General features: G+C 40.2%; 1 protein-coding gene and 1 long non-coding RNA gene across 2 annotated transcripts; one reads left to right on the forward strand and one right to left on the reverse strand.

The window, feature by feature from the left end:
• The first annotated feature begins 12,054 nt into the window (after positions 1 to 12,054).
• Positions 12,055 to 15,061, forward strand: LOC119616699. Its single transcript, XR_005232673.1, has 3 exons — positions 12,055 to 12,317; positions 12,433 to 12,514; positions 13,038 to 15,061. It is a non-coding gene; the product is annotated as an uncharacterized LOC119616699 (long non-coding RNA).
• A 6,942-nt stretch (positions 15,062 to 22,003) lies between these two features.
• On the reverse strand, positions 22,004 to 43,311 carry b3gnt2b (UDP-GlcNAc:betaGal beta-1,3-N-acetylglucosaminyltransferase 2b). Its single transcript, XM_017427506.3, has 3 exons — positions 43,124 to 43,311; positions 29,988 to 30,133; positions 22,004 to 25,473 (listed from the first exon to the last, which is right to left on the reverse strand). Exon 3 carries the CDS (start codon positions 25,448 to 25,450, stop codon positions 24,257 to 24,259), a length of 1,194 nt encoding a protein of 397 aa, XP_017282995.1. The 5' UTR covers positions 25,451 to 25,473; positions 29,988 to 30,133; positions 43,124 to 43,311; the 3' UTR covers positions 22,004 to 24,256.
• Between the last annotated feature and the right edge of the window lie 13,766 nt (positions 43,312 to 57,077).

Consider the following 57,077-nt stretch of genomic DNA (forward strand, 5'->3'; position numbering starts at 1 on the left):
ACGCGTCCCGGTCAACAAACGCTACGCTCGGAGACGCCAAACGAAGCGCCAGTGAACGCCTCATGAAAGCATATTTGATGGAATGTTTCTGAATCCAGGGAATAGCCGGAGCCGCCTGCGTTCCGCTAACCGGGAGCGAAGTCGAGCTTCGGGGGGGCCACTCGGTGAACACTCACCTCACTGTAATGTCCAGCGCATTTTCAGCCGGTCGGCCTCGGAGGCAGACACGGCGAGCTGTCTCGCCGCGAACCAGCGGCCGAACGAGGGCAGAGCTAATTATCCTAACGGGCAGCGCGAGCCCGTAGAGTTAGCAACAACGGCTAGCCATCACAACACGGCAACACCGGAAACCGTTGCTTAACGGGTTGAGACGCTTCCCCCGGCTGGTGAACTCCGCGTCTCAAGACGAAGGCATACACAACATTCGTCCGCACTCGTCCCGCAGATGAGCTTTCCGAAAGTATTCCGACTTCTTGTAGGGACTCCCACCGCTGATAGTTACCGATAGTTTGACTGACCTGCTTCTCTGGCTGTCTGTAAAGTTGGGCGGATTTGACGAGGCTTTTCTTGGATGTTGTCAAAATAAAACCGCTTTCGACCGTGCTACTTACATAAACAGAAATATAATGCAAACAGGACATCTAAATAAATACAACTGCAGTGATAGTTTTTTTCACTTTCTCCAAACAAGGGCTAAAATACATTTTCCCCTTTTATTTTAAAGACGACCAATATCTCTTATTTTGAAGGCAAATAACTAAACTTCCGGTTTACTTTGCCGTAACGTCAGTTGTTTTGACGCAGCGTCGCCTCTGCATCATTTTGGCTGCATGACTGAAAGCTGAAGAAACGCCTGCGGACAGCAGCAATTGGTGGGATTATTGTGCCGATTGTGGAAGATTTACTGATTCAAAAAGTATTTCTAGATTGTTGTTACAGCATTGATCGAGTACAGCATTTATCAAACAAGTAAACAAACTTTCCAACACTGAATATGCTGCCCTATTTATATATTTTTAAGTATTTGCCTTGTGAATGAAGCCTGTAGGACTGAACTAGATAAAGAGCATTTTCTGCAAAAATGCAGCGTGAATCCAGAGTGCTGACTCACTTTGCTGAAATTTGTTAAGAATGAAATGTTAACTAAATTGTTAAAGTTAAAACAAGCAGAACAAAAGCTGAAAATCAGCTAAATTGTAACTAAAAGCTAAAACAGCAGCTAAATGTAGTAAATTGTAGCTACAAGCTGAAAACAGCAAAATGGTAACTAAACAGTAATTGTAACAAAGCCATAGCTAAAAGTTCAATGTAGCAACATTATAGCTTAAAGCTTAAATTAGCAAAACAGTAACTAAAACCTAAAGTTTGCAAGACTGTAGCTAAAAGCTAAAATGGGCATAAAAAGACCAAAACAGAGCAAAAACACTGAAGTAGATTTTAGTGAACAACATTTTTGATTGAACTGAAAAATTCTCAGTGTATTTCTCAGAGGAAAATGTTTTGTAAATAATGTCAAATAAATAAAAGAAATAATTCAAATAATAAAAGTTACAAACACTAAAAGTCATAGCACACGATAACTGATCAAGCTGAACATTTTGGTACATGAACAGAGTATGCAGAGGTAGTTTTAATGCAAAAACTACACCAGAAGAAGCTCTAAATCAGCGTTCACACATAACCATTAATTAACTTGTAGTGCTTTAATTTAGACAGGATGCTTCAAATGGACCCTTTGAGTTTGTCCAAATGAAGATGAGACGCCCATTTCCTGATTCTGTCACATTAGTAATGGTGTATTAACCACTTTTTTTTTTTCATGTTGAGAGGAAAGAAAGCGCCTACCATCCATCAGAAATCAATACCCCATCCGGTCTCCATATACACACACACACAGAACATCCTGCACACACACTCTTGTTAACCACAGGCTTGTAAATGCTGAGCAAAAGAAGCAGGAGGAAGGAAGGCAGCACCGCTGAGGGAAATATATCAGGCAGATTAGTTTTAATCTCAAAAAAAGATATGGACATAATAACAGGAAACTGATATCTTATCCCTTTATATGCTGCTTGAGTCATAAGCAGCATTTGAGTTGTTGTATTTCTGTTTTTCTTTTAAACAGTCTAATTTAAGACATCATGAATTATGCATCTTTTTGATGATCAGTGTAGCTGTAAATCTGCTCCCTTGGATAACTCCTAATTTTGAAGCTTTGGAACTTCTGAAACAATGAAGCGAAAATCTGCTTTGTGGTTTGGGTTTGTCCTGAATTTGGGTCACGCATAAAAAGCAAAAAAAAAGGATGTGTATTAAATTTCCAGATACAAATTCCGTCATGGTAAAAATGAAAATTGGACGATTATAATCTTGGCGATAAACGGTCCTCCGGATCAGATGTTGAAAGTGTTTCTGGTCAAACTTTTCACGGAAACGACTTTTTTCAGACAATTAAGGGGTTTAGGGTCAGAGCGGATTTGACAGCAGGGAGCGTGTGGGTCCTGCTGTTCTGAGTCGTCCGTTTACATTTTAGCCTGACAGATTACAGGGAGACTCCCTCTGTGCATCCAGGAATGCTTTGATGTGACAAATGACCCAGCGCTAAATGACGCTTTGTGTCTCTGCCCACGCTGCAGCCAAGGCCTGATTTCATGAACAACACCGGGGGCTGACAGGCCTGCTGATGTGGGGCCTTGGTGTGAAGGAATGAGAATATTGCAAAAGACACAGAAGCAAAGAAACAAAGAGACAAAGAAACAAAGCAATAATAATAAACTTTCCTGATGCCAAATCCAATCTATTTTCTATGTTGATGCTATTTAAAGTGGCTTATCATTGAGGACAAATCTTTTATCTTTTAATCACAGCAACTACTTCCTAAAACATCCCTTTTTAGGCCAAAACTTTGGTGTGGTAGTAGCTGAGACTGATCCCCGACACATATTCTGAGCGCTGAACGCAATTAAGTGGTGCCACTAACCACTGGAGTCAACTCTGCCCGTTAGCAAAATATGTCACGAACCAGAAGACAGATTTTAATGGGGTTTTCAGGAATTGATCACTGGATGCACATCTAAGGCTGATTAACCTTTGGAGCCAACCCAATTTAAGATGGCCGCCACAGCCAACTCAGCTTAGAAAATTCAAAAATGGCCACAATTCAGTCAATTTTACAGATATTGTGTCAAAAATCGATGAGGCAGTAGCTGGGACACATACTCCAAGAACGACGCATTGTACGAGAGCTTTGCTTTAAACTTTAGCATTAATTGTTCGAGTCAACCCTGTTTGTCTGTTAGCAAAAGATCTGATGAACCGCTGGGTGGGTTTTAATGAAACTATCGGAAAGTAATGATTGGATGCACATCTAGAACTGATTAACATCTGGAGTCAATCCAGTTGAAAATGGCCGCCACAGTTCATGAACATTAATCAACACAAAAGTGCTGATGCCTCAGATAATTTTGCAGATTTTGAGCACGACGTTGGTGTAGCTTAAAGCCGTTCTCGACACAAACACTGAGTGTGACGTCTCAGGATACTATATGAGATAAAATTACTTTCCAGGTTCGACCAAAACATCTACAACTCTGTCGTTTCTCAACGCAAAGATGATTATAACCTGAAGCGAGACACTGGGACAACCTGATTCATTCAGTTAAAACCAAGTCATGTCTGCGGCTCGTTCACGTGTCCTCTAAAATTTTCATTTTAGATTTTTGTGATACTTTTGTTTTCAGCTCATGTGACGGAGCCCTTCTCTGCCGCCACGCACTTCTTACTTCCCAAACTGAGCCGAGCTTTTTTTGCAACAACGGAGTACGAAGGCCTGATTCTACGTATTGTGCCAACTGTGAATGCGGGGAGAGTTTCACGCCTGACTTCTGCTTCTCGATCACACGTCCCACACTCAGCGCCTCTGCGGAGAGCCAACAGAAACACGTCCTCCAGCATGGAAGCCAGCGCTCGTGCTGTTTTGTGTTAGACCACTTGAAAAGACCTGTTGACAAAGCTGGGTCCTTTAGATAGAAGCCAAGTGAATCTGAAGCACTTCAGAGGAGCGCCGATAGCCACAAAGTGTCACCGTTAACAGTCCTGTGGCACCAAGAGAAATGAATTTACAGACACTTTTACTGCCAGGAAGAAGAGTTTGCCTGTCCTTAGTGCAGTAAAACAGTCACCATAAGTGGAAAACAGTTCATAGCTTGTCTTTTTGCACAGATGTTCCTGGATCTGATGCCTTTTTCATGGCCTGACCGACTGTAAATACACAAAGACAGCTTATCGTGGGTTCCTTCTGCTGCTTTTTGTGCCTATCCGCGCTCAGAAATGCGAGCAATAACGATCGCAGGAGCGGATAAGCGCCTCCTGTTTTGAAGTGCGCCGTCCTGACTCACGGTGTCTGATTTCTATCTGTTAACAGGAAACTTTCATGTTTTCAAACCCAGATGAAGGGAACGACTGGTTCCTCTCAGATCCGTGCAACAACCGAATCAAATATCACTGCGATTTTGGTCACAGATTCGTCTATAAATACTACCTATAGGTAACAACAGGAAAAACAAATCAAGCCCAGCTAGTCTCACAGCAATTACATGACTACTTTAGTTAACTGGGGTAAAAGTAATCAAGTGATTGTTATCCCCTGCCGCTGAAAGGTGAATAACTTTCACTTGATTGGCACTTAATTGGCAACAATTTTATGCATGAGTCCTACGACTTTGTTGCGTCTGTGTGTGCTCCAAGCATCACCTCGCCGCAGAACGAGCAACTAGAAGCTGGTGTTCCAGTATGCAGAATGGCCACATTATTTGTCGCCAACCCTGCTACCATTTCCAAACTTAGCACCACATTTCGTGAGACTGGTGGAGTCAATAAACAGGCCACAAAGTGAGCGTCCCAGGAAGACAGCGTCTCAAGTAGACAGGTTCCTCACCCTTGCTTTGCTGAAGAACTGCAGGTTTTCTTCCAGAGATTTACAGCCAAGATTTGCACAATGATCCCCCAGACAGATCCCTAATCAGACGGCGAGGAACAGAGTGCACGTGGCAAGGCTGCCAGGGAGCCGGCAATGGCTGCCCTTTTTGCGTTGGTGTCCATAGCACGGACACGTTCATCGATGAATCAAGATTCTGCGAGGTGGCTAGATCAAAGTATGGAGACGGGATGGGAGCACTGTGCAGACTGCTGCACAAGATCACATGACATCTTTCAGCGTGGTGGTGTGGGGCGGGATCTCTTTCATAGACAAAACAGAACTCATCATCATCAGTCAAATCTAACAGTCCCGTATCTCCAGGATCTGGGACCTAATTCCATCCTCCTGGATGCTGGATGACAACACTGTCTCCCACAGAACCAGAGTCATGACAGAGTACCTCCAGAACCTGGGAGTGGTGAGGATGGAATGGCCTGCCGTGAGTCCAGACCTCAAATGGAGACTCGTGGGATCAGGCTTTTTTGACAAAACTCTCAGGATCTACAGCTGATGAACATTTGGAGTTAATCCTATTCAAGACAGCCATCACAGCTAATGGATCTTAGCCAACACAAAAATGGTTATAACTCAGTCGACTTTACAGATGTCGAGCTAAAATTTGATGTGGTAGTAGCTGAGAGTGATCCCCAACACATATTCTGAGCACTAACAGATTGTGCAAGATTTCATCATATAAAGTGACCTCCACCAGAATGGTATTACTTTTAGGGTTTGATCAAAATGGCTATAATGCAGTCATTGTTCAACAACTGAGATGATAACTCTGGCACACACACAAAAAAACCCTTCAAAGAATGCAGGCTTTTAATTTGCTAAAGAAATGCTTTAGGGTAAAGTTACCAAATATATTATAATGACAGATTCAGAAATGTCATAATTTGCTGCTTAAATGTTTCAAATCTTGTTTACTGAAAAATATACCTTGTATCTAAGAAATAAATACATTTGAAAATAACTAATTTACATTTTTGACTTTAAAGCAAAGTAATAACATTAAATTCAGCTTTTTTATGCACCTTATTTGCAACATCTGTCTTTTTAGAGTGTGTATAAAAAATACAGCTAATGAGGATAATTGACAGCTAGTTGTTACCATGAAGGAAGCATCCAATAAAGCCCTGAAAGTGAAGGGAGGATTCACCCAAAACATCTAAACATAATGTTTCAAATCACAAAACGTCAAAGAATAGACTCATCATCATCCGTCTGTATCATTAAAAGATTTGAAAGAATCTCAAAAAAAAATCTAAAAGTGCAGGAACAAAGCTAGAAACTGATCTTGAAGTGTTATCAGGTATTTAACAAATAAAAAGAATAATTACGTTGTAGAAGTTCCCTCGTGCTCAAGGAGACTCCTGAAAGCCTCCGTCGGGGAGCAACTCATTGCTCCTTCCACAAATGCGAGTTAATGTGAGAAAAGTGCACAGGTGTAATCATAAAAATATGTCAATACACCCACTGTTTACCAAATGCTGCAAGTTCACACCTGCTCTGTGGGAACGGCCAAAATATGTTCTGGGAAACAAAGTCATTTTTCAGCTGAGGTCTGTGGGGAGAACAACAGAATATAAACTGTTGCAAAACACTCAATATGTAACTCCTGTAGTCAATGATAACAAGAAAAAAAAAACGTTGATGACTTTTAGTAGTGATTAACTGTCTCGAGTCTATTAAGTTGTTCAAATATCCAGATTAAAGTTACGATTGAACTCGTGCCTCTGGAATTAGAATTACATTAACCTTTTTTTGCTGGCTAAGAGAAGCAGCGGCAGAGAAAAGCGAATTAGCCATTTCCACTCGTCTGAGGGGTTATCAGATCGGTGTGAAATTAAACTCCCGTTCAGTCGGGGAGAGCCCGGCCTGTGCGCAGACTTCACAATGAGCCGAGGTTTGAAGAATCACTTTTCCTCACTGCCGATTACGTTTCGGCTGCCGGCTGCTGATAGCGAGAACCAGTGCATCGCTTTTCCATTTTCTGCTGACTGTGGGAGCGGGGTGGACAGGCTGGACGGCCGTGCTTTACAACAGTTACTAAATAAATATTTACTCAGGCTGTGGTAGATTAAAATCCCATCATCTGCTGAGTGCAGCTGGCCTGGATATCTCAGAGTGACCTGCGGAGAGGAGGTCAGTGTCTATGGCTGGTGTTCAAAATCCACTTTGGCGCCACAAAAAAAGCTGAAAGCAGGCCAATCGTTTGGTTTGAGTTTGGGGATGTAATTATAAAACAGGCCTCTTCATGCTCAGATGTCTTGATATAAAAAACACAGGTCTGTTTTAGGCTCTTCTCATGTTAGTTAATCTTTAACCGTTTCAGATATCGGGGACTGGAAAGACAGTAAACATTCATTTTTGCATCAAGAGCTTTCTGCTTGGTCCACCATCGCCTGGAGAACGGCGGTGTCAAACCTCCACTCGACATGTTGGTGCCAGATCATTTAAAACCTGGAGAAAAAAAAGCAAAACACAATCCAGAAATCAGTCTCCTAATGAACAGATACATAGAAAGGACAGAAAGCGTAAGACAGAGAGTAAAACTGGTAAAACCTTGCTCCTGTCAGACGTCACATGGATGCATTTTATACCAGCTGCTGACACAGAGACTTACAACAATTTAAAGGACTGCATATTGCCCAGCACCTTTCACGATAAAGTTTTACATGAAAATGTTGTGCAATTTGTTCGTGCTTGGAGTGTAACTTTGGGATGACTCCCAGCTGCTGCCACACCAAATCTTAGCTCAGTTTGTCTAAAACAAAACAGATTTACAGCCATTTTTGTGTTTGCAAAAGTTGATTAGCTGTGGCATCTGTCTTGAATTAGGCTGACTTCAGAAATTAATCAGTTGTGGATGGACATCCGACGATTACTTTCTGGGAGCTTCATTAAAACGCGTACGGTGTTTCATGAGATATTTTGCTAACAGACAAACAAAGACTGACACCAGCAACTATATGACCGACTCACCTTTCACAGTGATCATTAATAATCAAAATGATCGAACTGACAGATGATAAAACCAACTTCTGAGGCTTACAGAGAAAGACTTTTTCTTTGTTTAAGGTTAGAACAAAAAAAGCTTCTTTCAGCAGCGGAGCTGATTTATTTGTCAAATTTAAAAGAGATTTAGGATAAACCACAAAATGTACCTTTCTCTGAAAAAATAATTGATGCTATCTTATTGATTATATGATTATAAGAAGCTCCAGGGACCCCTCCACTAAAAAACCCATCAGATTAAAATGATCTTGATGTTGCTTTCAGGTTTGTTGTCATTAAAGATTGTAAAGACTCTACAGGATTTATGTTCAGTGCAGATGGATTTGCACGAAAAGGAATAGCCACGTTGTGTTAGCTTCTTCTGAAGAGGCAGACAGAAAGGAAACAAGTCAGACGGGGCGACACTAAATCAGCTCAGTGCTGCGAGATCATTAGCAGCCAAACGTCAGGTCAGTTATCGGCCCTCTGAATGGACGGCCATAATGCAGCAGACATGTTACTCTGCCCAGGAGAGAGCTCCTCGCTTCCTTTCACACAACCTGAACAAAGGCTGAATTAGTCCCTGGAGGCCGGTCTCGGGCCTTTTTCGGAGCCCACTCAGGGGCATTGAGTGAGAGCAGAATGGCTTTTCTTCGGAGCTCCGGCAGCCCAGGTCAGACTCTTCCCTCTTCCTGTTTCATGGCTTGTTAATTAACAGCACAGAGGCTGGATGGAGTCATTAATGTGTTCACAGCCAGGAGTCCACTCGACACCTCTGAGCCTCTTTGATACGCGCTGATCAATACAGTCGTTTCTCTTCGGTGGTTGTTATTGGGCTTCCTTCTAAGGAGGTAAATAGCATTAAAACATCGGCTGTTTTATTTCAGAGTAAATAATTTGCTGCTTATTGCTGTCGTCTCTAAGCTTCCAGCTCTGTGTTTAGGGTCTGATCGACTGGCCTTTACTGTGAGCCACTTAGAGCTAATATTAACATTCAGGACAAATACAAGTCCAAGTCTTGTTTCTGCACTTTTTTTTTAATGAGGCTTAATTTCTTCATATCAAAGGTGATAAGTAAATAGCCTTATTTTTGTCTCGTCCAACAAGACTTTTTTTTGTCATAAATTCCTGCTGACTTTCAGATTCAGCAGAGATGAAGCTGTGTGACATTTCGTGTCCCTGAAGCGTTTTTGGTTGCAATTGTTTGGGGAGTGGGAGAGCAAACTATTCATGTGAGGCTCTGAAGGAAGAGGAAGCGCTGCCCGCTTCACTTCCACCACCCAGATTTCTGCAGATATTCTGCAGGACACTTGTGCTTCTTGTCTCCAACATAAATAGTGTCCAGACCATTAAACAAAGTTGCCCAGCAGGATGGCACAAGCAGATCTTCATTCCACACACGGTAGATTAGAGCTCGGCTTCCTAAGGAGTTAAAGATTTTCTTTTTTTATTTCAAAGAGAAGCGACAGAAATGTGCCGGCTGTAAATTCCCTCGTCTTTCGGTGAATCAAGCTCGATATAAAACTCTAAGTTTTGTTTCCCTTCGTACTAGTCAGTCAGAAAAATCTGCTGAGATAATAAATAAAAAGGATCTAAATAACAATTAAGATGGATCAACCTCAGCTGGGGGGAGAGGGGATGCAAACAAGTCGAACAAAAACCTCCTTTTCCCTCATTTGCCAACAGTTGTGCACGCAGACAGGTTGTGTTAATAAGATGAAGAGTCTCTGCAGTCTTCTTATGGTCAAACGAGTTCACATGTTTCTGTTTTCCTGACTGATCTGTTTAATAAACTTTGCTTTAAACGTGCTAAAACGTTTAGGTAAATTTGTCCAGATCAGCCCCACGTTGGGTCATACGTGATGATAACCTGACCCGCTTTAGGGGCGAAACATTTCTTTACATTTTGATTTAGGCTTTGTGTCGCGTTCACAGCAGCACTGTGATCCATCAGACACAAAGTGAGACGCTAAAAAGGCCTCATTTACTTTGAACATCAGCTAAAAACCTCAAAAATATTCACTTTAATATCACAAAAGCTTATATCCTGGTATTTTACTATATCAAATTGTTTTATTTTTGATTTGCTGCTCTTTGTTTTTGTTCTTCTTTTGGGAGAAATGTTCAAAAACATCATTACAATGAAGGAATAACTACTTATGTGATCACCAATCTGTAAAAGGAAGGCTTGAATATTAATGTAAGGAGTTCTGGCAGCACTATCTAACACCCTTTTTATTGAACTTTGCATCATTTTGCAGAATCTGTGGCGCTTAAAGAGTCAGGGTTTACTGTGGTTGTGCGTCTGCTTGTCTGATTTATGCTCCTGAAATCCTCTTCGATGAGGCAGACAGCAGAATGCAGAGAGCAGAAGAAGGAGGGCGAAAGCTGAGGAGGATAAAGAGAAAAGAGGCCAGCAGCGGGACGCCTCATCCCCTCCCTGGTTGACCTCCAGCAGCCGGCTCATTGCTTGCAGGTGTAATAACACCAACTGATCCAGGGGCCTAAATTGCACCCCCGCCTCTCCTGGAAAACAGCAGCTCTGCGTGTGAGACGTCTCACGTTGCTGTTTGTTTGCGCCGCGCAGACAAATGGAGCTAAAAGTCGTCATTTCTTCTCGTTTTCAAAGTTACTCCCGTTGCTTTCTGCTGTCTTAAACATTCCTCGGTGTTCGCGGTCCTTCACACAATTTACAATCTAGGTTTCAGCTTTGAAAAAGAAAAAAAGCAAACTGATTGTGAAGAGCCTAAAACACTCTTTGGGAATCGACCTTCACCGGCAGCGTGACATTTTCAAAAACCTGTTTGAAAACTGAAATTCAGCGTTTGACGTTTAAAACCAGACTGAGGCCTGACTTCCCTTTTTTTGGCTGCTGAAGAAGGCCAAAGGGCAGTGATGTTTCTGCCTGTGTTTGCCTGTCCGTTTCACAGTTATCAAGCTAACATTTGGTGTGGTGGCAGCTGAGAGTCATCCTCAACACGTACTCTGAGAGCTAACACAGCTTTCTTGACCAAAAGGGCTCCAACTTTGTCTTTTATCATCTTAGGATGATCTTAGCCTAAAAATGGTTTGCTATCATTGTAATCTTTTTGCACAGACTTGTTATTTATTTCATCTTACTCATCACTTTGGTCAACGCTCGTCGTTTGTGTTATTCTAAAACTTGAAGACGTGAAAGATTTGCCTGAAGGAGTCCAGATGTAACATCATGAGTGCAGGTTTTCAGTCGGTGTATAAGTTTTTGTTACTTCCAAAGAGGAAATTATCTTTCTGCGCTGCGGGCCGGAGGTTAAAAGTCAGATTTAGAAGGTTTGCAGCTTGTTTTGAAACCTTTCAGCTGCATAAATGTCCCCCTTTTTTTTAATTCTAGATAAATAAATGAACCCCCCGATCGTTCCCTGTCGTCACTTTGTTCGAGTCCTCTGATCGGTCGTCGTAGGCCAATGCAAAAAAGGTAAAAGCCTCCTAATCGGGAGGTATTTACTCACATCAGAGGGGCAGAACACCGTCTAAGCAGACTAAAGTGAACCAGAGGAAATCCAACCCAGATGGTAGTTGACTTCGGGTCAGCGTGTGCACTCAGTGTGGGCTCTGAAGCCAAACAGGAACACATGTTTTAATTTATAATATAATATAATTACACAGACGCTTTAGTCATATTTATGTACCACAAAGCATATAATGCTGCATATTTTGTGCAGTTTTTAGTGAACGATGCACACACAGAGATGGTGTGGCAAACTGTGCAGCCCAGCAGGACTGTAAAACTGTTTTCCTATAAAATCTAATTTACTGGCTTTACTGCCACAAGACGATAAAAAACTAGTTCCCCTTGGTTTACCGGACTCATCCTCCTCGAGGTTTAGTTTTAGACATGCCACAAAAATGAGAAAACTTCATTTTGGGAAAGATAAGAGCTCTGTTTTGGTCACGGATCATTAGTCGGCGGAGTCCCTTCAGGCTCCTGCCTCTTTTAGACTCTGCTGCAGCAGCGTTTTGTTTCCTCCTCCTCCTCCATCCTCTGCATTCGGATTTTCTGTTCTCACGCCCCGATCGGAGACACATTTGCAATAAGACCTCCAACGCCGGGGTTCCTAAAACTCACACGGCGTGTTCTTTAACTAATCGGTCGTTTCAAGTGCAGAGAAGAGCAAAGTGACGGAGTCAGATTTAACGCTCTGTGGCCCGCTGGTAACTCACCCTGAGTAATCTGACTCATTACTTTTCTAAGCAGAGCGATCAGCTGGACGGGAATTAAAGCATCACGGCCAACAAAGCTGCCTCAGTGTCGCTCACAGAGGAAGGGAGGGCTGTCGTGTGGCTGCGCTGAAACGCAAATGTGCTTTAAACACAGTTATTGCTGCCTTTATTATTTATTATATTTATTTTATTATTATTATTATTGTGTTTTTTCCTCTGTTTGACTTTAAAAGAAACATTTTCCTGCTTATCAGCCCCAGAGCATGATCAGCCCTCCACCGTGTCTGACAGATAGGAGCGTATTCGTTACCGCCCGCTGCCACGAAAGGATGAAAGGTAGGACTCTGTGTAATTGTCTGTCTGTTAGTAAAATATTTCATGAACCAGTGGACGGATTTTAGTGAAACCCTCAGACAGTAATCGCCCCACGTTCAGCTACGACTCATTAATCCTTGGAGTCAACCAGATTAAAGATAGCCGACACAGCTAATCTAGTTTAATGTGGCTAGATCTTGGTCTGTTTTACAGATAGAGAGCTGAAATCTGGTATGGTTGTAGCTGAGAGTCATCCCCAACACATACTCTGAGGACATGGGGATGCGAGGCAGCGGTCATTCCTTCAAGGAATCCTGCTTTTATTTACTTATGAATTAAAAAAAAAAACAGTTCCTCTTTAATATCCTCAGTGTCCTAAAAAGCAGTTCATACATTAAAACTGTTTAGTCCTGTATTTCATTTTACAGTTTAACTTTTAGGATTGTTGCAATATTTATTTCACTGGGTTTATTTTTTTTTTTTTAAATTGATGCTTTAATAATCCTTATAAGTTCTGATTTATTGTGTTTTCTTTGTGCTGTAGAACCAAAGAAGTCCAAAGAAACTGTCTTTGCGGGCTCAGTAAAGGTGTTTTGGTTTCGATTTGGTACCGGACGGCTTCAGGTCAGCCTGAAATGACACAGATGTTTCATGTTCCTTTTGCAAACCAAACCACTAATATGTCCTGAAAGAATTGGGCTAGTTTTTTAGTTTCTTTTTAATGACTTTCAAACCAAAAAAACATTCAGAATTTGGAGGAATTTATTTGGATTTTCCTTCAGTTTTCATGGAAACTAGATGCTGGAGATTGTGCCCAAAGTGAAAGTAAAACTAAATAAAAAAAACTACATATATTTGAAAACTTTATTTGCATTTATTTCCAACAGATACCAATCCAGTCAATCTTTCAAATTTAAGGAGGCAAATCTTTACGATGGAGTCAGATTCAGTCAGTTTCACTCTCTACGTCTTCGTTTAAAGACTAAAAATCAGCTTTTTAAAAATGTTTTCATTCTTCCATCAGTAATAAAACAGTGAATTACTCAGGTGTAACTTATCATCCTTGATGCAACAACTAAATAATAAACTCCTGGACTGTTTGAATCACTTTGGCACCACATGTCCTCGTCACTGGACGAGCTGTTGCCGACTCCTGATGAGTTAAGGGTTCATCCTTCGTTTCCAGAGGAAGGGAAGCTGTTTTGAATCCGCCGCTCAGACATTTTAATAGCTGATACAGATTGGAGTGGAAACTTGTGGCGCTGTGAAATCCAACAAATTTTTCTATGAGAAGAGAGGGATTAAAGGAGGTCAGAGTGTCGGAGGAGTCTGTGAAAGGGGACCCAAAACAACCAAATATCAGCCTCAGATGTCTGAGATAAACGATGAAAACTGCAACGCAGCAGGAATGTTTCAGGCTGATTTTACAGCTTGGGTGCTGAACCACCCAATTCACCTGCTTTTTAAAAAAATAAAGATTAAAACAGTAGAGATAAACTACATTTCGATGCTTGTTTGTCATATCCAGGTTGTTTCACCACCTTGCAGCTCAGCTGATCTGTGGGAAACAAAGGAAAGGAACATTTCTTTAAAAAATAAAATGAAATGAAAGCATAGTTCTGACATAAAACTAGCTGAGAGATGTTAAAGTGGCTGATTCTTCCCATCCAGTCTGTTCAGGCCTGATTGTTTCTGAAGAAAACAACAAGTTTCAATCTTAAAATTAACGGGGGCCACATTTTTCTCTCCAAAGCTGCTTTATTTAGGCTGAAAACTGAGTTTTAATGGATATTTATGTGATTTATATCATCTGTTTCGTCTGAAAAGAAAGTTGTTTTTCTCCTGTATGTTGCTCAGCTCATAAGTCTGCACGTTATGATGCGTTGATGAACACCTCCAGTATATTCTTCAGTGAAAAAAAAAGCAGAGGTTTCTTTCTTCTGCAGTACCTGGTTTCCATATTTCCACATTTTCTCTGCGTCGACTAATTTTGACTACATTTCAGCACTTTTTTTCTTCTCTCTCTCTCTCTCTCTCTCCCCCTCCTCTTTTCTGCACCACGCTCCGGAGCATTTCCCCTCTCTCTCGCTGCTGATGTTTTGATCCCTCGCCTCCTCGTTTGTCTTCCCCTGAAAGAATGCGAAGAATTGAAGCTGGCGGCCTCCTTCTGATGCTCGGGGGGCCGGAGATAGCCGCCGGACGAGCCGTAACTCCCCGCACCCTGAAGAAAACAACTCCAGGAGAACAGCTCTGGCTCCACGCAGACATTTGTGGCTGATTGTGTTTGAACACAATCGTTGTTTATATAATCCATGTTTAATGGGATCTGCAGGGGCTCACTTATATGTAGGCCCGGTGGTTGTATAGCACCATAACGCTTGAGAAATTAATCATATTAATGACAAGGAAAATGTTAGGAAATGTTTTTAACAGTATAGCAGCTAAATGTGACACTGTGTCCCCCTGGAGCAGTCTTTTACTAACAACATAAAGGCAAAAGTAAAAAGCTATTAGATCGGTTTTTTATTGCCGCCCTCCAAAGGTGAAAGGGTAATATTTGTGTGTCTGTTTTTTTTTTTTGTCTGTTGGCAAAATACCTCATGAACCACCAGATGGATTTTAATGAAACTCCCAGAAAGTAATAATTTAATATACATCTACAACTGATTCACTTTTGGAGCCAGTCTGATTCAAGATGGCCGCCACAGTTAGGCAATCTCGACAAACACAAAAATGGCTAAAACGCGAAGAATTTTTAGTTTTACAAACGTTGTGCTAAAAGTTTGGTGTGGTGGTGGCTGAGAGTCATCCCCAACACATACACAGTGCACAACCTCTTTGCTTAAAAATGTGGCCCCAAATGTTGGGATTAATGATGTTTTTCTCTGTTAGCAAAATATCTTACAAACCATGAGACGCATCTTAATGAAACTCTCAGGAATTAATCAGCGGATGCACATCTACAACTGATTAACGTTTGGAGTGAGTCCGATTAAAGATGGCCACCACAGCTAACTGACCTTAGCAAACACAAAAATGGCTGTAACTCAGTCAAATTGACCAACACTGAGCTAAACCCTAAAGTAGCTTAAAGGCATCCTCAAAACAGAGATTTTGTAATAATTTTGGAATGTTGCATTAGATTGTGCAAAATGTAAAAAAAAAAAGAAGTTTTGATTAAAACGGAAACAACTCATTTTCCATAACAAGATGATCTAAAACTCCTACTTGTCAGGCCTTTATGTGAAGCATTTATTAGCTAAAAACACCAGAAAATATCTCAGTAAGAGAAGCGATAATAAATCAACATCACAGCTGGGTAAACTTTGAGATAAAACTCTCCTTAAAGCCGTATCAAGTTAATAGAAGTGACTCATTCTGGGTTCTTTAGCACAAACAGCCTCATTTTAGATTTTCCTTCAGTCCGTTTTTGTTCATAAAAAAAGGCAAAGTGTAAAAGTCCCGGTCCAGCCCAGCAGACTCTCGCCTAAATATTTTAAGTGGTGCTGAGGAATAGTTCTCCAGGACGGACGTGATTCACGTCATGCTTATATTTAGTCCTCGGATATATAAACAACTAAAACGTCTCACTCTCTCGGTCACTGGAAAAAGCTCCTCACTGCCTGTGAGCAAATGTTTCCTCGACTTCATGCTTCCAGTTTGGGGTGAAAACAAAGAAAAGAAAAGGGGAGAGAGGTGGTGGTGGGGAGAAACTTTCCAAGTTTTCAATTGCAGAATAAAAGACTTTTTTCCAATCCCCTTCTGAGTGTTTTCACTTGAAATGTTTCGTATGAAGATGCATCACTGGGATCGTAACCCTAAGTCAGGAGAAAAGGACGAGGCACGTTTGGCTTAACGGAATAAACGCCTCGCAAATGTTTTAGTTTTGATTCTGGAGGCGGCTTAAATGCAACGCGTCCATTTTCTGTGACCTGGACGGTGGATCTCTGCGGTCCGGAGGGCACAGAAGGAGTACTCAGCAGTGAGGTTAATAAAGGGAACATTTTAAAACCAGTGCAGAGTTTACCAAGCAGCCGGTGTGGGGAGGAGAGCACAAAGATGGGTTTTGTGTCTTTAGGGTGCAGAAGTAACTCTCGCTGCAGCATTTTAAAAGCAACTGGAGGCAATCCTCACTTTATACCTGCTTAAAGTATGCTGGGTGAGAGGAAAGAAAAGTGTGCATAATTTATTTTAAATCAAGAACTCAAAGAAACAAACAGGACTTTTGAAACGATCAAAGATCAAGGCTGAACAACACTGACTTGATGCCAAGACTGAAAACCTACAAGATTTCAGGCATTCTTGAGGAACACTCTCCCTTTTTACCCCTCTCCATCCTTTGTTTTCTCAGGTGGAGAAGTGTGCAGGCGGAGCAGTTCATCGTTTCACCTGTAGGTGCTGCTGCTACACCTGACATCATCAACCACCTGCTTTAGAAACTGAGCTGGGACAAATACTTAACGCCAGTCACCACGGTGATTGTTGGCCTCAGTGATTTTCCTCCCTGTTCTTTTAATTGATGTTTACCTGTGTTCTCTTAGACTCACCTGAATGAGTGTAACGGTTGCTCTCCTCCGTGTGAGTTGCTCTCTCCACATCCTCTGATTATCAGAACTCCTCTGCTGATCACAACCTTGGACTCTCACCTGTAATGACTTACCTGCCTGCCCACTCTCCCGGTCCTTGCCTTCATCTTTTGCCAGTAAAAAGAAACACAAAGCAAGCAGCCTGGATTTCCTTCCGAAGTTCGATTCATGTGATTTCATCCATTAGTCCTCTCACTCCTGGAACCAGGTGAGACCTCTGTTGCTTTCAGATTTCCAAGTGGATTTAAAATTACATTTTTTTTACAAACCTTTTTCAGTCCCAAGTCTCTGTGGTCAGCAACTTGAGTCAGAGAACAAGCTGGAAAAATAAGCAAGCCCAGGATCAGTTTTATATGCTTGTAGAGTCGCGCATCATCTGCATAAAATAATAGTGCACATTACGGTTTTGAAAAAAAAAGTGAGCCGAGGACTGATCCCTGAGGTACGCCACATCTCAGCTGAGGCCACTGAGGATGTGTTACTGATAAGACTGAAATCAAAGGTGCCGTTTGACACAAATGTGTGTGATTAATTCAGAGCCGAGTCTCTAATTCCTCTAAACCCTAAAAAGAAAGATGCTGCGACTAATTTCATCAGAGGCAGAACTTCAGTCTGAAAGAAGCAAAAACCGAACGGTCTCAGCGATCTGCTGATATGATTTCACATCAGTGATTTGGTTTCATACACCATGTGCGGTCAGACATTTTCCTCTTTCCAGTTATTGCCTTTTTCTTCTCGAAAGCGCAGCTGGACTCATCTTGCATTCTGCTGGTTCCTGTGTGATTAATGACGTTAGCCAAGTGCCGCAGGATTCAGAACCAGCCGCAAGGATTCAATTAGTCACCTGACAGCTTCTTTCCATTTATCTTCCCGGCCCCGTCTGAAGCCGGAGGTCTCCTGTCGCCTCAGCGAGCTTTAAATGCTGTTGTTGTTATTGTGGAATGAAGGAGCTTGTGGCTGGTGACCTGTACTGGATGTGCTGCAGGTTTAGCTTCATTTTCAAAGGCAGGTATGGAGACGAACCCTCCTGGGATCTGCTCCTTTATTTGTGTGTGTGTGTGTGTGTGTGTGTGTTTGGTGTGTGTATGTGTGTGTGAAGGAAGGAAACAACCGCTCCAATCAGCTTCCGAGAACTTCAGCTCAGGTTTATTATCCCGGCTCCCTGCAGAGCAGCGACGGTCCCAACCTTCCTCCGTTCAGCTCACAGAGACGAATGTTCAACCGACTCAAACAGAAAAATTGATGCAATTTTTTTTTTTTTGACAAAAATTTGAAACTTTCACATAAACGTTTTTTTTTTTATCTTTCTTTCTTATCTTGGTCTGAACATCCTTGTAAAAGAGATTAATAATCTCAATGGATTTCTATCCTGGTAAAAGAAAGGTTTAGTAAAAATAATAATACATTTTTAAACCTTGAAAATCATTTTATGTGTAGCCTCACACCATCTGCCAGCACTTAGAGTAAGTGTTGTGGATGACTCTCAGCTATTACTACACCAAATTTGAGCTCGATATCTGTAAAATATAAAGTTACAGCCATTTATATGTTTTCTAAGGTCAGTTGACTGCGGCAGCCATCTTGAATCTGTTTGACTCTGCAAGTAAATCAGTTGCAGATTAAAATCTAATGATTACTTTCTAAAAGTTTCATTAAAATCAATTCAGAGCTTCATGAGATATTTTGCTAACAGACACACGAATGAGGCGAATCTGCCCTTTTGCCTTTTGGTTGGTGGAAAACACAAAAAAAAGAGTGAAGCTCAGGTGCAACAAACCAAAGATTTTTCAAACTTTAACACAAAAAAACTTGTGTTTTGGTTAAATATTTTTTTATCAGGAAGGCAGCAGAGTGTTCAATGATGCAGCCTTCAGCAGGCGGAGATGGTGAGCTGAAACGGTCCTCGTCAGAACCTCCACAGAGCCCAACGGTGAGCTCTCTCAGCTCGAGACTGGCGATAATGTGCTGGAATTCTTTCTGCTGGGAAACAGAGAGAGGAGAGCGTCCGGGGGCTCCGGGGTGGGATCCCCTCCACAGAGCCAGGATCAGGTGGAGAGCAGCTGCTGTGTGTGAGACCATCAGGGCCTGGACCTGAACACACATGAAGCAATACGTAGCATCCTGCAGCTTCCAAAAAGACCTGAAACTGAGAACGGTGGACCCTTTTTATCCTCAACTAAACACAAATGTAAAGAGCTGAGGTTATTATCGAGATTATAGATCCAAACATTTGATGAGGTTTTTAATACAGCAGGTATTCCAATATAAGTAAGTAAACTTTATATACAGTACATTGCACCTTTCACAGATACAAAACATCACAAAGTGCTTAACAGAAAGCAAAATAACTAAAAACAAGAAAACCATACGTAAATATAATGACAAAACCTAACTTAAAAGCCTGTCTGAATAAAAATGTCTTGAGATGTTTTTGAAAAGAGTCAGTGGAATCTAAGCATCGAAGCGACAAATTGGGGAGCGTTCCAGAGCCTGGGGGCCACCACCTGACATGCTCGGTCTCCACGGGTTTTACAAAAGGTTCGAGGCACCACCAGCAGACTGGAAGATCTCAAGGTCCTGGATCTTCATATCACCTCAAATCTTCATATAGGCTGCCCTGTAGAAAACCCTGAGGTAGAATTTCTAAGAAATTGTGCTGTGAATGACTCTCAGCTACTGCCACGCCAAGCTCCAGACCAATATGTGTAACTTTCCCTGAGCTGTGACGGCCATCTTAAACTGGGTCGAGTCCAAACGTTCCTCCGTTGCGAACGGTTTGTTCCCGGGTGCAGGGAGCTCTCATCAAACTCTGCTTCAGGCGGGACTTTCTAGTTTTTTACAGGGTTTGTTGTTGTTGTTGTTGTTGTCACATCTTTTCCAACATTCTACAACTGGTCTGCTTTATTCTCCAAAAACAGGCCTCCCTATGACATCAACTTCTAATTACTTTCTGAATTTCATTAAAATCTGTCCAGTAGTTTATGAGATATTTTGCTAACGGACCTCACAATCACACACAAGTGATTATGTTAGTGCCTGCCTCCTATGGCCATGTAAATATTCATTTTTTTGTGATGTTTAAAGGATGTTTTTTAAAATAGAAATACCAAAAGCAACACTACTTTATTCTTCTTCCTCGTTACTAAAGGTTCAGGAGTTTTTTTGTGAAGTTTGACAAGAAAAAAGTTTTTTTTTTTAAAGCTCTTGATTGTGTGGGTTTTCATAAAACTTCTACAAGCAACAACAACAAAAAAAAAACACCTTACACCTTTTGTCTGTGGAGCAACAGGAACATTTGTTTTTGAATTTGACCCCTGCAGTTTGTGTCGTTTCATCCAGCCGGTGCAGACGACCTCTGATAAACGTCCTTGAAGCTGGGATTAATTTGGGAATTTGAAACAGGAAGTCACTGCAGGACGTGACACAAGTCTGCAAGTGCTGAAATCTTCCTGACGACAAAACGTCCACCAACAGGACGTGACTGCGGAGCCTCAACGGAAGAGGGGAGAAATTAAATCATCATGTGTCACAAAGGTCACTGGTTTGTTTCATGAATGTGCAGACGTTTCAACTTTTAGAACTTATCAAGGTAGAAGTAAATTATACCATGAGGCAGGAGCATTTAGTAAACACGGTCTCGATGAGGTTTTTTTGCTTTTCAAAGGTTGGAAATCTTATAGATTTCTCTTTTTCAAACATCTCTCTGAGTTAAGGCCATCAAATCATTATCAGTAGATTGTTGTGGGAAAACACACACACACACACACAGAACTGAACTGTCTGGCCTCCCACGCCGCTGGGATCCGGTCGTCTTGACAACCGCTTCCTCTCTAAGGTATCCTCATGTGAGAAGGTGGAACCGAGAAATGAAGCGTCAACTGAAACCTCACAGGTCTTCCTGTGTGGATGTAATTATTTAAGCTGATAGCGACTGAAACAGTTGTTTTATTTCTAGAATCAGCTAAAAACTAAAAAGATAAATAAATATATTACTATGTCTGCAGTATTTAAAAGATGTGTGCTGGCTAATGCACTCAGAGTGATGGCTTCCTGTTTTTAGTTTCCAATCATAAATCTTATTATTTAAAAGGTCCAGCAGTAACTCAGTCTGCGTCTCTGGCCCTTTATCCACTGCTGCCCTCTGGTGGGGAAACCCCTGAACTACATGTTAATTTTTTATGTTTTATATCTGTGGTTTTCAGTCCGTCCTACAGGGAAAATCAGTTTAGATAATAAAAAATGCTTCAATACGCCTTCGGAGCAGGTTAAAAATAAATACATGCAAGCAAAAATGATATAGCTAAAAAATTATTTAGAATTACGTGTGTATGTTAATAATAAAGTTACCAGCGTTAATGATTAATAAAAATACCTATAGACTGATCTAATTCGTCTCAGCTTTTGATGCTTTTTAAAACTCGAATCACGAGTTTAGAAAAGCTGCTGAAGAGTAAAAATGTTTGATAGCAGCACCGACTTATATTTTCTCAATCATTTTTTTCAGCAGCAAAACGAGCTCCACACCAACGACCCACCCACAATCAATTAATTAGTTCTTCCTTAGAAAGTGGAAACTTATTTTTTTTAATTTCAAAAACTACAATTCAGAGGAAAGTAAACAGATCCAAACTTTAAAGCTGCACCTCAGAGGAACTAAAACAAAGGAGGTTTTTGGATGTAAAGAAATATTCTTGCTTCTTTTGAATAATGATGTTTTATATCTAAATTCAAGGCCTTTCTCAATAACTTCAATATTATTAGAGTTAAAACCATTTTTGGACCTCCAATGTCGGTTAGCTGTGGCGGCCACCTTGAATCAGTTATTTTTCCACATCTAACCATTACTTTCATTAAAATCCGTTCAGGAACACAAACATAATCTGCCATTTTCCTTCAGCGCCTGACAGTAAAAAGAACACACAGGTTTGTTTACAAAATAGAACTTTATTGAAATAGTTTAAACAATCACACTTACAGACACACAAACACACACACACAAAGATCAGGTGGACATTTGGGAATCATCTTGGACCATAAAAAGGACGTGAAAATGTTACCAGAACGTGTCTGAGGTCTGGAGTTACAGAAAGAATCAGAATAAATATCAAACAAACAGGGTCACTCATTCATTCATTCATTCAATCAGCTGATAAATAACAGCATTAACTTATTTTTAGTTTCTGAACAGATTTTTGCTTTGGCTGAAAAACAAAAATCCTTGGTAGAAAAAAAACAAAACAAAAACTAGAGAAGTTTAAAACGATAAAGCTGCCTGCAGAGGCAGGAGAAACACTGACGGTTCACAGAGAATAAAAAGGTCAGAAACAAAAAGGCGTCACGACAGCTTGAAGCGCAGCGGTCGGCGAGAGGTCCATTTCAAACATTACAAAAGAGCACGTCAAACAGCAACATGTGAGGCAGAAAACTGCAAATGGAAACAATAAAAAAAGATGAAAAATGACTTGAATCACAAGTAAACATTTCAAGTTGCCTCAAACTGTGAGCAGTGAGAGAATGTAAAATATTACTGGTGAAAATCAACTAAAGTGAGATTATAAAACTGAAGTATTTAAACATGAAATGAGCACATGTTGATTCCTGTTTAGCGTTTGTTTTATCCCACCTGCAGAGCTGACAGATGTCAAACACCACGTCAGTCAGTCATTAACATTAACCCCCCCAGCTGTGATCCAGCGGCGATTCTGCCTCCAGTGAGGGCTAAAAGTTACATGAAAACCCTGTAAGGTCATCCTCCACAGAGCAGAAGTAGTCAGACAGTACAATAACATGGAGATGGTAAAATAAATTAGGTTTTCAGATGATAGTTTTGGTTTACAGACTTAGCTTTTACAACCCTGACCAGCAGGGGGAGCTCTAAGTGAGACGAAATGCCACCTTTTCCTTTGAACACCCGTTTCAACATCAGTCAGAAAACGACTGAAAACAAACATGGAGACAAAAATACTGAAACAAGTTTCTTTATCAGAGTTCTGCTAAATGAAGGGCAGGTCTGCCATAAACATGTTAAAAACAGTTGCTTTTTTTTCCTTCCTGAGACCTAAACATCATGTTTAAAGTCTCGTTGTTCCTGACAGACAGATAAAAAAAAAAATAGGCAGAGTTCAGCTCATAAACTGAGCTTCCCCCCCCCCCAACTTAAAATAAGGTGAATCACCTCCAAATGAAGCTTTCACAATCACGAGTAAAAACGCTTCAGACACGGCTGGTTAGGATCTTCCCACACCTGCGTCTGAAAGAATTTAGCTTTGAAGCTCTCATTTCACACTAAAGTAGCATTTAACACTTCGTGATAATCGCAGACGCTCGAGAGTCAACTTGTAGAGTCGATTTTTGTGTTCGTTTTTGTGCAAAGCAGGATTACACAGCATTTGGATCTCTTCAAGCTCAGACCTGCAGAGCTAAACAGAGCCAGGTCCCTTAAAGCTTAATGCTCGCTCCGTGATGACTCCAACAGAAGATTAAAAAAAAAAAACCAGAATAACCAAACTACAGATAGCCTGAATGTTAAGTGACGCCTCCAAATTTTTAAAACCCGTTTCCTGAAGCGCGAATAAATAATTTGTAATTAAAAAGGTACAAGTCTTCAGTGAGGAAAAACTGGTTCAGCAGAAATTGGAGTGTGTCACGAGGAAATACTTCAGGGAGTTTGGGATGGGAGCAGCAGCACAAACTAAACGATCACCAGGAAGTGTTTGCCGGAAACCTTTTCTAAGGCTCGCGGCAGAAACCCTGTCGAGTTGAAAAACCACTGCCGTTTAAACGCGTGTCTGAAATACTAATAGTGCTGCAAACTAATCTGCTTTCGCTTGCTCCCATCGACACGTCCACGTTATTAGATACAGCATTGAGATGCTTCGTTGTGGAGCTGGCCCACGGCGTTAAAGCACTACAAAGACCACATAAATAGTTGTGATAAATATCTGTTTTTTAAAAAAAAAGACATTCACTTTGAGTAAAGCTTGACAAAATTAAAATGCTAACAAATGAAGCCAACAATCATGAATGTTTCTCTACAACGCAGCAGCAGTACCAAGCCGAGGCTCCACCTGACTCATCTGAAAACTGTCCCAACTTAAAGCTGCCGAGTTTTAAGTCACGACCTTGCTCAAGATCAAACATTTGTGGATTTGGCTTTAGGGAACGACCCGTAATGCTGTTACTGGCAGGAAAGGTTGGGTCTGCTGAGCCAGGACCAGATCTGGATCATCTCCTGCGGGGTCCTCGGGTGAACCAGCATTAAGCTTTTGTACGCACAGGGGTTTGACCTGTACTTCTCCTCGATGTTAAAGGTCCTGAAGCCTTTGTGCTTCTCGGGGGCCAGCCCCAGCTTCCGGAGACACATCCCGGTGTAGACGTCGTCTATTGGGTAGAGCGCCACATGCCGCGACACGTTGTGGAGGCGAGCAGCGATGTCTCCGGAGTAAAGGTACCCCCCTCCTCCTGCGTACGGAGGGTACGCACCTACGTACATGCTCTCTGGAATGAAGTATTTCACCTTCTTGTCTCTGTGTGGCCCTGCATTCGTGATAACGTCCCCAACAAACAGGTCCCTGGCTTTGGGGCCTGATAAGCCCTTGAGGAAGTCCAGGATGCGGTACGTGTTGACGAAGACGTCGTCATCCCCCTTGAAGATGAACTGAGCGCCGGCGCAACGAGCCTGAATCCACTCTAGAAACAGGACCTCTTTGACGGTCAAGTTGAAGAATGAATCCCGAAAATCCCACTGGATGATGTCCTTGTGGCGGCTGCTCTCGTAGCGCACCATCTCAGACAGATCTGGGTGGTGGTCCACAGTTGTGGTGTTGCCCAGGAGAAAAATGGTGACCACCGTTTTATTGGCGACGACGCCCGCCCGTCCCCAGGACTGGCGGATGGCCTGGCGACGGTCAAAGTGAGGCGCGAGGGACTTGACTGCAAGCAGCAGGAACGGCGGCTCTTTGCAGATCTCCGGTCTGTCCGTTAGGATGGGATACGAACGGCAACGCATGTAAAGCAGGAAGTCCTTAAAGCGGTCTGATAGGGAGTTGTAGTCCTTCACCTGAGTGGTAACTTTATAATTGGGCTGACAGAGATCAGAGGTCAAAACAGTGTCATTGAGCCAGTCAGGCAAGTCCGCGCTGCTGGAGTTTCCCAGTAAGATGGGACTGCTCAGGATGTCCAGAATCTGCTGCTGGAGGTTCCAGTAGGCAGAGCTGGGGACCAGCTTGGCCCAGAAGGCTTTGGAGGGAATGTGGAGCTTGTTGAGTCCATTTTTATCCTGGCTGTTGTTCCGAGAGAGGAGGATGAAGATGAAGAGGTTGATCATCATCACCATCACAACAAACTTTAGCTTCCTCCTCAGCAGCGCCATGACAGGGCTGCGTTCGGCACCACCTGCGTACACACAGGAAGGAAAAAGCAGAAAGTCATACTTGGTGGAAGAAATGATGAATTACTGGAGATGTGGTGTCATTGTTGCATTCAAGTCAGTATGATGATTCAGGGAGCTGGACTCTAGAAGTAGAGCTTTACTATTTTTATTTTAAGCAGTGTTATGTTTATTAGATAGTGACTATTATAGTCTCCATCTACGGTCATGAAGAGCAGGGTTATGATGTGAGGTGAAGTTCTGGCCAGCAGGGAACTGAACCACAGCCTCTCTGCAGCAGGACATTAGAGTCACGTGAGCCGCACAGCTCCCTGAAAGAGATAATATTACAACCACAAAGCTACTTTCACACAAAAGCTTGAAGCAGCTTCTTCCTGTTGGAAATAAACTGCGTGTACATAAAGGCCACGAGGAAGAAACCTGAGTCGTCCAAGCTAACGTGACATCTGTCATCAAGTTAGTAAAAATACTGAATCTATCAATCAATCTCTGAGTGTTTTTAGACCAAATAGTTGGAAATGGAATGTTAATCTGCTTTTAAAGAACCGACAGACTCACTGGGAAACAAGAACACCAACAGGATATTTAGCGTTGATGTTTGGAGTCCCTCTCACAGCAAACTTTAGGACTTCTGAAATCTTAAAGGTAGGTAACACTCAGTAGGTGTTGACAAAGACGTCAACAATCAGAGAACAGTGTCTTCAGAGAGGTGGTGTTTTCCAACATGGTTGCCAAATAACATCACCTCTTTATTCAGCTCCTACAGCTCTATTATCCTACCCAACCACCCGGCTGTTTGAAATGTGTTTGTGTTAGTCATTTTTAACAATGACAACAAAAAAAGGGCAGTGTTTGTTGATGCCATCGGGTTTATAGCAGCTGACGACATGAAATAAATCATTTTATTTTGCACGCATAAATCGTTGGTTCAGAATATGAGTTTAAAGTACATAAAACAAACAAACAAAAAATCAGTTGGGACGTTATAAATCTTTAAAAAAAATGGCTCTGATGATGTAAGGTTTGCCCTTTTTTTTCATCATGGTAATGATGCTTTAGAGTATTTGATCAAAAACAGCAGATGACGCAGAAAAAAACAAACACTAAAAGCATTATTATTCCATTTCATGAAAGTCAAGTATTTAAAGCGTGTATCAAATAAACCAAGACAAGACATGAGGACAACATGTGAGTCAGCGGAGACAAAGCGGCCTTTCAGGAGGTCTGACCGCTTCAGGTTTCTGCTCTGGCAGGGTCACACATCCCGATGTTAAAGCTGGATTTATGCGCCGCAAGAACTGAAGAAATCTGCTCTCGCTCACGTGGTGGTGAGAAACTACAGGCCCCTCCCTCCTCCCACAGCGCCAGACGGATTTCCTCCCTCCGGCTTCTCCACTCATTTGTCCCTGTACAGATTTATAGACCAATCATTTTTAATCATACAGACTGAAACACTGTTTGTCTTTTGCATATTTGTCATGAAGAGACCCCCTCGGTTTCTGACAGGCAGGAGCGAGCGCAAGGAGCGTGTCACCCAGCTGAGGCGTACTTCCTCCCAACCAGGGCAGCCACCGTCTTCTCCATGCACAATAACTGTGACAGGTTCTTCATGATTTGACTATATTCATAAGCTTTACTGGAACAGTAAAGACGGGAAGTAGAAGCAAAATAACTTCATTAGAGATCAGCTGCTTTTCTGTGTAAACACGCCTACAACAAAGATCTGACCAATCACACAACACTTGGCGTGTATCCCTGTGAGAAAAAGTTTGGTCCGGACTGTGAGAACCCCTGTGAGAACAGTACTTCTGGTAAAATAAAAGAAATAACCGCAGTCATGCTGGCAGCTCCTCAAACAGGACGGTGGTTTTAAACACAGGCATGAAAACGAGATCCAGAGTCATACTGCTGACTGCAATTCAAAACAGGAAATATATTTTTACCACATCTGAAAAAACATTAACAATGTTTAAGAAAGTACCACAATTTTAAACTGTTGAGCTGCTAATTAATGTCAGAGAACTAATGTAATATTTAACTTATATTAAAAGTGGAAGTGACTGATAACATTATGCAAAGAAGCAGCAACTATATGAACAAATCCTTCACTCCATGTTGTTAAAATAAAGCCTAGCTGAGAAGCTGTTTCTACTATGAAGTAAAAAGATAAAAACAATGAGTTACCAGGTGTAAAAAGTGCATCTAACAAGTTAAAATGTATAAGTGAGTTCTCCGTCCTCCCGGCGCTGCCTGAATCCTTCCTGTCTCTGTATTGTGTTTCCCTCTCAGCCTCCTAGCAACAACTCGGCTCCGCTTTACTCCTGTTTGCTCTGTGAACCGCTCCATATGCTTCATCCATCACACCCTTCTCCGCACCACCTGTGGCCTTCGTCATCCGTCTTTCCACGTCTTTCTGTGCTTCTTTAAATCTGCTCAAATGTAATTTGATAAAAGGTCTAAATCTGGGAGCAACAAGAGATAATGATGCTGGTAGTAAATGACTAAACGGGGGCAAGCAGAGGCACTCCTTTTCCAGTCTATTTCTCGTGGACAATTAAGCTTTCCGTTCGAGTGCGTCCCACGCAGACATGAAGACTTCTAACAAACATGTAGGAGAGAAGGTGGGCTTGTTGAAAGGAAGGCTAAACAACATGAGACCTAGCTTCAGCCCAAATAATCCCACAGACAAAGAAAGCCTTTTGGCTAGAAGTTCTGCAAATACACAATATATGTTACCCTCTTAAAATGTAGAGTTCAGCTTTGTAGTTCGTTATTTCTGCAACTCTACCTGTGGTTGTTTTCATAGTTAGAGTTTCAAATGTTTGTTTAAATGAATATAACCACACAAGACTGCTGGTTTCTTCCATTCGTGCAACAAACAACATGCCAGCCAGCCAGTCTAATTTAAAGAACACGGCAATCACATATCTAAATATTAAATCTGAATGAAACTGAAGAGGTAGAGATAAACTAACCACATTTGAACTCAGGGAAGCTCTCAAAGTTGCTCGATAACGCTTTACAGCTGAATGTCCCGTGTTTATAAAACCGTTGAAGGGGGTAACCTTAGAGCGCTGCTACTTTAAGTACTGTCATGTTGAGTACAGTACTATAAATAACGACATGTTCAGACAGCAGAGCACATATGGTTCCCTGAGAAAAGCAGGCAGACAGCAGCCGTGCAGAAACATCTACATGTTTACACCCAAACAGCGTTAATACAGGGAAAGATGGGATTATAAATGAAGGCAGCTTTCCTTGGAGAAATGCATATCGCCCTCTGTTTTGAACGCCAAAGTTTTAAACAAAGATGCTGCACCATCCGTTAGCACTCAGAGTATGTGTTAGTGATGAGTCTCAACCACTACCACACCAAATTTAAACTTCACAGAGTTACAGCAAGTTTGTGTTTGATAAGGTTGATTAGCTGTGGCAGCCATCTTGAACCAGACTGACTCCAAATACGAATGCAGTTTTACAAACTGTGAACAAAAACTAAGCTGCAATTTAAAAAACTAAGCTCAAAATGCAGCCACATGTCTCGATTGCAAACACAAGAGTTCAGCGAGACCGCAGCTGAAAATTCACATATTTTCTTGTATTTGGAGCAATAAAGATCTATGTATCTTCTTACCAGACCTCTGCGGTTTTTCAATAAAAAGGTCTGATATGTGAAAATGTACTTATCTTGAAGGAAGGGATACGATTAAGCACCAACCAAGTTCAAGCCGGATGACAAATATTATGACATAAACCACAATGACTTGCACTGGTACTACTGCCCTGTGCAATTTAATTTAGGCTTAAATGTAATAACAAAATGTTCTGATTGTTCAGTAACTATATTTTTTCAAAGCTTTGTCAGGATAATTCCAGTGATTCAGGCCTTATTTACAAAACACTGGCCCTTTTTTAATCTTAGTTTATATCTTGCCTGCTTACACAAGGGGCGTTAGCAATCTTAACTCAACTAAAACACAGCAGCTCAAATGGTAGCTATCAGACGTCTAATTTACTCTGGGATTATTCATGTTAATGAGGTGGGCAAATAACCTGAAACGTCTCAGCTTCAAGCTTGGTTAAACACCCACCACCTCAACTCTGAGCCTTTTTGTACTTTAAGAAAACCAGAGTTCACTACCACAGAGTTAGTACCACCAGCTCTCTGACTCTAGATGCGAAGGTAAACACCCAGACAATGGCAGACGGTATTTGAATAATGTGGTTTCCATCAGATGAAAGAGTCAGAGGGGTGAGGGTTCACCTGTTGGGGGGATGGGTATGAGGAAAGCAGAACCAACGGCTGATTTAAGATGAGTGTGTGTGTGTGTTTATCACTGAGTATTACTGAAGAATAAATGAGCTCCGTGTTTCTGTTTGGACAGTAAAACATGAAAATGCCATCAATATTTACTAAGTCTTTAACAAAACTGAGGAACTTTCGTAGAAGACCTGCGTCATCCTATCAAGTAATGCATGAATAGCAACCCTTTGAAAGTGCTAATTGCACAAGCTTTACCTGTGCAGGTGAGTGAGCCCCTGAGCTTGTGTTGTCTTAGCGCCTTGTCTCGGTCGTGTTAACCCATGCTTGCCTCCACCCTCTGGGAATCGGAGCCAATGGGGAACATGGGTTGAGAAGGAAAGAAGCTGAGAAGGAGGCCAACCCTGAAAAGAGAAAGAGAGAAAATGGCTTTAAGGAGCTGTACTTGAAGAAGACGAGCATCTCGAGGCCCTGAAAACACATTTTATTACTATTTAAACTACGAGCACAAATTGTCGAGTATAAACAAAAACTGAGTATTTAGAATAAATGTTATGCCAGTTATACATTGATTTAACCTAAATGCCTTATTCATATATGAGCTACAGAAAGTGTGTAGTAATCACTAGTAAATAAATTAAACTTACTCTCGCTGTGGTAGAATTACAACATGAATCCTGGTGATTAGCAGATTTAGCTACGCTCAACTGGTTGGAGTATCAGAAGACTAAACAAGCTTCTGTGTCCTGCTTTTAGTGCTTCCCTTTATTGTGATTGTCTGTAGATGCATTTTGACACTTCTTAAAGATTCCCTATAAAAATAAACTGGTTAATTAGTACTGACCTACAGAGTTATAGACCTCAGAGTTAATAAATGTAGTTAACTTGAAAGGAAAGAGGCATTAAATTGACTCTTACAAAAGTAACATGTGAATTGTCTCATTTTAGTTTGCATGTTTGGGGTTAAACAGAAGAAAGGATCATGTACCTCCAGAGTAAATTTGTACCTAAAGTTGTACCTCTAGGTTGTGTGGTTTTTCACAATCATTAACTGTTTGCTTAGTTCTGATGAGCAGAAAAGTTATTTATTAAAAGGTAAAAATGGTGAGCTAAACTGAGACTGCCCACGACATGATATTGTCCATTTCCTCAGCTCTGGCAGAAAAATACATTTAGCTATTATTCATTTACACTAAACACAATCAGCTCTGCTCAGGATGTTCCTTGTGGGTAAAGAGATTACTCTAATCTTCTTTCGTAATTGTAGAAAATCAGATTTCTTATGCACAAGACAAAAAAAAAAAAATCAATTCTCTGCAGTGGTTCTGGAGCCTGGTCAGTCTAAATGAAGATAAACATCCTGACTGACTGCAGTCGTGTAAGAAAAACATCCAGAGCGCATAATATGCAGAAGGGCAACATCTGTGATCTAAAACAGACCTATAATACAGTAAAAAAAACAGGTTGTTATTGGTGATTAACATGAGTGACTGCTGCATTTAACAGAAGACAGGAACAACTGTTCTTCACTGGTTAAAGATTTTTCTTTTTTATTTAAAATAGGTTTTCAATTTGGTTTCAGGACTGATGCTTCTGAAGTCTTTTTTCCTCCTCAAAGTGCTCATATTTGAAGAACGTAAATGCAGACAAGTTCATTTCAGTTCCATTCATGCAGAGAATTCAAGGATGTCGATGTAGTGCATTTGTTGTTGCTGTTTTCTGTGTCATGACTGGAGCGCCACACCCACATATTAACAATATTTAAAACAGCTTGTTGGTCAGGTGAATTTGGAACAGATTTTGTCTTGTGTTTTTTTTTTTTTTACTTCAAACAAAGCTGAAGCCCACAACGGATGGAGCAAACACAAGCTGCAAATTTACACAGGCGTGTCAAATTTGCTGTGCCAACAGGGAAGTGAAATACAAAATGTACGATTTAATGTTTACCACCAGCTGTAAACAACTAAGCAAAATACAAAACAAACAAAAACAATTACAATAGCTCTTACAAAAACACTGATGTAGACAGATGCAGTTACATTATGACTGGGTTTGGGTAATCAATAAACCACTGGTGTACTGGTTAGATATGGAGTGACCAACAGATAGCAGAGAGATTACTTTTCACTGTTCAACCATCACAGTCTGGAAATGTTCTGCTGAAGACCAAACACTGAAATGTTCAGATTTTTGTTGTACAGACAGTATTTATACAATATATATATATATATAAATAAATGAATGAAATGGTCTTCTTCGGGCCTTAAAACACATTAAAATGATGTCATCCATAAAAGAGAATGCAGAAGTAGTGCATAAAATCAACTGAGTGTTTTTAATAAATCAACATCTTTTAACAGCAATAAATAAAATAAATATTTGCCCTTAAGCGTGTCTCATATTGTTATGGAAAGAAACTGGCCTATTTTTCTTTACAATGCTGCTCAAGTTCCCTGGGATCAATTTCAGTGATGTTTGTGAGGCATTTCCTCATCGGCAGCTCTTCAAATGTACCCACTCTGTTATTTTACTGTTTCAGCCGTTTTATTGTAGATCAGCAACATTCAGTTTTACCAAAGCTCTGGCTGCTGATTAGATAGTTTCACATTTACCTCAAGAATATTCAGAGAATACACAAAGGACTTCGTGATTATGAACTTCATCTTCAGTTTTGCTGTTGCACATAAGCCCATACTTGCAATCCTCCACTGCCGTGCTTCACAGTTGTTAAGGCGTCTGGATTGATTTGCTGAGTTTGGTTTCACACCGAAGCTCCTGTACATTACGACCAACATGTCCAGTTCTTCCTGACAACCTTGCTTTGAAGTTCTTTTCTTGGTCTTTTGTGATTATACAGTTGTGACCTTTACCATTTAACCATTCTATAACTGAAGAAGACTGGCAATGGTCCTAAATGTTTTTCCCCTAAATTAAATACAATAAACACTACTGAATCATAGACTGAAAAGTGTTCAAATTCCCTTAAACCCTCCTTTACAGAGGTGTTAACACCTACTGATCATCAACTAATCAGGCAGCACCTGGCTCCTACCATTCTGTTTATTTATGAATTTTACTGAATACTTTTGAATGTTTCTATTATTTTTACATTTGGATTTTGTTCTTAGGATTAATTTACAAATCCAGTGTAAAGGTCATATTGTGTTGACTGTGATAAATTGAGTTTAAAATCCTCTGTTTGATTATCCTTTTTATGCCCTTATCCAGAAATCTTTACAACAAAGCATTTTCTTTTTTCTACATTTACCGTATGAGCAGGTTACTCAATAGAACAATTGAATGTCTACTTTTTGCTTTCCTTTACCGTTTAGTTTGGCCATGAACAAAACCTGAAAAATGTTCACTTTTCCTTCTATTCTTCAACATAAAATGACACAAACAGAAGTCATTGTTTCCTGATCCAAATAAAGACATTTGTTTGTTTGGTTTTTTTATTTTTAAATGTTAGGATCTTTGCAGACCAAACAATACCAACCATTTTTTGATTTATAGACTTTTTATTCTTTAATGCGACCGGAATGCAACAACATACCCACACAACTTATAAATCAAAACAACCGGCTTGGTCAGGAGAAGTGAACTATTACTTTCAGTGGCATTTTGAGTTACCATGGTGATGTAATTAGCCAAAAAATGATGCCATTAAAACCCAAAATGAACTAATAAGCATAACTCTAAGCTGACAGAGTGAGAGCTTACATGACCTAAAGCTGTTTCCCAACTCTGGTCCTCGAGTAACATGATCCTGCATGTTTTCATTGTTTCCCAGCTCTTCATCGGGTCTTCAAGTTCTGCAGAAGCCTGTTAATCACTCAGCCATTCAAATCAGGTGTGTCAAAGCAGGAAAACAAGTAAAACCTGCAGGATAGTGGCCCCCGAGGACCAGGATTCGACACCCCTAATCTACACACTTGTTGCTACAATGAGCGCTCTCAAACTAACTAATGCCTCTTTTACACGGACCCCAATTCAGAAGTCTGGCTCTACTCCCCTCTACTCGATAAAGAATGCATCGCGTTCACACCGGCCAGTTTGGTCGGTAGCAGAGGAACGCCTCCTCGTGTTGTTGGGCTGCAGCGCGGGGGGTGCGCTACCGAAACTTAGGGCAAGTTGTGTAAACAACGAAAGCGCTATGGACAATGATAGCCCCGTGTTGTTGCTGTTTTTTAAACGTATGGGGATTCTCCTGAGACTACAGGAAGAGAGGCGCAGTGGAAGAAATGCTCTGGATGCCGTGATTGTTGCGCAGAGTAGGACAGCTGTTATCCGCCGGAGATTTCAGGCTTTACAGCGCCTTCAGCTGGGTGACAGACGGCATAAACGTTGCAGGGTAAGCTAACGCTGTTCTTTATATTCCTACCTTCGCTCTATGCTTGCATCTGGTCACACCCACAACCAATGAGTGAACAGGAGCTAAGCTTGTGCCACCCACAAAGCAGGGTTGGCCCGGCTGGCCCTACTCCGAAGCAGGGATCGAAGAAGCAGGGACTGAGTGCGAAAAAATGCAGATGTAAACGCTCGCAAAGCGAGCAGAGTAGAGTGGAGCCGGGACTGGTAGGGTCCGTGTAAAAGGGGCATAATGTTGAGAGGGATCTCAGAATGGTCTAAGAATGCCACCTGCTGTGTGTCGGTGAAAGCAGATAAGAAGGCAGCATAAATGGGAGAAGTCAACTAACCCAGAACAGGTCTCTGGACAAAGTTCAACACGTACAGAAGGATGGAGACAAAGTGTCAAACTGGCTACAGGAGCCAAATAATCATTTTGAAACAGTAAACACATCGACATTAATACCACCTACCACTGAAGTCAACACAATTCAAGATGGCCACCACAGCTAAGCTACACTAAACAACACAGAAATGGCTATAACTTAGAGAGCTAAAATGTGGTGTGGTAGTAGCTGAGAGTCATCTTCAACACATACTCCAGGAGCTAACAGACCTCAGATGAGATAACATCATTTACAAGGTTTGATGGCTACAAACTCCTACAAATTGGTTAGAAAGGTGGCGGGCGATATGCATTCCTTCAAGCAATGCTAGGCCTTTAATTATAGATGCGTTAAACATAACAGCAAACAATTTCAGCGATGCACAGGAGTGAGCCAACTGGTATTTTGGTTTAATAAACAAACTATTTCTCTGTAGATGTTTCCACAGGCAGAGTCTTTACTGAGGTCAGCTATCAACTGTCAGTTCCTTATTAACTGTGTGTGTTTAGATTCTCATGCACCAATAAAACATATACTGAAGGTATCAGTAGCCGAGTTTTCATCCAAGCATATTGCAAATTTGTTCCAAATCTTTGACAGATTAAAAAAAAATGTCTCTGACTCCACTGCTGCTTCGGGAATGTTTTGGTGTTGTTGGAAAATTTCCTTTTCCACTGAGAACGGTGAGAAAAAAAAAAAGTGAAACCTCAAGAGAAAAACTGACTAAATTTCTATTTTGGAAACTGATTGAAATTGAGACTTAAAAACAATATATATGTAGCTATGTGTTTTTCTTAAGTTCTGGTGAAGATCTTTGTGCACTTCTGACTTATGTCATTTCCAAATAAGGTTTAGGTATTTTTACTGTTAATATTCTGTCCCTCTCTTAGAGCCCATACACCATCCTGTAGCCAATAGGTTTCTGTTCTGATGCTCAGTTCATTCAATTTTGATTTGATTTTAGTTAGTCTTGTGGTTCATTTATTGGAAGCTGCTCTAAATCAGCTGACTGACAAATCTTAGTTTTTAACAGTGCAGTATGCACACTTATAAGAAGCTCTTTAGTCAACAGCAAAGCTGCCGTCTGCTAGGTGGCTGCCAAGGTTTTCGGGGTGCGTACAAAAGAAAAAGGGGGGGAAAGGTATTGTTTTAGGTTTAAACTTAAACAGGAACCAGGGGACTAATAAGCTGGACCCACCCAGCCAGTATCCTGAACTTGGTGAACAATTGTGCAAGTTCAAATCCCACACATTTAGAGGAAAGTCCTGTTTTGACTGTCCTGTGGCTCATAGTGTACTTCCTAAATTTCAAACTGAAATAATGAAGTAATGTTAAAGTCTGCAAAAGTAAAACACCCCATAACTGATCTAATATACACATGTATGAAAAATGAAGTTGCACAAAGCAAAACTATAACTAATGTTTTTAATTCAAACATGTTTTCCGTCAAGACTACATTTTGTTTATGAGAAACTAAACCCAGTCAGTAATTTATCCTTACCAGATTACTGCCTTGAGCCTAATTTGAGTGTTCACTTTTAATGTAAAGCACCTGGAGCAATGTTTGTGTCCAATTCAGACTTTAAAACTATATTTTCCTCATCCCAGAGTTCCATTTTCTTACACATAATTTCCATTTAACCCACATGTAGGTTGTAAATACCAATGCGATATTCTTCAGCCCTAATTGACAAAAGTTTGCAGGATGTCATAAGACGTTAGTGTGAACAGAGGTCTATTAGAAACAGTGCAGAGAAGAGAGCTAAAAATAGCCAGAGGGGCCGACTGAGCTGGAGTCTGCCCACCAAATATCGACAGTCTACAACAGTACTCACCAAGAGCCATGGCTCCTATAGTTTCTTATGACTTGATGTCATTCTTCTTTTGCATTTTCTGTTCATGTTGGGTCAAATAGCCCAAAGTAGATCAGGTTTAAATTTAAGCCTTTTTATCTGATAATACAGTGATCATAAAACTAAAGATCTATCATTTATTTATTGCTGAACCGAGCACAGCAGGTGATGAAAAAGAGAAATGTCTACTGACTGACAAGAGCACGTCAATGCTCACAGCCTAAAAATAGAACGGAATTTCTCATTATCAACAAATACTTGTCACTCGGACTCCACAAAGTAAAGGTCACCCCTCACTATACGCCGACTAGTTTAAGAGCTAAACTTCAAAATGAGCGAGGAATAAACTATCCATGGCAAGACATGTTGCAAAGTTAAGACATTAGAAATATCAATGCTACCAAAAAAACCCAAAACACTGCATATCTCAGGCTGTAAAATTATGAAAACAAAAAACATTTACGCTGAAGAGCACCAAAAGTGAATCCACTGATAAAGTAGTTAGTCTGTTATGTAGTTATTACTGATAAACTTTGAAAGAACTGACAAGTAGTACGATCCATGTCACCTAGTTGATCACCTCATAACTTCCTGTGGGTTAGTTTCTAAGGGCGTCATTTTCTTACAAGCATGTTTTCAGCCACTGTTAGGACAACCCTGATTAGTGTTACTGATAGGTTATATCAAACATGAGACGAAAAATTGTGTTTACAGAGAACTTCTATGGTTGACTCATAATTCTGCAAAAAAAAAAAAAAAAAATCAGAGTAAAAGGTAAAAAAATATATATTACAAAGTACTCATGAAAAAAAATCAGTTTCCTACTTTAAAACGTCATTAAATCTTTGTTTTGCACCAAAATTACGAGTAGTTTTATTCCCCAGATGAAACTTGTTTTTAGAAATCTTTGAGCCAAATCATAGATGATCATTTACACCTAAATCTGGACTCTGACAGAACCACGCCAAGATATTTAGATGCTTTCCTTTAAGCCGCTTGAGAATTACATTATCAGTACGCTTGGGGTTATTGTAATGCTGAAAGGTCAACTTTTGTTTTTTAATCTTTAGACGACCTCAACAAGTTTTTCCCAAGAAACAACCTGTATTTTATTTCCTTATTATTTGTTCAAGCCCTGCCCATGACAAAGACAACCGAAGCGCCATTCTTTACTGTGGAAACTGTGTTCTTGGGATGACGAGGCAAGTTAATATTTCCCCCAAAATAAGAAAATTAAAGAACAAGTTTTTTTTATTTTTAGACCATGCAATTATTCGGTAAAGTCTAGTTTTACATATATAACATTGTAGCAGAAACAGGAACCATAAATGACTAAACTGAGTGCCCACATCCTCAGGAACTGAAAGCAGGAAGAGTATCAGTCAAAAAAAAAGAGGAAACCTGCAGAAAATCGTGGAACTTTACAACACTTTTATTTAAAATAATTAAGATATTATTTTTGCTTTAATAAATGTTGGGGCGACAATCTAGTTCCCTTGCAACTGAATAAAAACTATGAACTGCTCAAACAATGCCAAACTATAAATACTTGTGTTCTGCGATACTCAGTACTATCGTGACAACACAAACTTTTCTTTGACAAAATGAACAGAAAAAAAAAAGACATGGGAAACAAATTTCCTGTGCCGTTAGGCTCCTCAGTGAAAAGGGTGTCATTAAGATCAGAATTCACATTTAGCTGATGGCTAAATATTAATATAGCCAATCCCATGTTTGTGTTTTCTCATAAGTGTTCTTGTGAAGGTCTCGAAAGATAGCTCCAGTGCTTTAAAATTATGGAAATAAAATTTGAGACAGCTCTGAGACGGCAGCGATGTCTGACTATTTTGAGACAAAATGTACTCGTATATAGCTCAGGTAGTCTTGCGTCAGTTCTGTACTGTTTAGAGCAGAGGTGGGCAATCCTTGTCCTCGAGGGCCACTATCCTGCATGTTTTACTTGTTTCTCTGCTCCAACACACCTGATTTGAATCAGTGTGTCATTAACAGGCTTCTGCAGAACATGAAGAGGTCATTTAACTACTGAATCGGGTGGTTAAAACCATCACCCCTGGTTTAGAGGGTAGGATGCAACACGGCTTTAACAGCTCCAAGAGGCGACAAAAACCTATGTATGTCACCACAGCAATGACTTGTCTTCCAGAGAAATAAATTAAGTCACTTGTTTAGTAATTCTTTTTGCTTTATCACTGTCCTTAAGAAACTTATTTCTCCTCTTTAGAGTTTCCTCAAAAGTATGCTGCTTAGCTGAGCTAGCTTCAAGAGTTAGCTGGGTGAGCCTGGTGGATCAGGCTGAGTGTCTGGATTTTAACTGCTGATCGTAGCTACTGAACTGTTCTCATTTTGTCTTTTAAAATACTTCCAGACCACAGACATGTTGGTTTGTTGCATCACACAGTTTTCCAGCAGCCGTAATACAGTGCAGCTAATATAAAACTATATAGAGTAGGTAAATAGCAGATTGGGAGAGGAGTGTAGTCAGCTACTTTGACAATCAATGAAAAATTATTCTGATTGAGAATTTGATTCGATACTTGCTTGGGACAGCCCTGGTTAAATGCATTGCTGGTGTCAGTTTGTGGGCCTCAAACTCTTCATTTACTTGCCAAAGTCAGAGGCTATGGCTGACTGCTTTACAAAAAATGCTTGCATTAGAGTGTGGATACACATAAAACAGCACATAAGATAAGGAAAAATCGGGCATAAACAGAAACTGCTTTGTAGGATCTCTAAGAAACCGTTAGAGATCCTACTGACTTAATTTGTACTTAAATAAGTTAAGACCTAATGTGTGCATATTAAGGCTTGTGTAGAAAAACTAACATTTCCAACAAAGGTTCTTTGAGAATATGCTCACACCAGGTTTGGAAAGTTATGTTTCTTTGCTTGCAGAGTTAAACTTTGTCTTTGCGGTTCAGATAAAACATATCAGCAACTGGTGACAGAGATATCTGGAGCATTTTTGCTAACCACAGCATACTTGCTTTTAAAACAAACACGTTAGAATAAAACTGGATTGGATGTTGTATGAATTCCTAACAACAGAGAAAACAGAGGCTTTTCAAACAACATGTAGATACTGTAATGGTGATGCTGGAATATGTTGGGGTCTTACTCTGTTTTTAACTGTATATGTAGAAGTGAAGGCATTAGGTTCAGTTTTGAGGCTTCTGTGCCTCTATCTATTTATCAGATAAATAACTAATTACAGCTACTCTTTTCAGTAATGGTGTTGGTGTCACTATCAGCCGAGTTAAGATACTGGTAGCCATCGGGTGTTTGTGGTGCTAACCTACAACAGCAATGTGAGATTATCATGAAATATTTCACACAATTCATTTTTAAAAAAATGCAAACCGGTACTAAAAATTAATACAAGTTTGTCTATGCGAGTCTAACCAGGGCAGCATAGATATCAGAGTGAACGACAGTGTGGTTTTAGTACAGAACTAATGAGATTCTCCCAGAATTAGAAACACTCCTGGGAATCATCAGGTCTCCAGTTTAAAATGTGCTGAAATTACTGACCTTGAACAGAGAGAACAGATGAGAAAACTCTTTTCTCTGAATCATTAAGTTTCTGCACACTTTTTTCCAAAAGGCTGAATTTTAGGCATGTGAGCCTTTAATTTTTTTCTCTAGAGTTTATACGCTAAAGTAAAGCATGTGAATCAGAAAAAGATAATTACCCTGCCTCTGGCATTCTTTGACTCATAATACATGTTTTAGGGAGGGGGAATAATAAAAAACAACAACTCCCTCTGGCAACCTAAAAATGCAGGTTTGTGTCCTTGTGATGTTTAAAGTCATGAGGACGATTGGGGCATTGTGTGACGGATGTAAGATGGAGAACAGGACTGGGTAATAAATGAGTAACAAAAGTTCAACAGTTTGGTTTTAGTGCTAGGTCAAAGTGAGACAGAAAACAGAGTTTGTGAAAGTGCACAGAGCATTGTGGAAACTATGAGTTGGTTATCCCTGGAAATAAGGGAAACTCCCCAGAGAAACTCAAGCCTTTTAACACACGTTTAAAAAAAAGACCCTGACAAATGACTCTACAGTACTCCCAGATATCCATGGACTTTACTCTCAATAAGTATTGATGGATTGACAACCTCTGGGTGGTACGTTGTGGTAAAAATGGGCCTAGCTCCTTTTTCAACACAGACACAGGTTTACTGATCGTAAACTGATCGTCTCAGATGGAGGGTCTAAAATAAACAACAAGCTGCAGACATAGCTCAGTTCTGCTGAGTTGGAAGGAGTTCAGTTTAGTCAAAAATAAACTACGGGACTTTACAACAACGTCTTTTATGATCGGTACTGCAGAAAGTTTACACTCATCCCAGAATTAAACCAGATATAAATCTTTACAGCACTGACTTATTGACACAAAGGTAATTAGAAGTCACAGAGTGTTTCTGCATCAAACAATTTACTGCACATTCCTGCAAAAACACTGTTTAAATGATATTAATCTGTATAAAAAGCACTCAAGACGTTAGAGAAGATTCCTGATCAATGAATAAACAGTTAGGGTAACAAGTTAATAATTTATGCTAAAGTAAGACTGAGGTCAGGCTAAAACTGATGAAGAACTGAAAATGAGACTGAATCCAGACTTATAAGCCTTAGAAGCTGAAATTTAAAATGCCACTATCATTAGTGGGATAGGCGAGCTCTTTCACACAATAAGATGATCGGATTAGATGAACTTAATCTTATTTGTTTGATTCAAGTTTGTAACTTACAATTGCCATTTTGTTTGATTAAATTACAGCTGAATAAGGAAATATTCTGACTTATGTCATTTCTAAATATTTTATATTCAAGCGAGATAATGAAGAGACAAAAAGTCTATCACTGCTAAATAAAATCCCCTCTGTCCTTTGTCCGCGTCCTCTGCTGTTTTTTTCCTTTTCCCCACAGCACACATTAATAATTCAATAGCTCGTACAGATTCAAAAGGAGTCACTGCTCTTTATTTACCTGTCTCCATGGTGAATCATAGTATTAGAGCTCCATTATTGATGGCTTTTTTTCATCTGTCGGACGTGTGCTTAACCAAAGAGAGTTCAGAGCTGGTTGGACTAAACGCAACAAGCTATTCCTGAACCGAAAACCTTCAGACTTTTCCGTCTCAGTGGTGATTAAAAGAAGTATCTTAAAAGCAGACAAACTTAGCCTTATTGACGACAGAGCAACTGGTTCCTGCCGTGGAGTGTCTATCCTGTTGATACCAAAGTACAGCTTTCCACTGGGGTTTATATCGCAGGAAAGACCATACAAAGAGAAGTGGAGCACACGGCAAAGACAGGCTCACACTACTACACACCAAAATAACACTGAAAAGAGTGCAGTTTCATTAAAACACACACCATTTTCTATTAAACAGACTAACAAAGAGACACAAATGTACATAAAGCCACTAGACTTATTTTAAAGGATGGGGCTTAGCTATAAAACAGAACAAATATACCCCCCCCCCCCATTAGTGTGCTTATCTTAACACTTAAGGACAAATAATTGGAGTTGTGTAATTTCTCAAATATTCAGATTTTCCTCATGTGCAGTCTGGACACAAACCAGCCTTTTTTAAGGCTCTGATCTGGTCCAAGTTGTGGTTTATAAAAATAAAACTTTGGAGTATTTAAAAAAACCCTCTGCACCTCTTTTAGCGCTTTTCATATTTTATTGTATTGGATTAACCAAAATATCAAACTAAATGTTTGTTTTTGTCATTTTACCAATAAGTCGTGAGCATACTCTCCCATTTTGTTGTCATTATTTTTCAACAAAGTCCTCTTTCTTGTGAGGACTTTCAAGCTAGACAGAAACCAACTATTGACTGAATTGAGGACGTTAATCCCAGTTGTGGTTTAGACATTTTTATAAATGTAAATGTTGTTCTTGTGAATATAAACCTGAGAGCACTGAAACAGACGGGAGGCGATAGGAGGAAAGAGCCGTGTTTTGTTTTTGTTTGATAACCAGGATTGTTTATGATTAAATAGAAGTTTCTGACACAATAAATCCAGTCAGGATTTAACCTAATCTAACACGACTCCAACACACCTGATGTGAATAAATGGCTGATTAGCAGGCTTCTCCAGAACATGCCTCGGTGGTTATCCATTGAATCAGGTGTGTTGGAGCGAGGAAACAGGAAAAACATGTAAAGTAAAGCTACAGGATCTCCTTCAAAAATGTCAACTAAATGTTACTTTGCCCGTAGACAATACAGATATAGACATTTCTCATTACAAAGTGTGCGTTTTTGACCCAAAAGCTGCCGCTCATGGACCGTTTTTACTCATCTGTAGATAAAAAAATCCCATTCTTAAATAAAACACCTTGAAGCCTACAACACATGGACCTATGTAGTTGTGTTAAAGCCATTTAATTTCAAAAGTGCCAAGCAAATTAACACTTTTTTTAGTCTTTGACACATGGTAAACAAGTCAACTAATAAATTAAAACTAATAAAGTTGCTATTAAAGCATAACACGGGTTACAGCAGGTAACAGAAAACCCGTACTGAGTTTTAGTGTACTTCCCCCGGTGTTTAGTCTCTTCTTGAAGTTTTTGTATTACAATCTAAAGTGGCATCTAAATTTTAATCAATCCAGCCTTTCGCATGAACTTTATCGAACCGGTAAGTCTACTTTTTTCTTAGTAGGCGTTTTTTAAAAAAAAATTTAGTGGGTTGATATAAATGTTTCGTCTGGTTCGGACATTAAAAGTCGCCCCCCCAACCCCAGCCCGGTCTGAGAGGTTTTAAACTTACTTCTTCTTGGTTTTCGCTCGTCGCTCGTCAGCCAAAAATCACCCCGGGAGCGGCGGAGAAGAGACATAAATCCATGAGCGTCCCCAGTGGGAGCAACGCGTCCGTTTTGGCTGCGAACGCGTCCTGTTTCGGGTAACGGCTGACGACTTTAGGACATCCTTCTCCAACGGCCTCAACGGTTCGCTAACCGAGCTCCCCCCGCCCCCGCCTGCGCGCGCGTCGTTTCTGTGCGGAGCCCCGCCCCTCCTGCCCGACGTACGCGCTTACGTAAACATTCATTAAAATAAAAAATGTCGTCAAGGTGCTTCCTCCATTATGTGTCTAACCAGGACGCTTTTAGTGCGGTGCTAAACCTGGGACATGTTCATTATTAATATTAATGGACTAAATACAATTACCCCCCTTTAATTACCCCCCCCCCCCNCCCAACCCTTGATGATAAAATCACATTGTTGAAAGCATTTTTATAGTCAGTCATCATGACAATAATTTTCTGGTAAAGTGGTACTTCATTCAGCATCAGGCCTACAGTTTACGAAATGTTTGACAGCATATTGTATTGTATTTATTGTACTGTATTTGAAGTACACCAGCGACGTTTACAGTAAATTGTGCCTTGGGATTCCTTTAATAGTCCTCAGCAGTCAACACATCACTAGTAATGTCCAGACACAAGACTCTAAAATAAATGGGGCTATGAATTTACTGATTTAAAGCATGACATGTGACGTTTGATACAAACAAATGCCAAAGATGTAAATCTTACAGCTATATGAGTAGAATTACTTTATTATTTGTCAAAGGAAAAGAATAGTTGACTTGTAAAGTGATGGAAATCTTCTGTCCCTTCTGCGTACAGTGATAACATATTTTAGAAGCGTTACGAAGAGGGTAGTCTAAAATCCATTTTAAAGTACTGCTTCATAACCTTTTTGACACCAACTTTTTAATGTTTTTGTGTTTATCATAAAGTCAGCAGGGTGAGGAAGCTTTAAAAGTGACCTCCACAACCAGAGCCTTTTTTTTGTTTCAAGGATATGCCAAACAAACACAAGAACAATTGACGGTCTCTTAATGCTGACAGTAAACAATCTTTAAACTTAAGTGTCTCACTTATTTTAGGCCACATTCATGTGACTTGTTGAAACCCTTCATATTTCCTCTCTGCAAGAACACAGTGAGAACAGGAGAGCCCCAGCCAAGTCTGTCCTGTCCCATGAGCTGTCTGATTCAAACAGGGAAAGCCCCTACAGGAAATAATGATGTGTAATTTTGGAACTACAGTTTTACAGTACAGCTACCATTGGCTACAGTGCAATGCAAAGGTTATCACTAGCAGACAAAAGGGACGGGTGATAATGTTTTCCCCTGTGTCCGTGTGTGTGTTTGCACATTTGGCAATTAAATCTCACCAACTAATTGATGCTGATGAAACTAATCAAAGTAATCATTGGATAAACATCTACAACTGATTACCTTTACGAGTCAATCCAGTTTAAGACGGCCACCACAGCTAATCAACTTTAGCAAACACAAAAACGGCTGTACCTCAGTCAGTTTTACAGATATCATGTCAAAGTTTGGTGTGGTAGAAGCCGATGGGCATCCCCAACTAACACCCTGAGAGCGAACAAGGTCAAGAAGCCTACTTCCTTTTTTTTCCCTTTTTTGTTAACTATTGGAGTCAACTGACATATGGTCTGTGCGATCACCCGACCGCAAGAGTAAACAACAGCAAACAGATATATTACCGAGGGAAGACCGATTATGACATACAGCAACTTTGTATTTAGTTAAAAAAGAAAAAAAAGTTAAACATAAAGAGAATAGCTAAAGTGAGTTAATTCATCACATTTTGAAAACAGTACAATGGAGACGTCCGTCACACATTTAATATGTTGAGCTTTTCTGGTTCTACTTGCTTCATTTTTGAAAGCTCACATCTGTGCGGGACACTTCATCTGTGATTTGTGGACGTTCAGAGACAGCATAAAGACAGGCTGGTCTTTATGGCCATTTTTGCAGAACTATTTTGAAGAAGTGCCTTAAGACACACCTAATGTTCTTTTGGCTGCTGCCTTCAGTTGGGGGTTGCCACAGCGAGCAAACTTGCATGAAGGATTTGGCAATTGTTTTAAACAGAAAGCCCTTCCTGACACAACCTGCAGCCTCAGGATTACAAGACCGCAGTGCTCACCACCAAGTTACTGCAGCCCTACACCTAAACTGATACATCTGTGAAAGTGTTTGCGTAGATTCTGTCATCTGGGAAATGGCAAATCTTAGAAGTTTAAAAAGACAACTGGCCTCCTTTTCATGTTTGCTTAAGAAGTGACGCTTTTCATCCAAGTCTCTGTTCACCTACCTCTCAAGGATAAAGAACTCTCCTTCCTGGACAACAATGGTCATATTTTCATCAGAAAATATAAATGGTTTGAGAGAGCGGGTGAAAGAAGGCAAACAGCAACAAACCTTAAACAGGGGAGGAAGTCTCAAATTGTAGCTTTCCAGAACGGAAGCATTTTGAATCTGATTCCCAGTCAGTTTCACACCAATTCACACCTTCACGCATGTGACCAAAACTCTAACAAAGACCCTAATGACTCCCAGGAGGGTGGGGAGTGGGGTTGATCTGCATGTGAATTCAACTCGCATAAACAGAGCACCTCATGCAGTTCCGACGCTTTGCAAGCCTGCACATAACAGTTTGAATTGAGAGAGCCTCTTGGATACAAAGGAAAACATCTTCAACTAAGAAGAAAAAAAGTCAAGTTGCCTTTTTTTTCTTTTATTTCTCAGGATTCATCTATTTGATCTTTAGCTTTGGTGTATCTGCTTCGCCAAGAGAAACCATCTAAAGATTGGCGGTGGACCTAAACCAGAACTCTGAGGAACACCACAGTTCATTTGATTCACTTCTGATAGTGATCCACGCTGGCAGAGAATTCTCCTCTTGCGGGAACAAGAACCCGACTTTGATTAGATCCATATGCCACTAAAAGTAGAACCAGAAATCACATGAGCTTTGAAGAGTTGAAGGCTACACAGGTTATGGGTTTTTGCTTGTGTCTAGCGTTGGGCCTCAAAGCAGCAGGAGGCCGGTCTTTATTACTGCTAATGACAGGGCTGAGACAAAGGCTTGTCTTTTCATCTTTGTGACAGATCCACAGATGATCCTCCAAATGGAAACAAAGGACCTCTTAAAAAAGTCCTCTCAGGGTCCACATACAGTATATTTAAACTGCCTATTTAAACAGTCTAGGTAGCTGGGTTGCCACTTTTGTCTGTTTAAGATAACATTTTTCTCCCAGTGAGCCTTTTGTGTGCCCCTGCTTGCTAAAAGTATTTCATAAAGCAGAGTAGGTCAAACACATTTAATAAAATGGAAGAACATTCCAAAGGAAATTGATGTAGTGACAAAAAAATGCAGGTCTGTAAGCAAAGGGTAAATAGAGGGCTACAACTCAAGGAAAAATATGGAAGCCAGATCAGCTGTTAGATTAAATGGCCACCTTCAGATAACATTTTGTGTGGCTGTAATTTTCCACAGCTTTACCTGAGCAGAGTGGGTTAACTCAAATGTCACACTGTTACCAAACAGTTGTATGTTAGATTAGTGATTCCCAAACCTGGTCCTCGAGGAACACCATCCTGCAATGATTTAGAAGTTTCTCTGCTTTGACACACCTAGTTTAAATGACTGAGTGATTAAGAGGCTTCTGCAGAACTTGAAGACCTGCTGAGGAGCAGAGAAACAACTGAAACCTGCAGGATAGAGGCCCTCCAGGACCAGGATTGGACCCCTCTGGTTTAGGCTGTCTAACATAAACAGAGCGGGATAACCGGAGCACGTGTGAAAGGGCCCAAAGACAGCCCGGACTCAGGTGTCTCTTCCGTCTGGCCCAGGGTATCAGGTGGTCAGCGAGGCGTCGTTTGCTGTGTTTGCGATCAGCCGAAGGTGTGCCTGCACAGCACACATTGGCACATGCAACTGCTGCAACCCAGCTGCTCGAGTATCAGGTTTGCTCAAAGGGTGACAGAAAGTGTGTAAATGAGGTCAAGAAAAAGAACTACAAGACCACTGCATGCATGTGAAAAGCTTTGCAGCAAGAAATCAGTTTTGCGGCAGATTTGTTTACTTAAAATTTTTCGCATTTTAAGATGGAAAGTGCAAAACAGTTTCCTCACTGTTGTGTGCTATCACGAAAGCCGTGTGATCATGTAACTGCCTGTGTTTGTGTGTGTCTGTGCGTGCGCCTGTGTGCATTGGTTCATTTGTCTGTCTGTTAGCCAACTATCTCATGAACCAGACAAGAGAATTTAAGAACACTTTCAGAAGCTTTTGGAGTCAACCTCATTCAAGATGGCCGCTAGAGCTAATGGATCCTAGCAGACATAAAAACTGCACACACACACACACACACAGGTTCACACAAACCCACACCAACCTAAGAGCATGACTGAGAAAGGGGAAGATTGTTTGCAGCAAAGTGGAAGTACGCGTGTTGTAATTATTTTACTGCACTGCAACGGTTAAAGGTTGAAGACAGTGAGCAGAGGTTTCACCGTCTCACAAAAGATTCAGATTTGAATGGAAATGATAAAGTCTGAAGCTGATTTAAGAAGCAGGATCAGCTCCGCTTTTATTTTTTCCTGCAGTCAGGAGGGTTTTGACAGGAACTGAAGCAGACAGGATGTCGTCTTCTCTCTCTATCTTAGCAGCACTTGTTCTTATCAGTGCATTCATTGTTAGGGTAATAAAAATCCATTAGACCAAGGAAAAGAACTGTACACTCTCTGCTGTCTGAGAGCACAACTTTAATGCACATGCAGATAGTCTTTTAGTTTGTCAGGGATCAGAAAACATGACATTTCAGCTGCTTTTGGGGCCAACTCCTTACAAAAACGTACATAAAATTACAGGTATAGTGTACAAAAGATTGCCATGTTTCTTTAGAATTTTTATTATCTCACCTCTGAAGTGCGATAACTTTCACTGCTGATAAACTGCACTGCCAAATTAACTCTCTACTGTCATTATTTACTCTCATAATGTATGTACTTTTTGATGACACACTGCTAAACCCACAGTTCAACAAAGGTGTGTCTGACTCCTGTAACCTGGCGTGTGTGCACTGGCAGCAAGAAACCCCTTGTTTACAAAACAAAATGTTTATTGTGACAACATGTAGTGACAATTCAAAATGTTGCTGTGGCCGATATTTTCATCAAGTGATGACCGTTGAGTCACATCCTGTGACTTTTCATGCGTTTGAGTGGACTCATTTCCTGATGTGCGATTGCTGACAAAAGTGAACCAAAAAAAATGAAACAAATCCATTTCAGGCTTCATAAATGCATGTTATTTTAGAACCTTGTATATTACTGTCCTCCAAAAAGCTAATTTAATGGCATCAGTCATCTCAGTAGAGATAAGTTATCTTTCTGTCAGAAGATTTTTAAAAGAATAGATCAGATCGTTGAAGTGTGGTTCTGTGGGAACATTATGAACAAATGAATCTTTTCCTGTTGTAAATCGCTCTTTGATCGACCTCGGTTTGGAGAAACAAAGTTTAATTGTGACATTTTGTAAACATTTTACACTGTTGTCAACTTCACATTACACAATTATTTTAACAGAATATTATGAAATTCCTATTGGAAGTGTCGCAAGCTGCACCTAACGGGCTACAGCTAGCTGCTGCTGTTATTTGAGCTTCCAAATAATCACACAATCTTTTGTAAATAACCAAGTAACACGAATTTCACAGCAATGTAAAGGTTCGTAAAATGAAGCCATGGTGAAACTATGAATCCAGAGTTGTTTCAAGTCAACAGCAATCCACTTTGGTCTTGGTTCAGCTCAGACTAGCCGTTAGCTCATCATTCCAGCCAGATTTAAAGTCTGTTTCTTCCAACAATGAACTGTCTGCAGCAGGTAAGCTAATTATTTTTAATAACCTTTCCGCAAAACCCCACTTAAAGAAGTCATAAAAGTATTTTATCTCTCTTAATCACAAGCCAGCATGTTAAGCAGGTGATTGTGTTATTACCTGTCTCTGTGTGAATTCAGTTATCTGTTTGTTAGCAAAATATCTCATGAGCCCCCACGGGATTTGAATCAAACTCTCAGACTGTAATCATTGGATCGACATCTACAACTGACTGACCTTTGAAGTCAGCCTGATTCAATATGGCTGCCACAGCTAGTGGACTTTACAAATAACAAAACAGACCATAACTTTAAACTGGTCAGATTTGGTGTGGTAGTAGCTGAGCATCATCCCCGACACAAACTATGAGTGCTGCTGCACCACAGGTTCGCTTAAAACCTTAGCTATAATGGCAGGAGTCAACCATGTCTGTCTGTTAGCAAAATATCTCACGAACCACTGGACAGCTTTTATTGACACCTTCAGAAAGTCATCACTGCAGAATATTTGGTGTAGCTGAGTGAAATCCTCAGTACATCAACAGTTTGTGGGAGATCTTTTTATTTAAAACTTTTCTAAGGCAGCAGATGATAGGCTTTCCTTCAAGGAATGCCATTTTCATAGCAGTTTTTTGTTTAGTATCATGTTTTATTATAAAAGACAATGAATAAATAACATTCTGTATGAACGAGTTTGCCCATTTTTTTTGTAAAATCATTTATCTGGTTTGTTATGTTAATACCAGAAACTTGGCAGGATGTACAGCATCCTAAAAGTCAAATATATGATCAACCTTAGAGAAACAATATTCACCTTTATCCTACATCTCCCGCGTGGATTATTTGGGTCTCGGTTTCTGTTCACTGTAATGTTAAAACTGACATCTGGCTGTTTAATTGGGACGTGGCACACGATTGCGGTCTTTCTCTGAAAATACCATCTGCTGCAGCTGAAAGCAATGATATGGGACGTGTGAGAACGAAGAGGAAAGTCACAGAAGAACAACTATAAACCCAGGTTATCTGTACATGCAGTTGTCTTGATTACAGCCCCTTGAAAATAGGATGTTTTTAGTTTGGGCTTGCATCGACCAAGTTTTGTCACAAAGTAAGAGAATATTTATCTAAACCACAACAAATTAGTGTGAAATGTCTCCAGAGTCTGGGGATGTGAAGGATGAATTTCGTGCAAATGTACTGTTCCTTTAGGTTGTTCTGGGAGGAAACAAACCCACCCACCCACTCACCACAAGCACCACTATCTAGTACACTTCCTGCCATCGTAAACCCTCACAGAGAGAGAGAGGGGGGGGCAACACTTAGCTTCAGGCAGCTTAGTGCTGCATGAATTAGATCGAAGTCATAAGAAAACACTTGTTAAAGCCGAGGGATAAAATGCACCATTAGATGAGCTGCTTTGATAAGTGTTTGAAATTAGCAATATGTGTTCATGCAAATTAAGTCTGCAGGAAAATCAGAAGCCTGAGGTAAATACAGTGATACACTCTAACTGAGATGACCTACTCTTGGTTAAAAAAATAACCACTGTGGGTTTTGCATCAGGACACATTAACAGAACTGAATATAAGAATTATAAACATGAAACAAAAAAGTACATTTGTTTTCTTTTGTCTGGATACGTTTCTAGATGTGCAGGCTGATTTGAGAAGTTCAACAAGTTGTGTCAACATTAATGTAGTACATTTCTGTATAAAGAACACAATAAACCTCTTCTAAACTGTTAATAAATGGATGTAAGGCATGATTGTGTTGAAAAAAAAAAAGCTTTGTGGTGCTAAAGATGGTGTTTGATAATAAAGGAAATAAAATATCAAAAGGCAGCATTTTTTTCTTACAGTAAGCTTAGAGGAAAAAGGGTTGTATTTTAAATTCTTTGTCACTGTCGCTTCAAGAGGGTTCCTCTTGAAGCGACAATAGCAGCTTTGTCGCTCGTTGCCCAGATCCTGGTAGTGATGTCCTTGGGTCCTGTGACTTTTGGTCCCGGCCGCCCGTCTGTTCATTCCTTTCACACAAGCCAAGGTCTCTTCTGCTCTGATTTGTGTCGGGGGATCAGTAAGTCGTGTGTACACAGAGCACTGATAAAACGGCTCATTGATCAGACGGTCCAGTTAAACACAGAGAGCGACAACAGCGTCAGCACCTAATATTGGCCGACATAAAAGCTCTGCAGGGTCTCAGAAGTAGTTCTAATAACAAAACACTCTATGTTCCACCACAGTGTTGCATATAGCGCAGAACAGTTTTCCACTACTTTCATGTATAAGGTATAGATGTGGATAAATTTGTTGTTATGATTTCTTTAAAGAAAGAAAATGGCCACTGAAATAACTTGAAATAGACAAGAGTACTAATAGGAAACTATAAGCACTCAGAGAGTGAAAATGTCTGCCAAGGCCACAGTGTGATTAAAAAATAGTGAGATCCAGATCATAATCTGGATCAACACCACGATGTAATCTATTGTTTTTTGTGACAACAACATTTCATTTCCTGAACATTTCCTTCAAATCTGTTCATTAGTTTTTACCTGATCTTTGCTGACAGACAAATAAAACAAACCAAGAACTGGAAACAGAACTTCCTTGGTGGAGGAAACAAAAAGGGTCACATGTAGGAGCAGAGACAAGTTTTTAACAAAGGGGTTACCTGAGACCTTGACCTTTGACCCCATGAACCTTGAAACCAACAGCCATCATCTTTGAGCTTTGAGGTGTCCAGCTGTGCAGTTTGACATTCCTACATGACACTGTTGCAGAGTTAGAGCACTAGGTCAGCTGTGATGGTGACCTTTGACCCCATGAACTTGAAATCAACAGGGATCACCCTTTATTTAAAAGGGGTCCAGCTGTGGAGTTTAACATTCCTGTTACAGAGCTGCAGAGTTAGAGCACGGGCTGATCTGTGACCTTGAATGAGGCAGTTTGATTCTGTGTAGCTGAACTCAGCTTGGATATGAAAATGACACTTGTGGTTTCTAAGATTTCTTTTTTAACGAACACTTTCATTTGTCGAAATAAGTGCACCCGAATATAAAAGGAAACCTAATCTACTACCTTAATTAAGTCCAACTTTCTGATGTAAATTAAAACACTATAGCTCTCCTGGAAGGAATGCATGTCATCTCATGATGAGAAGGGACAGAGTCATAGCCAGTTAAATAGAAAATGATACGACTATTAGCAGAACGGCGTGATTCTTTGAAATAAAAAGACAAAAATAAGTCATTTCTCACATTCGTAATATGATTCATAATCAGCCCACTGATTTGTAACAATGTAATAATAAAAGATCTTGAATCACATCTGGTTCGGTGTGGTGAAACGTAAAACTAGGGGAGTTTGGCATCAGTGAGTGGACATGATGTTTATGAAAACGAACACATGGACCGTGTGTGCAGTAAGGCCTTAAACCAAGGTCAGCATAAGCAGCAAAGAGCTTTTTCCCAGAGCTGGGTGAACTGTTAATAATTAGCTATGAAACAGTAGATGATTACTGCACAAAATGTTCTGATTTGCTGGTTATTCAAGTAAAACAAAAAAAAAAGAAGATGAAGCTGTTTTATTCATTTCAGTGGCACTAAAGGTGAAAGGCAATCACAATGTCATTTATGAGGTTAGACCAAAAGGAGTTTCAGTCTGTCTCCTCACCCCATAAGATGGTTTTAGCTCAATAATTTGTGCTTATGTTTCAAACTATCAGATTTAAGTTTTAGTCGTTTCTGCAAACTGATGCTATTGTAACTTGATTTTGGCGTCATTTAAGAGTTCCCGTTCGAATCAAATAACTCTTCAGCAACATGTGGTTTCAAGCAGTGTTTCTTAGTCTGCAGGGTTGATCCAGACTCTTTCTGACACAGGAAAGAAAATAAAGCCAAGTGAGAAAATTATTCTGCTGATTGTATCGCTCACATTTTACCCATTTGGTCATGGGATGTTACCAGTCGCCCAGAATGAAGAAGTTCACATGACTTTAGTTTTGAAAGGCTAGACAGTTTCTATATTTCCCTTCTTCCTGAAGCCTCTATCTTTGCTGAAATCACAAGGTTTGGTCAGGTGGATGCAAAGTTGACTAAAGTTGAGAAAATGCTTTTTTTGTTTGTTTTTTTTTGTCTGCAAATATGCAGCGTAAATGCTGAGTGCTGAAATTTGCTAAAAAAGCAAGTTGAGTTGTTAAAGCTGAAAGGAGCAAAACACTAACTAAATGCTAAAAGTAGCCAAAGGCTAGCTAAGAGGTACATGTTGCAAAAGGCTAACATTAAGCTAAAAGAAGCAAAAAACAAGCTAACAACTAAATGTTAAATAAGGCTTGCTAAAAAATAAAAACAGCAAGAAACAGCTTGAAGCATAAAGTAACTAAAAGGCGGAAAGAACCAAACAGTAGCTAGAAGCTAAAAGTAGCAAAACTGTAGCTGAAAGTAGCAAAAGTCTAGCTAAAAACTAGATGTGGCAAAATGCTAACCTAAAAACAAAAATAGCAAAAGGCTAGCTAAAAGCTAAAGGTAGGAAATATTAGCCAGAAGCTAAAAGTAAATAAAGACTAGCTAAAAGCTAAAATTAACAGAACGATGAGTAAAAACTAAATATGAGTAAGCTGAAGCAGATTTCAAAGAAAACAATGTTTTTCAAGGCATCAAATAAATCTCATTGTATTTTTATAAGGAAATGTTTGTTAATAAAGTTAAGCATTTTGAAAATGATTAAAGTTGCAAAGACCAAAAGTCAAAACACCCATCTGCTGAATGAGCCAATGAATGGCTAAAGTAGCACAAAGTATGCAGAAGCAGTCAGATTGCAAAAACCCATATGGAAAAAAAAAATTGGAACATTACACACAATCAAAGCAGAAATGTTTAGTTTTTTTCAGGCAGATGGGAAAATTTGACAAAGGTTGTTTTAAACCAGAATCACAACTTTGTTAGAACGTTCCTTCATGTCCCACAGAGGCAGCAGCACAAAGATATCACATGATCTGAACCTGATGAGCTGCCTCGAGTGATTTAGCAAGAAGAAAATAAAACAATTCTCTGATTGTAACGACGGAAAGAAATCTGCTTCCCAGATTTCTGCTCGAGCTGGGAGCGCTTCTGCAGAACTGTCAGCACTTCGTTTGTCTTGTGACCAAGGGAGACTTTGCAAACGGGGACGTTTAATAAAAAAAATGAAATACTTGCTTTTCATCAACGATAAATCTGTGGAAGAGAAAGCAATTTACTCTATTACAAGCCTGTAAAGTGTTTATATGCTACGTTACCAGGGTTGTTGTATTTACAGTTTATTTTAGATTTCTGATGTTACAATAATGTCTAAAGTTAATAACTAGCAGTACTTTAAGGAACGCTCACCTCTGTGCATACAGACGTTTTAAACAACAGTCTTGCAAGATTTGTTAGTGCTCAGAATATGTTTGTGATGACTCTCAACTACTACCACAATAAATATTAACTCAATATCTGTACAATTCACCAAGTTATAGCCATTTTTGTGTTAGCTAATGTCAGTTAGCTGTGGCAGCCATCTTGAAGGAGGTTAACTCAACAAGTTAATCAGTTGTTGATGTGCATCCAATCATTTCTTTCTGAGAGTTTCATTAAAATCTGTCCTCTGGTACATGGGATATTTTGCTAACAGACAGACAAACACACACACACACACACACACACGTATCGCGTATGGCAATAATAATTTTAAACAATCCAAACATTGATTCAAAAGGTTCGGATTTCCCATTTAAAATAAAATAGAAACTACCGTAGTTGTATTTCTTGTGTCAAAGTTTGAGGAACTGCCTAATACAAGGAACAATTCATCATGATTTCCACAGAAATGACACAAGGCCGGTGATGAGCCGTCTAATTTAACTCGCAGTCGTAGATACTGACTCATCCTCTCACAGCTTGTCCAACATGAGACGCCCAGTGAAACGGGATCCATTTTCGTGAATCTAATGCGCTCTGTGGTGTCTGTGCTCTTATTACAGGGACGGACAAAGACAGGGACAAAGACAGGGACAAAAACGGAGACAAACTGTGGCGCATCACACCTAACAGGAAAAGCAGTGAGCCAGATGTTTATGATTGGTTAATCCGCAAACAGGAAGGAATGTTTTTACCAAGCGACACTTATTAACGGTCGATCTGTGGCAGGAACGTTTTTACCATCCACTTCTACAGAAGAGACCGAATCATGTGACTTCTTTACAGATAGGCTCTTTGCAAAGAAGTATTTGCTTTTCTCTGACAATTTGCCCGAGGTGATTTAGAGTCGTAGACTATCATTTGGATAACAAAACATCTGCGCAAATGTGTATTTTTTGCACTTTTGCGTTGCAATATAAGCAAGAGTACTTGGTATTATTACTGTGGTCTGCACTTAGGAATTTAATATTTGTATTTTTGCCCTTTGTGTAAAAAGCTTCTAGTCCTCTAGCCTTTTTTTTGTATAAATTCAGATTATGTCATGTTAACTCTTTTACCTCCTCAGGTTTTTGTATACTCTGCCTCACACACCTGTAGCTCATCAGCTCATTGCCCCACCTGCTATCACTCCACAATCACCCCTCCCAGTGTGTAAAATGAGTTAGTTTTTCACTGTTAGTTGCCAGATTCCCTTTCCTCATTAAGTTAAATAGAGTTTTTATCTTCATGTTAATTTTATTTATAAACCTGTTGGATCTTTTTATGCCGTACCTGCCTGCTACTTGCTGTCTGCAAGCTTGGGTCCTCCATTCCACATTTAGGACATTATAAACAATTAATAATATGTCCCCCCCATCGAGTTGTTCTTACTCATTTTGTTATCAAGCTGTGATTTCAAAAGGCAGTGGGAGAAAAGAAAAAGTGTTTATTTAAAAAGATTGCTGGGAACAGGACAGGATGTACATTGCTCCCACTGTAAAAGCCTAGATTATATTTAAATATATCCAACTACATTTCTCCAGGGATTTGGTTATTGCTATCCAACAGTTTAATGATCTTCTGAGTGCACAGTGTCTTCGAGAAAGCTAGTAAACAAGCACGTTATTTTGCTGCTATTAGAACTCGCCCACATGCAGGAAATTCCTCTGACTACCCCCCCAGCTACCGTGAGCGCTGCAGTGAACTCCAGTGGTTTGGATCTGAGGTTGGCCCACTCCCCTGGAAGCTCTGCAATTACCCCAAAAGGGCCGGGCCTCCGCGGTGGCTCACACAGATGTGTCTCTGGAATGTCATGTGGAAACGGATAGACGGAAAGAAATGGAGACTCAAACAGTTTGTCATATTTGTTGTTGCTATTTTTAGCAGCTGCTGAAACTTTAATGTGTTACTCTGCTTCTTAACAGTGAATCATTTCAAACAAACAAAAACAAAAACTCAAACCCTCTGTGTGACAGTGAAAGAAAAAAAAAGTAAACAGTGCATGCTTCCATGATATGACGGAAGCCTACTCTGAAGATTTCCAGTGTCAGGCCCCAATAAACTGGGCTTTTACTTTGAAACTACTGTTTATAATAAATCGCCGTAACATCTAAAGCATTTCTTCAAAAAAGATGACAAGATTGTCAGCATCTTTCTCTCATTTCAGACAGATATATATAATATAAAGAAGAGTCCAGAGTTCATAAAACCTTTTGTCAGGGCAGGACTCTAAAAGTAGGTAGATCATAAACAAACTAACAAATGAAAGACCCAACACGGAAAATCCAAAAGTACTAAGGCACAAATCGATCTGAGGAACAAACAACAAGACAAATAGATAACAAGATCCTCACTGTAACAACTTTAACAAAAAAAAAAGGAAAAATGAAAAAATACAGCTGAAACTAGAGAAGTTGCATTTCCTGCGAAAATGCAGTGTGAATGCTTTTTTTGCTAAATGATTTTGCTGAAAGCGGCTGAAGATATGCTGAACAGCTGAAGTTTAATGAAAACGCAAAAAGTGAAACAGCAGCTAATTTGAAGAAGGTTTGCATAAGATAGAAGAACAAAAGCTGAAAGAAGCAGAAATTAGTTGAAAAAGCTGAAGT

This window comes from Kryptolebias marmoratus, linkage group LG22 (assembly GCF_001649575.2).
Source record: "Kryptolebias marmoratus isolate JLee-2015 linkage group LG22, ASM164957v2, whole genome shotgun sequence".
In the NCBI taxonomy this organism is placed as follows: Eukaryota; Metazoa; Chordata; class Actinopteri; order Cyprinodontiformes; family Rivulidae; genus Kryptolebias; species Kryptolebias marmoratus.

What these genes read in the sequence shown, in the direction of transcription:
- b3gnt2b (XM_017427506.3), bottom strand. Translation starts at nt 25,450, where the DNA reads ATGGCGCTGCTGAGGAGGAAGCTAAAGTTTGTTGTGATGGTGATGATG.